The sequence below is a fragment of the Cupressus sempervirens genome, chromosome 9 (genome assembly GCF_028749045.1).
Source record: "Cupressus sempervirens isolate cs-2001-9-10 chromosome 9, ASM2874904v1, whole genome shotgun sequence".
Lineage (NCBI taxonomy): Eukaryota > Viridiplantae > Streptophyta > Pinopsida > Cupressales > Cupressaceae > Cupressus > Cupressus sempervirens.
Genome location: NC_143126.1, coordinates 693,732,863 through 693,804,951, shown reverse-complemented (window position 1 = coordinate 693,804,951; position 72,089 = coordinate 693,732,863). Strand labels below are relative to the sequence as shown.

General features: G+C 36.7%; 1 protein-coding gene across 1 annotated transcript; it reads left to right on the top strand.

Annotated features, from left to right (window-relative positions):
- The first annotated feature begins 19,366 nt into the window (after window positions 1-19,366).
- Window positions 19,367-58,308, top strand: LOC149540612 (uncharacterized). The gene is made up of 4 exons (XM_089802721.1): window positions 19,367-19,663; window positions 19,778-19,960; window positions 20,120-20,248; window positions 58,219-58,308. Exons 1-4 carry the CDS (start codon window positions 19,367-19,369, stop codon window positions 58,306-58,308), a joined length of 699 nt encoding a protein of 232 aa, XP_089658847.1.
- Window positions 58,309-72,089: the final 13,781 nt, after the last annotated feature.

Below are 72,089 nucleotides of genomic sequence, written 5' to 3'. Positions count from 1 at the left end.
CTTGATTCTCACTCTTCTGAAGTGATGCTCTGTTAAGAGCCTGCCCTGTTAAAGGCTTACAACACACTATTAAATGTGACCCTATTAAAGGATTTCACCAAACTGTTAGGAATGGGCCTAGTTAAAGGTCTTTAGAACATTCACTTGGAATGTCACCCTGTTAAAGGATTTATCTTATGGCTATTAAACCAACCTAAGTCCATAGGATTTAAACTTACTGTTACAATTGCTAGAAGGTAACGATAATGGTCTTTTGATCTGATATAACTGACAACATACTTTGCAGATTTCAGATCACACTTTCAGTTCAATCCTTATGCTTGGCTTTAATCACTTCAGCTTTGATTGCTTGTCTTCCTCTCAAGCTTCGTCTCCTTGAGTCTTCTTACTCATTCTGCCAATGCAATCATCCTTGTGGTCGTCTATCCAAACTGAGTTCTTGTGCTTTCTTCTCCTTAGCACTTTCTTCAGTACTTCATGCTTTTATGCTTGACCACCTCTCTCTCTTTTTTTCATTAACTTATGTCTTCTTAAATAGAAATCTGTTTTGCCTTTGCCGCTCAATTCTCCCTCTCCAACTTTAGGGTTTCAAAATGGATTAGGTAGGATACAATGTATCTACCCCATATCTTGTTCTCTTCTAGAATCTTCGCCTGTTGTATCCTTAAAAATGTTCTACATGGTGTTTAGTGCCACCAGCTCATCATTCTTATTCTTCTTTTTAATTCACAAATTTCTAGATAACAACCTTGTCGGCTTAGATCTGGCGAATCTTCGATTTCCAAAATAATGCAGCAACTCGGCATTATTGAGTTACTAGTGCTTGGCACCTCTGTGTTACTCGGCACCTATACCTGCTCGACACTTAGTTCTGCTCGGCACTTGATTCTGCTCGGCACTTGGTTCTGCTCGGCACTTGATAAACTCTGTGTCACTCGGCATCTGAACTTGCTTGGCATCTGAAGTTTATTCGGCATCTAAAGTTTACTCGGCATCAACTAGGAATTTTCTCGACTCTTACTAGCTTGCTCGACTCCTTCTCTCTAATGAACTTAGTTGAGCTTTACAAAAGACTTAGCTAAAACCTTAAATCTTTGATATGTTCTAGTGTGCCCATTCTTTGTATCTTATAGTATGTCATCAAATACACTTTTTCATCAGTGGCTTAGCTGATCCTTGTACTTCATTACAACATCATAACTTCAACCTTTCTCTAGGTGTTCTATTTACATCTTATCGATTGCCTCCTCCTTGTCAATCAACTAATTGATAGTATTTGGATCATTAAAGAAATTGTCATTCCTGCAAGTAGCAAGTTTGACATCAATGATAAAACAATGATTGAGGACATTCTTTACCAGTTCCATATATTATTCCAACAAATTTTCTTATGATCATTTCAATCATTTCCAACATCAAGGAGGGCTTGATGTCACGATAAGTTGAAAATCGTAAGATCATAGGGAAAATAAAGGGTGCTCTCAACTATGAGATATACTAGAGATCATGAGATCGTAAGGGTTAGCTTTCAAACTGGAGATAATAGGAGGGTTTTGACTCCATGAATGATTGCAAGATCGTAGGTTGACCAAAAGGGTTTTTTACTTATCTAAGCTGGAAAATAAAAGGGTCTTCAACCAATAAAATTACAAGAAAAGTAGAGGAGGAACATTGAATATTATTGATTGATTGATATATCTGACTTGGCGTGCTGGTAATAAAGGAAAATGACTTTTTAATGGCGAATCAGATATATTCAACCATTTCAGGGTTCTCCATGCCTAGTAAATGAAAAAGGATGCTCCATTGCTACCTGGCTTATCCATCTACCCAGTCAAATGTTATGGTCATCGTTTATGTCTTCTTAGGTGTTTGAAATATATAATTTCATACATCTAGATGTGTACCACAATCAAACCTTCCCCATATTTACAGTGATTGTTCTATGTAACTTTAATGATAGTAGTTGAGTTATGTCTTAGGGTAGTAGCTATCTCAATTATGCTTGAACTATAAAAGAAAATTGTGTAACCCTTCCTAGGGTCAATCTTTTCTTTGATTCTATGGCATTGTATTATATGCTCTACTACTATAATTTTCTTTGTCTTTGAATTACTATGATTCTTTGTTGTATCTCTTTCTTCCTTTAATATAGTGTGCAATACCTTCTTGCCTTATGTTAATGTATTGTCTTTGTTCTTCAACTACATGATTGTATCTATTTGGGCCTTTGAGTGATATAGAGTGAAGTCTCTTCCTTATAGCATTCTTGTGGTTTTTGATATGCATATAATTGTTGAGTCAAGCAAGGATTGAATCTCTATATTTTGAGGTTATATTGAGGAGATGTGCATTCTTAGGCAGAGATAAGGTTGAGCATACTATTTGGTGTATCACCTCCTCTTAGATTAGAATAGATAGTTTTCTTTCATGCATTCCTTCTCTATTTTCCTCTCAAGACTAGTTAGGTGCATCCTGATAGTAAGGAAATCAGCCTTCTCCAGAGACTCAATCTTTTTTTTCAAATCCCACAACTTGGAGATTGTTTCTATGTTTCACAAGTTTTCCTTTAGGCCAAAACTTTAGGCAAGGGTGCAAGTTTTTGTGACAAAAAGAACCTTTGTTTTAAGATTGTATGTTGACTTACTTGTTTCCTTATTTGTATCAAATTATACCATAAATATGGAGTTGTCTTGATTTCTAACTTGAAAAAGTAAAAACAAATGCTTCATAGATAAAACTAGAATAATTAACATGTTGCTTTTCAAAATCATTTTCCTAGCTTCATCAAGAGTAATTCTTGCTTTATCTAATATCATGTCCTTGAGAATTTGGTTGACAAATTCCTCATGTTGGGAATTATCAACCCTTATTAAATTCACTTGTTTCTTTTCCTCAAAATCCCTCATTTTTTATTTGATAGGTAACATTTTTTGTATTAATTATAAAGATGATTCTTACATAGTGTGTTATAGTTTAAAGTGGACACTATAAAAGTCCTCATAAAACCCCCATCGACAAAAAGTTTAATACCTACTAGAAACAAAAATGCATTAACACATTTAGACTTATCCCATCCCATTACATTAAGAAAATATAAAAATTGGGGAAGGAACCAATCATCCAGAAAAACACCCTACTCATTCAAATCTTGAAATAGGTTGTAGCATCCTCTATGAAATTTGGGATGAAGAGGTTGTCCTCCACTGATCAATGCTTCTTGAGAGATCCACTTGTTCTTGCCTCCCTTGCCAGTGACACATCGACCCACATTCTGGCTTGCGTGGACTCCCCAACCGCATCCTATCTTTCCCTGCCCAGCTGGTATCTCAATGATTCTGCAGGTGATCGCACACTCTTCCTTGGTGTCATCTTCATAAAACCTTTCTTCGCATCATCCAACACCTAGATCTTTTCCTATAGAAAGTTGACCACCTTCCTCAATCCTTTGCTCGCTTTTTCCATGTGTTCCTCTTGGGGAGTTGCAGACTACCACACAACCAAAGGTTGCAACGAGAAATCTCCACCTCCAATATGCCTCCACAGTTCTTGCCCCATATCCAACCCTACAACCATCTTGTCTCTATCAATGACCTCATCTACTCACACTAGTTATTGTGGGTCAATACACGCAACAATGACCCTACATATTCCTCTATTATCTCTCTGACTAATAGTGCCAAAGCCACAAAGAGGGACACTGCGTCTAGATTGAATCTCCTCCTCTAGTAGGAGTCCAAAATTTTTGGGCCAAACATCTCCATAATGCCACTCATGAATTCATGGTCTTCCATGAGAAATAAAGTCTTCAAGCGCATCACTATAATCTTTCGATCATATGCCTGGGTTTGATTAGCTGACTCCAAAACAAAGTTGTCCTCCATCTCCAAAATCTCTACTACAATTCTTGCAAAAAAAGAGACCCCTCCCTTCTTTAAATCTCTCCCACAAAATATCTAGAAGCCCACACTTTGAGATCTTAATGAGTGTGGATCCTTTGTCATGTGTAGAGGATTACTCATGAGTGTCCTTGTTAGTGGGGGTTAATAATTGAAAATAAATCCATCAAAAAGGAGGCGGATGGACATAATTCCACTTGAAACACACCATCCTTAATCAAATTTAAGAAGCATAAAGTCTTCAAAAATGTCATTCTAGTTCCCAAAAGGGACATTCGCTCCCAAGTTGGCCAACTTATCTGCCACCTTATTTGCCCCCCTCTAAACGTGGGATATCCTAAAGTCCTCAAACTCCTTCAGCAGACACTTTATTTGGCTAATGTGCTTATCAAGATGCCAAGACTCCAATTTACCTTTCTTTATCCCATTTATGATAATCTTTGAATCTCCTTCTAGATGAATTCGTATGATACCCAGCTTGACTCTTAACACTAGAGTCCTTTTTGTTGCTTCACATTATACCACATTATTGGTCCCATCCCTTAATCTTTTAGCAACAAGAGCTACAGAGTTACCTTCACGATCCTGTGTTATACATCCACATCCAGATATACCCAAGTTTGGTGGAGCAACCCCATCAAAATTTATTTTTATCCACCCTTCCTTTGGTGGTTGCCAAAAACACCTATCCTTCCTTTGTCAAGGTTTAACCCTTGAGGGCCCATTAACGAGCCTCAAAACCTTCATTTTTATTTCAATCCAAAAGTCCTTAAATTCTTGAGATTCAATGAAGTTTTCATCCTCTAAGAACCTAGTTGATATAATTGTTTAGAAGTAAAGTCCACACATGACTAAGGGGTGAATTAGTTTTAATAAATTAAGCTTAAGTACAAACTTATAAGTCCCAATTCCAACAATTAAAACAATCATACAAAATAAGATAAATTTGTACACCATGACACAATGATTTGTTGACTAGGGATGTTGGCATATCAATCAAGTTTTTTAGTAGTGACAACACTTATTCAGAGTCTATATGGCTACCAAGCTCATTGAATAGTCTACAGTGTTTGCCATGTAATTCAGTAGCCACTAAGCACTACAGTTGCTACCGAGTCTTCTAGACTATTTCAATGGTTACCAAGTGAATTCAGTTAGCGTGAAGTCTAGCAGTTCAACTCGAGCATTTTAGTGGTTACTGAGTTGTATGATGTTTAGTGTTTACCGAGTATAGTCATGGTAAACACGTAATCCAGTTTCTACCAAGTTACACAATATCTACCTAGTCACTAGTGCAGATCGAGTCCAAGACTACATTGAGGTGATTAGTATGGACTGAGCTTCTATGTCTACCAAGTGCATGATGATGCCGAGTGATGACAGTGGATGTCATGTATCAAAACTTCATCAAGTCAGTCTTTTGAATCCAAGTATCTACATATGGGCTGACTTTGTAATATTGGTGTTAACTTGTATGATGACCGACTTTATAATTATGTAAATTGGATTGGTATATATGTAATGTATTGTATCATATCCAAGTGTGGAAATATATGAAAAAAGGTGTGTAAGCATGCAAATGTGAACAAGCAACAGATAAAGTGTATTGTAAGGCCATATCAGAAAAGGAGCAACAGAGACATATCCATCACAGAAAGGTGATAAGTACATCAAGGAATCTCTATCAACAATTTAGTTGTAAGTAAGAGATCTATTGTTTCATCCTAATAGGTGAACCAATACAAATCCTTTAACAAGGTAGACTTAATAGTCTTACAAAAATCTCTTTACTGAGTGCATACTTCATTGTGTATTTGTAAAACCTCTAACAAGGTGGACCTAGAAATCCTAATTGCTCCTAACAGGGTAGATCATCAAAAGTGATCAATATAAGCCTTAACTGGCCCACTTTGTGCTGCAGTATTGAAGTTTTGTGGGTATCATCCCCACCCCAGTTTTACTTTCTATTTAGAAGGTTTATGGGTCACCAAATCATTGTGTTCAAGTGTTGTGAATGTTTTATATTTTTAGTATCTCATGCATGCAATTAGATTAGATATATGGTAATTAGATTATTGTAATTAAGTTCTAAAATTGATAAAAATTTAGAGGTTACTGATTCACCCCTCCCCTCTTAGTAACCTAGCTTAGTCTTGAATATTTCCAACAATTGGTATTAGAGCTTTGTGGTTATGAGGAGAAAGTTTGACAACTTGAGCAAAGATCAAAGGATAATGGAGATATTTAGACTAGACAAAGCCATTGACAATGAAAAGTTGGGTCCAGAAAAGGTCATTGCCCAACTCAAGAAAGCAAAGGAGCATATTTCCCAATCTCTAAAAAGAAGGAAGGAACTTGCAAATCAGATGAATGACCATCAGTATATTGAAGAAAGAATTGAAGACTTTTCCCCTTCAAGCAGCCCAGATGAAACAAATGTACAATCAAAGAACTCTTAGAAAAGAATGGTTCCCTGCAAGAAGAAGTAAGGAAATTGAAAAGAGAATGAGAAATTCAGTCAATAAGATTATGCAAAATCTTGGAACAGCAAAATAAAATAAAAGAAGAAATGGATGGAAGGAACAATGAAATTCAAAATCAATCCCTTCAGCAAGTAGACCTTATTGATTAACTCTCCAATGCAAATGAAGAAATCTTGAGCTTAAGATTTGAAAATGAAAAGATAAGGAATGATCTAAACTTTGAAAGACAAATCAATGAAAGATTGAGGAATGATCTGAATTCTAAAAAGCAACTCAATGAAAGGATAATGAGATCCCAAGCAGACATGGATCAATTGAATCAATTGAATGAGCAGAATCTCTATAGACAAAAGGGTAAAGTAGGAATTGGATACAAAGAAGAACGTGAATCCTCCAAACAAGGTGCCCAAAAGAATAAAAAACCTGCTTGCAATCACTGTGGTAAGATAGATCATACATCAAACAAATGTTGGAACAATGGAAAAGAAAAGTTCAATGGAAAATGCTACAATTGCAGTCAGCATGGTCATAGGGCTAATGAATGCAAAGAGAAACCAAAATTTGAGGGCAAGTGTCACAAATGCAAGAAACAGGGTCACAAAGCATCAAAATGCAGAACTAAGTCATTCAATCTAGCAGAGCAAATTGTGAAAGCAATATTTGGTTGGGACTACAACACTTGGTGTAGATGTCATTACTATGGAGAATTTGGACACATTGGCATGAATTGTGTTAAACATCACATGAGAAGAAAATATACCACCATAAGATGTTTCACTTGTACCGAACTTGGTCATCTAGCCAAGAATTGCATGAATACAGGTAGAATTGAAGATGAAAAGAAGGCAAAAGTAGACAAAATTCAAATGTAGATGAGGTAGTAATGGATTCTAAAGTCTATTGAGGATGCTAATTCAAGCAATGATGGTCAAGTCACTCAAGAACTAGGTGACTCCTCCATTTCCAACTAAGTTTCCAAAGAAAAACTGGAACTACGTTATCAAGATCACGTCCAAACAATTGTAATTGGAAGGAAGCAAATATCCAAATCTATATTTAAGATACAAAGGGATCACTCTGGAAGATCGACATTAGTTATCACCGAGTTATCTTCTTTATCAAGTAAGGTTAGGTCATGGACTCTATAGAGTGAAGTCGGGAGTAACAAGGATACCTTTACCGAGTCATGAAGCTTTCACCAAGTAAACAGTATAGAATAGTGGATGACAGCCTGTCATGCATGATGTCAACTCATTTATCTTTATAACAAGCATTAAGAAGGAAATTTCAAACAAAAGCATGAAATCAAATTAATTTCTCACTATCTTGTGCGTGGCACTCCGCCACGGCATCCCTTTTGCGCAGCATGTGCGGCCGCGGCCACTGCCCTCACTTTTTTTTTTTTTTTAAAAATTATTTTTAATTTTTAATTTTGTCAAAAATAATAATAATAATGAAAAAAAAATCATAAGTAAAATAAAATTGGTTTTTGAGTATCGTTTTTTTTTAATGTGTTTTATGTATCCAGTAATTAATTATTTTTTCTTTTTGTGACGTGCAGTAATACAATCAAATGGCGTCCACATCTAGATCAATAGCAAAGCTAGTCGTATACAAGTTTCAAGGCATAACCCCGAAGTCACAATTACACAATAAACACTCTAAGATCAAAGACACAGAACTTGGACACACGAACTTGGGAGAATTTTTGAGGGTTTGTAACAACCCAACTGAAAGATCTTCTTTGAGATCCACCTTAATATGGTCTAGATTGGTAAATGTAGCATCACATCTTGAGGCTGTTTAGTCAACTAAATTGATCATGACCTTATCCTGACATTTTGTTCCCGAGGAAAGGGTGGTAAAGAGTGTCACTGGGGAAGTAGTCTTGGATCTACGACCTGATAATATCGAGAGAATCTTTCACTTACCCAGAGCTGATTAGTTAATCAGGCTTTCATATAAAGCAGCTGAGAGGTGGCATAAGGATCATCACTAGGAGGCCATGGACATTATATATTCCTCATACTTCATTGAGAAGCCATCTCGAGGAAAGACAATCAACAAAGTAGATATGGCTCGAGGATATATGAGGGATGACATTGGATATTCAATCATTCTCCTGAGCAGAGTTATGGGACTGCCGGCAGCAGGTCATCTCGCTCCATTCATGGTTAACTTCATTGAAACCATCAGACACGCAAAGATGCCACTAGATTGGGCTACCACACTTAGTGAGAACTTGTGTAATCAATTGCAGACAGTAAAGGACAAGAAGAAGTTCTATATGACTTCTTATGTGATTTATCTACTTGTAGCAAGGGCCATCGACTATCTCGGCTTGTACAAAAAGGGCAGTATGCAAGATCTTAACGCATGGCCTTATATAGTTTATCCTCAGCTAGTTAAGAAAAAGCTCTCGCCGCAAAGCAAAGAGTACCGGATTGTGAATTATGCCTTTATCTTCGCCATCATTCGATTCATCGAAGGCGACTATGGAAAGAGATTGTCTGATGAGGCCAAGGCACAAATCATAGCTCTTGGTGCATATTTTATCCAGTTTCGAACATTCACATACATTCGGGTCAGTGGTGCATCTATCCATCCAAAGAAGCTCCCAAGGTACCCAAGTGATAAGTTTATTCTGATGGAAATTTCTAGACAGATTGAGTTAGCCTATGAGAGGATCAAGAAACAATGAAGGCCTTGTTGGGATTGGCCTTTTGTAATAGGGGCATACCAAGTAAAGAGAAAGCAAGATATCCCGACCTTCGAATGGGAATGGGAGAACTATCCGCTTGAGCAATATAACTCTCCCCGACCGTTCTTTGATAGTGTTGGTAAAGTGGAAAATTTGGCAGGAAAAGAATTCTACCACGAGGATGCTATTGAAGATCATTGGATGAATGCCACAAACGATTATGATGTCCATATCAGGGACTATTGTAGAATGACTTTGTATTTAGCAGAGAAGGCTCTCCATTTGACCATCCCGGATGAGATAAGGATACAAGATTCGCAGGAACTATTAGATCCCTTATTTAATACAGATAAAGTTGGCGAGAGGCCCATTTTGAATGCAAAAATTGATAGAGAGGAAGGGGATGATATTAATCATCAAGCAAGACATGTCATCAGAATGACAAAGAGTTGGATCAAGAAACCCTTTCTGCTTGATCCAATTTCGGATACAGTGATATTCCATATACATGCTCGCCCAGAAAAGGTAAAGGGGAGGAAAGTCACAGTTCTTATCTTTGCGCTCCAGTCTCCTATCAGGCCAGAAACGATCTACCAGCTTGATCATCCATTGGGATATTACCATCCACCAGAGAAGAAGAAAGAAAAGAGGAAGAGAGCCTCTCCTCAGAGGATCCAGACAGAGTATGTTGAAGAATAGGCCCCTTTGTAGCAACATGAATCTACTCCCCAAGACCCCCACGACTCTGGGATTTCTCATTTCTAGGTTGATTTTCCATTGCTTCCTGTTTTGTCAAGCCAGCAAGGGGAGGGAGAGATTCTAGAGACATCCATTCCTTCGATGCATCAAGAGCTCGCTTCTCCTATGGTTCCACAAAAGCAAAGGAGGGTCAAGGTTAGAATGAACAAGAGGCAAATAGTTCATAAAAGATTAGTGCCCAATCCCTCTATTCCTGAAACTATTCCCGAGGAATCAGATGAGGATGAAATAGAGTCAGATGGGGAGGAAGAACAAGTGCCTCTACAAGGGAGAACCCGACTTGCCAAAGCTACAGAATTGGAAAGAAAGAAGAATGTCACAAATATCCCACCACCCACCCAAGCTGAAATAGTAGAGCTCTCTTCGTCGAAAGATGAAGTACAATGATGGGTGAATGAGCAAGGAGAGCTAAGTGATAATATTCTCTCCATTCCAGATTTTGATTTCATGCCAGTGGGTATAGAATTGGTTGGAGATAAGATAAGAGATACTCCTATAGGTGAATCTCAATAGCAAGATGGGATGCAGATGCCATCTGAGACACAAGGTCCTCATCCAACGCCCCCATCTTCACCTCAGTCTATGATGGTAGATAGGGTTTTAGTGACACCTCCACCTCCGAGTTCAGAAGAACATGTTCAGAAGGAATCATCATTACAAGGAGAACCAGAACCAAGGGTTACTAGTGAGCCATCAAAAGAGGCACAGGTAATGGAATGTATACAACAACCTTCTCAAGAAGTTGAGGATCAAACTACGGGATCTATAGAAATTGAGACTACAGAAGAAGAACCCTCACAACAAGAAACTCCAAGCAAAAATGACAAAGGGAAGGAGGTAGCTGAACACATCCCTTCATCATCTAGAGCTAAGGTTGGAGAAAGACATATCCCGAGATGGTTCCGAAAGGAAATAATGAGAAGTGCTAAGCATCAATTCCTTGCTTCAGAGGATGATATCTGTGACATTGTAGAGATTTTGAGCAAGCCTGACTCTCCATTACAGGATGCAACACCATTTGCATTCATTACCACTACTCAAAATCAGGACCTATTTGCACAAGTGGCTCATCCCCCGAAAGGTACAGATGAAGAAGTTGTCAGCCTTTAGGACTATGAGGTAAAGGATATCACATTAGGGAAACCTACATGGGATACTTCTTGACAAATGATGACTATGGGAGTCAAAGAGGTTCTTAACCACATGGAACGTGATGAGATTGAAATCAGAGCACTTCGAAGGCAAGTTGAGATCTTGAAAGGATATCTAGCTGAAGTTATTGGTCCTCTTGACTCTGAACGCCTCGAGGAGACTTTGACTACCATTCTGAAAGAAGGCGAAGGTGTACGGCTTAATCCATTTTTTAGAGCTTGTCAGGATTGGCGAGACAACCTTGAGGATAGGGGTATCACTATAATTACAGGAAGTCTAAAATTATTGCATGCTACATAAGACAACGTTGATAAGATCGTGGCAATTTTGAGGCAGGACTTCAACATTATGGATGAGGTACGAGTTTGGGGCAAGGATTTGCAAATTCTACAGACCATAAAAGGACAAAGGTACCACATTTTGATTGATGTATATACTGGTGAAGAACTAGACATGATAGATGATTGGATAGAAAAGATTGCAGAGGGAAATAAAGTGATGGAAACATTGCATGATGAGATACATAGGCTCAAGGACCAAGCTCGAGATCAAATTTTGGAAGCAGAAAAGCTATATAGTGATGCATGCTTGGATATTTTTGAAGATGAAGAATGGGAGAAGCTTTTACCAGTTGAGGTAGTTGTGGAAAACTTCAGAAAAATTTTAGAGGAAGCATCGAGTGATGAAGATATCAGACAAGCCTTCAGGACAGAAGAAGCATTGTTAGAGTTAGATACCAAACTCGGGGATTTTGTAGAAACTCGGATTGAGGTGGACAACTACAGACAGAAGGTCAAAGATAAGTATGAGGCTTTGGATCTTCCTGATGCCGCTAAAATTATTGAGATTATAGAGAAATTCAAGAGCAAATATCCAAATATATCTTTAGGATGAAGATGAACAAAACCCAGATGCCAGAATTTCAATTTTGACACTTAGAAAGTTTTTGAGGTTTTTGACTCAGTCGAGGTCTGCAACTCCGCAACTTCGCAGGTCCGCAGCTTCGTAGGTCCGCAGCTCCGCATTTTCATGAGGCTCCGCAATTCAAAAGTGCGCTGACAGTCAACTGCCAGTTCCAAAAATAGCACTTTCCATGCATTGGAAACACATTTTGATGACAAGATAACTCCGAAACACATCAAGTGAAGGGCCAGCTTCTATTTTTGGTGTCTCCATGCACTTCTACTTCGACTGATGGCTTCCTCCTATTTTCTCTCTCATGCTTTCATTGTTTTTAACATGTAAAGGGCTCATGCATCCAATTAATGAATAAAATATGGATGGAGTCCCTCCAAGCACCAGTTAGATTACCAGTTTGTATATATTTAGTTTGTTTTAATGTTTTAAAGGCATTTTTTATTGCATTAAGATATCTCTCACTCTCAACACAAATTGAGGAGATGATTTCTTATAAATACCCCATTGTAAAATGTAAAAAAGGGCCGCCGTTATTATGCAATAAAGTTATGCTTTTGGTGCTCACATTTGGAGTGCAGTTATTCTTGCCTGAATGTGTCATTGTTTTGTGGATTCTATTCATGAGACTGTGATTGAGCCAAAGGTTTATTGCATTTTTTTTGGTTGTGCGATCTTTTAGTTTTGGTGTTTGCTACAGATATATGAATTCTATTGACATAATGAGCTTGAGAAGAGATCACCCGATTGTGTCTACATAGCCTTTTGTCTCGCATGAGCACACTTTTCATGGCCTTGCAATTTGATGAAGAGTGAAACATCATTCGATTTGTTACAGATTCTTGTCGACAGTTGCATCAGTGGATTCTAGGAAGCACTGCTCTTGTTTTCATTGGTTTCCTACCGATTTCTTCGAAGGTTTAACTCACAGCATGTTGTGTTCTGTAGCTTATGTCCGTTTAGGAATTTCAATTTCAAGTTATTTGATTTCAGATTATTTGCTTTTAGTTTCGTTATTTGCTTTGCTAACCCCCCTATTAGAATAAGACCTCATACTAGCTGCATTGTTAGAGTTGCATTCATTGAAAAAACAGAAAATACAAAAACATTGTTCTTTTGGTGTGATATTTTGAGACAGCGAACAGATTTTACTTGATTCCAAGGTAAAAGAGTTTTGGAACCAACAAAGGCCTCCTCGTGAACATTCACATTTATCTTCTATTGAGCGGATTTTGGTACGTCGCAAGACAAACACTGAACCTTGGAGTGGATCCTTAAAAAGATTTGCTTTTCAAGAGAGTAATTACACTATGGATTCCTGCCGTTGACCTCGTGCAAAGCAAATACCCAACAGAAGTGGCGCTAGAAGGAGGGCCTGATACAAAGAACATACTCTTGGAAACAAGAAAGATTTGATCAAATTTCAAAATTTTTGCATGCTTGCAATAATCTACCCTACGTAAAAGGTTCATAAATCACTTCTGAAATTTTTAGAAATTCAGCTCCGCAGCTCCACAGCTCCGTAGCTTCGCAGATCTACAGCTCCACAAAACTCTGTGGTGCACAAAATTCAGAAGAAGTGAGGAAGTGTACTTTTGCAGAGGTGCATTTTTTCCTATATTGATACAAGCTGGAAGATATTGATCCTAGATCCCCATTCCAGCGAGCATTAAGATCTTCACCAAGTGCCCAAGAATTTCTAGAGCTTACTCATTTTCGTAAGCCACGTAGTGATAGAGGAATACCCCGAATTCAACCACTTCCATTCGACATTTCATCATCTTCTTCTACTCCACCACCCATTCAACCACTAGGTGGACCTCCACATATTCCAACACACCCATCACCTTTCAACCCGCCTTTAGGTCCACAAAATCATCCGATGGCCTTTTTTGCAAACGCAGTTGATTCACCCCTTAGCTTGAGAGGTGCCCTCCATGACCTCCCGAAGAATCCTGAGAAATTATGTCCAAGGTTTATTTACAGAGAAACAAGAACCATTGAAGATCACGTCAAGATTTTTAAGGAAATTTGCAACCCGAAGCAAATTGCTAATGAAGATGTGGTTCTTCATTTATTTCCCTACTCTCTGGGGGAGATTTCCTTCAATTGGTATGTGAACCTACCACCAGGATGTATTGGAGATTGGGACACTTTTGAAAAATCATATTTGGAACAATTCAAAACTTTCATCAATCCAGCAGTGATACATCAACAATTCATATCAATAAAAAGGGACCTAGCTGAAACAGTTTCACGCTTCAATCATCGTTTTCATATGGCCTACCGCAAGTTGGAAACACCGTACATAATTTTGGTTGAAGCTGCCATCCAAGTTTATTTCAATGCCATGGATATTCTTACTGCAATTTTTCTAAGAAGACTTCCTGCAGCAAATATTGACACATTGGACAAAGTCTTTGCAGAAGCAATCACGTTCACAAAGCAAGCTAATCCTAATGGAGGAGGAATGATGCTTCCTATGCAAACAGTTCCTACCATGCCAATGGTTCCTGTGGGAGCACTCACTGTACCTAGTCACTTCATACCTATGAACCCAGTTCCATTGCAACAGGTACCTGCTCCACAAACTCAAGCGATAACATACCCAAGGTATGAGCCCTCAAAAACAACCTTCTTTGAACAAAAAGCAATGGTTCCTATGGAAACAGATAACAATCTCCTTTCAGAAGTTGGTCAGATGAAGAAGACCATGTCACAGATGAACAATGAGTTGACTCATCTTAGATTGTCACAAGGATAAAGTAACAACTTCCAGAGAAACAATGTTGGCCCCTATAACAACAATTTTGGTCAGAATTACAACAGGAACTTCAACAATAACAGTAACAACAACGCAGGAAACAATGGCGGAGGGAACAACTTCAATCCTCCAGATCGCAACAATGGCTTCCAAAGACAAAATCGACAATGGAACACTCGACCAAATAATGGAAGTATTCCTGTTGATAATAACAACATTCAGTATGCTGATATTAATCAATATGATGATGGCCCAAATATGCCTAGCAATGATGGTGTGTACTACAATGGTAGTCAGGATGTGAATCAAAACCTGCCAATGAATGATAATCTGCCTCCTATTCAATTCAATGCAATGCTATTAGAATCTTACGATCCTACACAGAATGTACAAGTGGAACAACAAGCAAATGAAGAATTCTTGTTCCCTTTTAGTCAAGAACCCGATCTTCAACATGATGAGATGTTTGCCTTTCAAAATGATAATCGAAACACATATAATTTCAGAAACAAGAGGGATCCCTTGACCGATGGAATTCCTCCTGGTTTGCAACCAAATCCACCTGATCCTAGAGCAAGCAACAATCCACCACTGGTAAGGCCAGCCCAAGGAGGAACACAGTATCAGAATCAGGTGAACATACCAACAATACTGAAGAACCCTGCTTGGTCTACTGAAAAATATAACGCAGTTGAAGACCTGAAGAAAACAAAGGCCAATATGTCCATGTTCGACATGTTGCAGAATTATCCACAACAAAGAAGCACTCATGAAGACATTGGATAATACAAAGGTTTCCCATACTACGAATAATGTCCCTCAAAAGACGGTGCCGCAACAAGTAAATGCCGCAGAAGCTATGCCCACTATGTTTAAGGACAAAATCGAGGTACCCCCATTTTTGCTGAGCATAAGGATATATGGAAAGAATCTTCACAATTGTCTTATTGATTCAGGAGCTTCGTGTAATGTGATGCCATTATCAATAGCTCAAAGGCTAGGAGTTGATCCTCAACCCTCTAACCGAGTGGTAATACAGTTGGATAAAACAGAGGTAAAAGTCATTGGAGTATTAAAAGATGTGCGGATATAGCTAACAGTTGATCCTCGGATCCAGGATATTGTTGACATAAATGTGGTGGACATCCCAGAAACATACGGATTACTCCTGAGCAGGGAGTGGAAAAAATGTCTTAGAGGATGGTTCTCCACAGATTTCACTCAATTATGGTTGCCCTGGAAAGGTTTGAACAATCAAATCAAGATAGATGCTGAGCCCAAACTGAAAACAATGATCACGGATTACAACGCCCTGAATGAGGTAGCATTCTTACAATTTGACTTGGGGTCGTATAAAGTGATGGCATTGGACCTGGTTCCAAACAAGACATCTCAAGAGAAAAATGAAGAACCTAAGGTGTTGGTCCCCAAAATTGAGATCGTGACACAATTCATAGAAAGTATGGTGACTAATCTACAGTGTTTAGGAGAGGAAGCTGACCCTAGTGTCCTCCTCCTTCCAAGATTTTGCTGGTTGCACAAAGTTAGTCATTCAGAGTTTGAATGTTCAGCATGCCAAGAAGCAATAGCAAAATTTTTGACACAAATAATGGGAAACAAAAGTACGAAGACCTCCAGTGAAGAAGTTATCCAAAGTCAAAATTTAGTGAATTCATCCACCTTTATTGAGCAAACTGAAGAGGAAAGTGAAGATTTAAATGTATCATACAATGATACCTCTTCAGATGGTGGAGGTTTGTCTTCTCCTCCTCCCAGGATGATCAAAGTTCAAAGAAGAAGACGATATGTCAAAGGTAAAGGATGGACTTCAATAGTCATTCATCCTGAACCTAAAGTCGAACAAATCAATGGGCTAATAGGGGAAATTTAGGAGAAGCAAGAAAAACACACTCTTCCTTTATCCATGGGATATGAAGGAGATTCATCAAGCCCCACACAAGAAAAGTTACAATGGGTTCTCAAGAAATAGTCGTTCAAGGCTCAAGTAAAAGAAAAGTTGAGGACAAATAAGCACAAAATCAGAAAACCCAAGGAAAATATAGTTTGGACACTCCACTTCGATGGTTCCAGATGCAAATCAGGAGCTGGTGCAGGTATTGAACTAATCAACCCAAAAGGTAGGTCTTTCTATGCCGCATATCGATTGCAGTTTAGATGTACTAATAATGGCGCAGAATATGAAGCCTTGATTCGAGGACTTCTCTTTGCATTGGAAAAGGGAGTTACTGCTCTTATAATCGAAGGAGATTCTCAACTAGTGATAAGACAAGTAAAATCCATATACTCATGCAACGACAAAAGATTAATCGCTTACAGGAAAAGGGTATGGGATATAATGGATGACTTTCAAGCTCTAAACATCAAATCCATTCCAAGAAGAAGGAATGTGGTAGCAGACGCCCTTGCAATTTCAGCTAGCACTTTACAACCAGTAGAAAAAACAAAGTTGAAAAGATTCTCAGTTGAATTAGTTGCTATTCTTGCCATTCCTGACAATATCACAAACTTTCAAGTCTTTCAAGATGATCAACATATACTCGAGTTTATTATGTGCAGTCGCCATTTCCAAGGACAAGAGATTGATGATACACTTGAAGACAAGCTTGAAGATGATGAGATTGAGGATGACGATGGAATCCTTAATTTTAAAACCAACAACATTCAGAAAGGGATGGTTGAACTTGAACGCATCTTCGACCGTGACGAATCAACACTCAATAGAAGGGCAACTCAAGAGAAAGGAATCGAAGAGTGTGACTCATACAATTTAAGCACAAATGAAGAACCAAAAATGGTGCAAAAAAAAAAAGCATGCAATCAAAAGGAAAGGGATGACATGCTCAAGTTGCTCACCAAGTATAAAGATGTGATTGCTTGGAGTTATGAAGAGTTAAAGACTTATGATCTTGATATTATCACACTTGACATCCCGTTGAAACCAGATGCTAAACCTTTTCGGCAGAGACAACGACCAGTGAATCCGATAATTGAACCATTGATTATGAAAGAAGTTAAGAAATTACTGGATGCTAAGATCGTATTTCCTATCCATCTTTCCACCTGGGTAGCAAATTTGGTCCCTGTATGGAAAAAGACTAGAGAAATTTGCCTTTGTGTTGACTTTCGTAACTTGAATTTGGCATCTCAGAAGGATAACTACCCTCTACCCTCGCTAGATGAAGTGTTGCAAATCATTAATGGTTCAAAGATGATGTCATTCTTGGATGGTTACTCAGGATATAACCAGATCATGGTTGACGAAGAAGATAGGCTAAAGACTGCTTTCACAACCAAGTGGGGAACGTTTGCCTACAGAAGGATGCCTTTCAGGTTGATTAATGCAAGAGCTACATTTCAACAAGCAATGGATGAAGCTTTTAAAGGATTGATAAACAGATGTATAGTCATCTACATGGATGACTTGACTGTCTTTTCAAAAGATCAAAGTACTCATATTGCTGATCTGAGGCAGGTATTCAATAGATGTTGTAGGTACGACATATCACTCAATCCCAAGAAATGTTCGTTCGGTGTTACTAAAGGGAAGCTCTTGGGACATGTCATTTCTGAGGTTGGAATTTCAATTGATCCTAATAGAGTTGAATCAATTCTAAAGTTAGCACCCCCTCACAGTCGGAAGGAGTTGAAATCTTTTTTTGGAAAGATAAACTTTGTACGCGAATTCATAAGTGGTTTCGCGGAAATAGTCTGCCCCCTCAATGATTTACTCAAAAAGGGGGCTAAAACAGAATGGGTACCAGAGATAAAGAAATCCTTCCAAGATATCAAGGTTGCCATTTCCACAGCCCTTGTTTTGGTAAGCCCAGATTACGAATTACCTTTCAAGATCTATTCCTTTTCTTTCGAACATTCTTGCACAGGGATCTTGACGCAAAAAAGAGAGAAGGAAGATGAGCGACCCATTGCTTTCATGAGTTGTCCTCTAAAGAACGTTGAGTTAAAATATTCAAATCTTGATAAATAGTCCTTTGCGTTAATCAAGGCAGTGAAGAAGTTTCGTCACTATATACTTAGAAGTAAGGTGTATGCAATTGTACCTGACCCAGCAGTAAAAATGCTTTTGATGCAGAATGAACTTGGCGAAAGAAGAGGAAAGTGGATGGCAATACTTCAAGAATTCAATCTAGAGATTCAACTTATGTGATTAGTCAGAGGTCAAGGATTATCCAAAATGATCGCTGACAACCAAGAAGGAAATCAAAAGGAATTCAAATTTGATGATGAAACTGATGAAGAAGATCAAAAGAAGATGGTTGTGTCACAAGTTGATATCAATCAAGGTGTGGTGACAGATGTATGGTACCAGGATATTGTTTATTATCTCCTACAAGATCAATGCCCCAAATGGATGAACAGTTTGCAACATAGGGGACTTAAGATGAAATGCGAGTCTTACAAGTTACTTGATAACAAGTTGTATAAAAGGAACTACGAGGGGATTTATTTGAAATGCTTAGGACGTGAAGAAGCTAAGGATGTCCTAGAACAGTTTCATGACAAGTATGGTACAGGACACGGTTCAACAGAAGCCACAGCACACATGATTTTAAGGTCGAGTTATTTTTAGCCCTCAATATTCAAGGATACGTTTGAACATGTGTGTTCCTGTCATACATGCCAAACTAGTGCTAACAAAGAAAGGCACCCAACAATGCCACTTCAACCAATATATGAGGTGCGCTCTTTCGCAAACGAGGTGCGCCCTTTTGCAAAGTGGGGACTGGATTTCATTGGTCCAGTAAACCCACCGTCATCAATTGAACACGCATTCATCCTTACAGCTACCGATTACTGCACACGTTGGACGGAGGCTGAGACTTTTAGAAATTGCACTGCTAAGGTGGTGACAGACTTTTTGGAAGAGGACAGTGTTACCAGATTTGGAATGTCATTCGCTCTTGTATGCGACAATGGATCTGCATTTGCATCCGCATTTTTAACACAATGGGTGTTTGAAAACAAAGTCATCATCAGATTCTCTTCAAATTATTACCCGCAAGGAAACGGGGTAGCGAAGTCTACGAACAAAAATTTGATCACTGTAATAAAATGACTGCTGAAGGAGAACCCTCGAGATTGGCATACACAATTGAAATACGCCTTGTGGACAGATCGGGTTAGAGTAAAAAAGGCCTTGGGTACTTCTCCCTATCTACTTGTTTACGGGCAAGAACTGGTATTCCCGCTCAATCTTAAGATTCCTGTTTTAAAATTCATGAGTGGGTATGTGGATGACATTGACAAAGTACAAATTCGATTGATGAATCTTCTAGAAATGGAAGAGAAATGAACAATTGCATTGGAACACGTGGCTAAACATCAAGCCATTGTCAAGAGATGGTTCGACAAGAGGGCCACCATAAAATCTTTCAAGATTTCTAACCTAGTCCTACTTTGGGATAAGGCGAAGGAAAAGCCGGGAAGCCATACTAAGTTTCAACGCTTGTGGACAGGCCCATATCAGATTGCGAAAATTCTCGGAGAAAACACATTTAGGCTAAGTTCCTTACAGGGGGAATTTTTACCTTTGCCCGTAAATGGGCAATTTCTGAAACATTATTTTGAAGCCTAAAAAAAATTTAAAAAATTAAAAAATTAAAAAAAAGAAAGAAAAAAAAAGAAAAAAGAAAAAGAAAAAAACAAAAGTTAGATTTTATTTTTGCATCTAGAAAGATTTTTCCTTTCTGCAAGTGTGTTTGATTTCAAGTCGTGTGTTTGCTTTCAGTCGTGTGTTTCCTTTCAGTTGTGTGTTTTGTTTTCAAAGTTGAGTCCTAGGGGGTAAGGTGTACTTGAGATTTTTCTCATGATTCTACTAACCACTCTTTGGTCCCAATTTCAAGAAGGGGTATTTCTTCGTCAAAACATTCAGACGATTATGCGTTGTGCACCAACCGAACATTGGACATTTCTTGTGGAAATAAAGGGTTTTTCAGTCAAGAAATCAGGACTCTAGACTAACAAGTTCTCAACACTTTGCAAAACTTAAAATTTGATCATTTTAGGTGTTGTTGGATTGAAGTCAAAGATGATGAGGGATGATTCAAGCTCCAACTGGTTCAAATGGGAGGGGCCTCCTCAGAGATAGCTAAGACCATTGATTGGCGTGAGAGTTTCTAAAAAGTTCTAAAAGAGGAATGCAAGGGATGTTCATAAGAGATCGAATCTGAGAAACGACACCAATGTTCTGACTACATAGTCTAAGCATAGTCAGGATACAAAAGAAATTTATAATTTAAAAAAAAAAAAAAAAAAAAAAAAACGGTGTTAAGAATGAAGGATTCCAAAGATTTGAAAAGGCTCCAAGATATGTTCTCAAAACAGAATAGTTTATGTTCAAGTATTGCTCTATCAAAAGTGGCATTTCAAACAACATGGAAAAATTCTTAAAAAGGCCTGAAAATCAAAAGAACGTGACATCCCACCAAGAGCCCTCGAACTGATTCTCTCATCTGGTCGATCAATTGGTTGATAAAAGTCTTCGTGGAGATTTCGAATGAATGAGCTAGGAGGAGTGGAAGATCATTTTTGAGTTGTCAGAAAATTTCAATGGACTACATTCTAAGGCATCGAAGGGAACGAATTCATAACGCACACACTGAGCTTCAAAGTTTTGAATCCTGGTATTTTGACTATGAAGTCATTCGAAATAAGCATGAGATGTTCAAAGCTAGGTTGATGTCCAATACAGTCGGAAGGATGCTTGCTGATAAAGAAATGCTTAACACATTTCTTCCTTTTTTGGGGGCTATTTGTTGTGGTATTCACAACACACGCCCCATTCCGAGTCTGGAATGGGGACCCCCTAACTTTTTTTTGACTCCTGACTCTCATTTCGAGAATTGGGAGAAGAAAATTAGTTTATTAGTTAGATTATTTGAGTCAAAAAAAAAAAATCCCGCGCAAGCGCACATACCGAGGCATGCGCATTTTGTAAGAGCAAGCAAGGGGAGGGGTTATAAAACCCCCTCCTTCCTACCACTATTTTCATTTTTTCCACTATCTTGTTTGGCTAAGGGAGGAAGGTGAGGAAAATTCTTCCCCCCCCCCCCTTCTCTCTCTCCATTTTTGCACCGCGCGCTGTGGCGCTCTTTTGGGCAGGCCATGCACACGTCGCACCATCACATCGCCCTTTTGGGCGTGCCGCATGCGCGTGCCTTTAAGGTCATGCATGCGTCGCACTGCCGCGGTGCTCTCATGGGAGTGCACGCCTTTAAAGGCCACAAGCACGCGTGGCACTGCTCAAGCCTCCTGGCTGCGCACGCGTGGCGCTTTGCAGCGATGTCCCTTTTGCGTGGAACGTGCGACCGCGGCCATCTCCCTCACTTTTTTTTCTTTTTTTAAAATTCTTATTATTTTTTATTTTGTCAAAAAAAAAAAAATCATAAGTAAAATAAAATTGGTTTTTGAGTATCATTTTTTTTTAATGTGTTTTATGTATCCAGTAATTAATTATTTTTTCTTTTTGTGACATGCAGGTAATACAATCAAATGGCGTCCACATCCGGATCAATAGCAAAGCCAGTCGTATACAAGTTTCAAGGTGTAACCCCGAAGTCACGATTACACAATGAACACTCTGAGATCAAAGACACAGAATTTGGACACACGGACTTGGGACAATTTTTGAGGGTTTGTAACAACCCAACTGAAAGATCTTCTTTGAGATCCGCCTTAATATGGTCTGGATTGGTAAATGCAACATCACATCCTAAGGCTGTTCAGTTAGCTCAATTGATCATGACCTTATCCCGACATTTTGTTCCTGAGGAAAGGGTGGTAAAGAGTGTCATTGGGGAAGTAGTCTTAAGAGGATCTAGGACCTGATAATATCGAGAGAATCTTTCACTTACCCAGAGCTGATCAGTTTATCAGGCTTTCATATGAAGCAGCTGAGAGGTGGCATAAGGATCATCACCAGGAGGCCATGGACATTATATATTCCTCATACTTCATTGAGAAGCCATCTCAAGGAAAGACAATCAGCAAAGTAGATATGGCTCGAGGATATATGAGGGATGACATTGGATATTCAATCATTCTCCTGAGCAAAGTTATGGGATTGCCAGCAGTAGGTCATCTCGCTCCATTCAGGGTTAACTTCATTGAAACCATCAAACACGCAAAGATGCCACTAGATTAGGCTACCACACTTAGTGAGAACTTGTGTAATCGGGCTACCACACTTAGTGAGAACTTGTGTAATCGGTTGCGGACAGTAAAGGACAAGAAGAAGTTCTATATGACTTCTTATGTGATTTATCTACTTGCAGCAAGGGCCACCGACTATCCCGAGTTGTACAAAAAGGGCAGTATGCAGGATCCTAATGCATGGCCTTATATAGTTTATCCTCAGCTAGTTAAGAAAAAGCTCTCGCCGCAAAGCAAAGAGTACCGAATTGTGAATGATGCCTTTATCTTCACCATCATTCAATTCATCGAAGGCGACTATGGAAAGAGATTATTTGATGAGGCCAAGGCACAAATCACAGCTCTCTATGCATATTTTATCTAGTTCCAGACATTCACATACATTCGGGTCGGTGGTGCATCTATCCATCCAAAGAAGCTCCCAAGGTACCCAAGTGATAAGTTGGTTCTGATGGAAATTTATCGGCAGATTGAGTCAGCCTATGAGAGGATCAAGAAACAACGAAGGCCTTGTTGGGATTGGCCTTTTGTAATAGGGACATACCAAGTAAAGAGAAAGCAAGATATCCCGACCTTCGAATGGGAATGGGAGAACTATCCGCTTGAGGAATATAACTCTCCCCTGCCGTTCTTTGATAGTGTTGGTAAAGTGGAAAATTTGGCATGAAAAGAATTCTACCACAAGGATGCTATTGAAGATCATTGGATGAATGCCACAAACGATTATGATGTCTGTATCAAGGACTATTGTAGAATGACTTTGTATTTAGCAGAGAAGGCTTTCCATTTGACCATCCCAAATGAGATACGGATACAAGATTCACAGGAGCTATTAGATCCCTTATTTAATACAAATAAACTTGGCGAGAGGCCCATTCTGAATGCAGAAATTGATAGAGAGGAAGGGGATGATATTAATCATCGAGCAAGACATGTCATCAGAATGACAAAGAGTTGGATCAAGAAACCCTTTTTGCTTGATCCAATTCCGGATACAGTGATATTCCATATACATGGTCGCCCAGAAAAGGTAAAGGGGAGGAAAGTCACAGTTCCTATCTTTGCGCTCCAGTCTCCTATCAGGCCAGAAACGATCTACCAGCTTGATAATCCAGTGGGATATTACCATCCACCAGAGAAGAAGAAAGAAAAGAGGAAGAGAGCCTCTCCTCAGAGGATCCAGAGAGAGCATGTTGAAGAATAGGCCCCTTTGCAGCAACATGAATCTACTCCCCAGGACCCCCACGACTCTGGCATTTCTCATTTCCAAGTTGATTTTCCACTGCCTCCTGTTTTGTCAAGCCAACAAGGGGAGGGAGAGATTCTAGAGACATCCATTCCTCCGATGCATCAAGAGCTCGCTTCTCCTATGGTTCCACAGAAGCAAAGGAGGGTCAAGGTTAGAATGAACAAGAGGAAGAGAGTTCATAAAAGATTAGTGCCCAATCCCTTTGTTCCTAAAACTATTCTCGAGGAATCAGATGAGGATGAAACAGAATTAGATGGGGAGGAAGAACAAGTGCCTCTACAAGGGAGAACCCGACTTGCCAAAGCTACAGAATTGGAAAGAAAGAAGAATGTCACAAATATCCCTCCACCCACCCAAGCTGAAACAGTAGAGCTCTCTTCATCGAAAGACAAAGTACAACGATGGGTGAATGAGCAAGGAGAGCTAGGTGATAATATTCTCTCCATTCCAGATTTTGATTTCATGCCAGTGGGTACAGAATTGGTTGGAGATAAGATTAGAGATACTCCTATAGGTGAATCTCAATAGCAAGATGGGATGCAGATGCCATCTGAGACACAAGGTCCTCATCCAATACCCCCATCTTCACCTCAATCTATGATGGTAGATAGGGTTTCAGTGACACCTCCACCTCTGAGTTTAGAAGAACATGTTCAGAAGGAATCATCATTACAAGGAGAACCAGAACCAAGGGTTACTAGTGAGCCATCAAAAGAGGCACAAGTAATGGAATGTATACAATAGCCTTCTCAGGAAGTTGAGGATCAAACTATGAGATCTACAGAAACTGAGACTACAGAAGAAGAACCCTCACAATAGGAAACTCCGAGGAAAAATGACAAAGGGAAGGAGGTAGCTGAACACATCCCTTCATCATCTAGAGCTAAGGTTGGAGAAAGACATATCCCGAGATGGTTCTGGAAGGAAATAATGAGAAGTGCTAAGCATCAATTCCTTGCTTCAGAGGATGATATCTGTGACATTGTAGAGATTTTGAGCAAGCCAGACTCTCCATTTTAGGATGCAACACCATTTGCATTCATTACCACTACTCAGAATCAGGACCTATTTGCATAATTGGCTCATCCCTCGAAAGGTACAGATGAAGAAGCTGTCAGCCTTTAGTACTATGAGGTAAAGGATATCACATTAGGGAAACCTACACGGGATACTTCTTGACAAATGATGACTATGGGAGTCAAAGAGGTTCTTAACCACATGGAACGTGATGAGATTGAAATCAGAGCACTTCGAAGGCAAGTTGAGATCTTGAAAGGATATCTAGCTGAAGTTATTGGTCCTCTTGACTCTGAATGCCCTGAGGAGACTTTGAATACCATTCTGAAAGAAGGGGAAGGTGTAGGGCTCAATCCATTTTTGAGAGCTTGTCAAGATTGGTGAGACAACCTTGAGGATAGGGGTATCACTATAATTACAAGAAGTATGAAATTATTGCATGCTACACAAGACAACGTTGATAAGATCGTGGCAATTTTGAGGCAGGACTTCAACATTATGGATGAGGTACGAGTTTGGGGCAAGGATTTGCAAATTCTATAGGCCATAAAAGGACAAAGGTACCGCATTTTGATTGATGTATATATTGGCGAAGAACTAGACATGATAGATGATTGGATAGAAAAGATTGCAGAGGGAAATAAAGTGATGGAAACATTGCATGATGAGATACATAGGCTCAAGGACCAAGCTCGAGATCAAATTTTGAAAGTAGAAAAGCTATATAGTGATGCATGCTTGGATATTTTTGAAGATGAAGAACGGGAGAAGCTTTTACCAGTTGAGGTAGTTGTGGAAAACTTCAGAAAAACTTTAAAGGAAGCATCTAGTGATGAAGATATCAGACAAGCTTTCAGGACAAAAGAAGCATTGTTAGAGTTGGATACCAAACTCAGGGATTTTGCAGAAACTCGGATTGAGGTGGACAACTACAGATAGAAGGTCAAAGATAATTATGAGGCTTTGGATCTTCCTGATGCCACTAAAATTACTGAGATTATAGAGAAATTCAAGAGCAAATATCCAAATATATCTTTAGGATGAAGATGAACAAAACCCAGATGCCAGAATTTCAATTTTGAGACTTAGAAAGTTTTTGAGGTTTTTGACTTAGTCGAGGTCTGTAGGTCCGTAGCTCCGCATTTTCATGAGGCTCCGCAATTTAGAAGTGCACCGACAGTCAACTGCCAGTTCCAAAAATAGCACTTTCCATGCATTGAAAACACATTTTGATGGCAAGATAACTTTGACACACATCAAGTGAAGGGCCAGCTTCTATTTTTGGTGTCTCCATGCACTTCTACTTCGACTGATGGCTTCCTCCTATTTTCTCTCTCATTCTTTCATTGTTTTTAACGTGTAAAGGGCTCATGCATCCAATTAATGAATAAAATATGGATGGAGTCCCTCCAAGCACCAATTAGATTACCAGTTTGTATATATTTAGTTTGTTTTAATGTTTTAAAGGCATTTTTTATTGCATTAAGATATCTCTCACTCTCAACACAAATTGAGGAGACAATTTTTTATAAATACCCCATTGTAAAATGTAAAAAAGGGCCACCGTTATTATGCAATAAAGTTATGCTTTTGGTGCTCGCATTTGGAGTGTAGTTATTCTTGCCTGAATGTGTCATTGTTTTGTGGATTTTATTCATGAGACTGTGATTGAGCCAAAGGTTTATTGCATTGTTTCTGGTTGTGCGATCTTTTAGTTCTGGTGTTTGCTACAGATATATGAATTTCATTGATGTAACGAGCTTGAGAAGAGATCACCCGATTGTGTCTACATAGCCTTTTGTCTCGCATGAGCGCACTTTCCGTGGCCTTGCAATTTGATGAAGAGTGAAACATCATTCGATTTGTTACAGATTCTTGTCGACAGTTGCATCAGTGGATTCTAGGAAGTGCTGCTCCTATTTTCGTTGGTTTCCTATCGATTTCTTCGAAGGTTTAACTCGCAGCGTGTTGTGTTCTGTAGCTTATGTCCATTTAGGAATTTCAATTTCAAGTTATTTGATTTCAGGTTATTTGCTTTCAGTTTCGTTATTTTCTTTGCTAACCCCCCTATTAGAATAGGACCTCATACTAGCTGCATTGTTAGAGTTGCATTCATTGTAAAAACAAAAAATACAAAAACATTATTCTTTTGGTGTGATATTTTGAGACAGCGAACAGATTTTACTTGATTCCAAGGTAAAAGAGTTTTGGAACCAGTGAAGGCCTCCTCGTGAACATTCACATTTATCTTCTACTGAGCAGATTTTGGTACGTCGCAAGACAAAGACTAAACCTTGGAGTGGATCCTTAAAAAGATTTGCTTTTCAAGAGAGGAATTACACTATGGATTCCTGCTGTTGACCTCGTGCAAAATGAACGCCCAACACTTCCTATGCTTACCAAGGTCAAAACTACAAAAACCCTTGGTACGACAGAACTGGAAAAGAAAATCCTAGCCGAGTGGGATGGTAGAGGCATGAAAATTAGTAGTGTTATAGATGCATAATTGAAATTTGGAATTCATGTCATTGCTCGTAAGATATATAATTCAAGATGACTGAACAGTGTGTCGTGTGAAGCCGTGGACCTTGCATATAAGGTAGTTAAGAATAACTTGTCATATGACCTTGCAGATCTATTATTGAAATAATTCAACAAGAATATGGAAAGTATTCATACATCAAAGAATAACTCATGCAAATTTGGTTCACTGTTGACTTTTCTGTTCTTCTATGTTCAAAAAAATTTCTCATCAAAAGGCATAGTAGTTTGGAGAAAGGACGTGCTCGTACTTTATCAAATAAATGAATATATTGCAAAAATGGGTGAAAAATTTGCCAACATCATGGACAACTACTTCGATGCATTCAAAGAGAAAATGAAAAATAGGTTCAGAATTCCAAAGAAGCTAGTTGAAGACTACAAAGATGATGTATATTTCATGGTGGACAACGACAAGGTATATATCCATGCAGTTAGGCCTAGAATTGTATGGATAAAACCTCCTTGCTATGAGGTAAATATTAATAAAACAAAAGATATCATTAAAGCTGTCATCAATGAACCTGTCAATCTCAAGGCCCCTTATTTTGGAAGCTATGATGAAGCCAAGGCGAGGATAGATCTAGAGACGAATCTCGCTTAGGTGGTTAGCAAAGGAAAGAGGAGGATAACTAAAATGAAATCAAGTGTACCTCTCCTATTAACCGAGGGAAAAGGAGAAGATGTAGATGAAATAGAGGATCAGGAAGAATCTGAGAAAGAAGAAGAACCTTTGAAGAAGAAAGGCAAGGTGATCATCACCAAGCCACCCTAGCCATCCTTTGCAGTTTTCACAAGAAGGTCAAGGAAAAAGGCCACTCAAGCCATCCTTTACAATTTTCACAAGAAGGTCAAGGAAAAAGGCTGACAAAGAAGGTGGTGATATCATATTCAGCCAACCTCCACGCACCTTCTAGGATAGACTTAAAGAATTGAGAGAAGGAGATGGTATAACCAACTTCAAGGCTTTAAAGTATGAGACCAGAACTGAGGAAGAGTAGAAATAGATTGAAGATTTGGTCATGGACAAAATGGGTCAGTTGAATTATTCTCCTAACCAACTAGCCTCACAAATTCCTAGTGTATTACTAGAGGAAATCAGACCAAGATGGGAATTCGCTAAGTAAATTGTCAAAGACATATTTGCTCAAACTTTGAAGCAGCTACTACCAAGCATGACAAATGCTGAGGTAAATAAGTCATTAAGAAAAAATGAAAATAAGATGACTCTCAAATTCAATACTTGTTTAATTGTGATGAAAGATATTGAATATGTTGTGAGGAATGTCACAAATACTTGGAGAAATGTCTATCATCTCCACAAGCCTAGTAAATATCCAATAGAAATAAAGGATGATGAAGATAATGATGACAAGGATGAAGAAGCCACATCAAGCTCAAAGACAGCTTTAGCAAGTTTGATTGTGACAACAATAGATAATTCAAATGTCCAATCACTCTTCACTCCCACACAGCTCAATGTATCAATGGCAAAAGTGATCTCCACTTCATCCATCGAGCTGCAAACTCCTTCTTCAGCTACCGAGTTGGTATCATCAGTCATGGATACAATAAATTCTACAATTATGACCTCTTCAGTTATGGGTACATCTGTGGTAAACTCTCCAATTTTGTCTACTTTAATTTTGGATACTTCAATTTTAATCTCATTAATTTTGCATTCATCAAGCATTTTTTTAAGTACTCTGTAAGTTATTATTGCATCAGTTTTCACTGCAAGTCCAAGTATATCTACTATAGTTTCCATCCCAGACACAAAAGCATTAAGTAAAAGGTCAGCTGAACCTAAGGCTCAACTGAGCATAAAACTCTTCGGAAAAGGAAACAAGATAGAGGATGACATAGATTTAGACGAGGAGATAGAAATTCCCAAATAGGATATTCATAATCTCTCTATAGATCAAATGCATGAAGTTGGTGAAATTCTTCAGAAATGGGTAAAGCAACAAAAATTAAGAGAAGAAAGAGATAGAGAGTATAAAATTATAGATGATGCCAATAATGTTTTGTCTGAGGCTATAGGAATTGAGGTTGATACTTCTCAACATATTTTGTTGCAATTAGAAGAAGCAGTCCAAAAGTTCAATGAGGAAACTAATGGTCAACACAAATTGATTGAGAAAGCTAAAAGGAAATTTGACAATAAAGTGTTGGAGCACATTGCACAACAAATTGCCATTTATCAAGTTGAACTTTCAACAATTTTGGTCAATTTTGAGACCTCCTGCACCAATGTGACATCACTTTTTGGTAAGCTATGTGATGTTTTTGAGTTCACAAAGGAAATAAAGGGAAAACTATCAAAAATTGATAACAATCTGCAAGCCAGTGCTCAGTAGTTGCAACTTGACCCTAGTTCAAGCTCTACACATCATATGAAGATCAAATTTTTGTCAGACATGTAGGCAGAGTTGTTAAGAGAAGAAGCAAGGATCTGGTCAACATTGATAGATATTCAAAATATGATCCTTCCTATCATGGATTCAATGCAGAAACATATTGTTTACTCAAAAACCTTGATCCATGACAACAACTTCTCTATTGCAGATCACATGATAAAGCTCTCTGCAGAAGTACAAATTGCACTAAATACATGCAAAATTCTATAAGAAAATTGGATAAAACATTGGCACTAATTCTTAAGGTACATTGTGATTTCTTATCTAATTTTGGTGTCTCCATGTAAATAAGTTTTGAATAAATCTTTTGGCATTATTGTCAAAAAGGGGGAGAGACACTTAGTATGCTATGTATAGAGAGACACTATGTATATTGTATGGGGGAGAATCATGCAAAGGGAGAGAATGTATATAGCAAAGAAAAGGTTGCAGATATGTTGTATAGTATACTGTATATACTTGCAAAGACAAATTCTGAAAAATCTCAAAAATAGTATACCCTACCGAGCTAGTATCACATGGTGATGTAGATAAGTTTAGGCTGATAAATGTTTTCATCACTAATGCCAAAGGGGGAGATTGTTGACATATCAGTCAAGTTTTTTATTAGTGACAACACTTATTAAGATTCTATATGGCTACCGAGCTCATTAAATAGTCTACAGTGTTTTCCATGTAATTCAGTAGCCACCAAGCACTACAGTTGCTACCGAGTCTTCTGGACTATTTTAGTGGTTACTAAGTGAATTTAGTTAGCATGAAGTCTAGCAGTTCAACCCAAGCATTTAAGTGGTTACTGAGCTATATGATGTTTAGTGTTTACTAAGTATAGTCATAGTAAACAAGTAATCCAGTTTCTACCAAGTTATACAGTATCTACCAAGTCACCAGTGCAGACCGAGTTCAAGACTACTTTGAGGTGATTAGTATGGACTGCCCTTCTACATCTACCAAGTGCATGATGATGTCAAGTAATGACAATGGATGTCATGTATCAGAACTTCATCAAGTCAGTTTTCCAAACTTGAGTATCTACATATGGGCCAACTTTTTAATATTGGTGTTAACTTGTATGATGGCCGACTTTGTAATCATGTAAATTGGATTGGTGAATATGTAATGTATTGTATCATATCCAAGTGTGGAAATATATGAAAAAAGGGTGTGTAAGCATGCAAATGTGAACAAACAACAGATAAAGTGTATTGCAAGGCCATATTAGAAAAGGAGCAGTAGAGACATATCCATCACAAAAAGGTGATCAGTACATCAAGGAATCTCTATCAACAATTTAGTTGTAAGTCAGAGATCTATTGTTTCATCCTAACAGGTGAACTAGTCCAAATCCTTTAACAAGGTAGACTTAACAGTCTTACAAAAATCTCTTTATAGAGTGCATACTTCATTGTGTGTTTGTAAAACCTCTAACACGTTGGACCTAGCAGTCCTAATTGCTCCTAATAGGGCAAATAATTAGAAGTGATCAATGTAAGCCTTAACTGGCCAACTTTGTGCTATAGTATTGAAGTTTTGTGGGTATCATCCCCAACCCAATTTTACTTTCTTTTTGGAAGGTTTCTAGGTCACCAAATCATTGTGTTCAAGTGTTGTGAATGTTTTATATTTTCAGTATCTCATGCATGCAATTAAATCATATATATGGTTATTGGATTATTGCAATTAAGTTTTGAAATTGATAAAATTTTAGAAGTTATTGATTCACCCCTCCCCTCTCATTAACCTAGCTTAGTCTTGAATATTTCCAACAAGGGAAACCTTTGATTAGAGGGAAAACCCTAGCGAGGATAGCACCTGTAAGATAGTGTACTAATATACATGTTCCTTATGAAATGATATGGTGATGTTAGGATTCAATTAAAACAATCCTTGTTAGAGAAAAAATATCTATTACTTAAAAGGTTCTGACCTTGTTAAAGGTTAATAAAGAAACAACTAGGTCCACTGTCTAAATTGCTCTAGCAACTATGAAGATAAAACTTCAGGATAACATATCAAAATCAAGTGAATTGATTGATTCGCAACTTACTTACCAAAACAAATTCTTTGAAGCCCAAACATAATCAACCAAGTCGATCTTTACTTTTCTCTTATCATCCAACCTTTAATTTTTCATTCTTTGACCATATACAATATATATGACGATTTACAACCAAGGAAAACATATTTTCTTTATACCTTCCAAATAATTAATTGGGCCAACATGTTAAAGCTCCCCCAGAGTACAATTAATAACATGAGACTACACTAAGGCATACAGATCTTCATAAGCATCTTTACTATGATTATATTAAGGTTCACACAATATAATCCAATTAATACATTTTAATATAAAGAAAAGTGTATTTCATTAACCTAGTCGGATGCTAGCAAAACATATTGTGTGATTCACAATAGTGACCATTCCAGAATAAATCTTAAGCCTTTGTATCACAAATGTAGGTGAATGAATATTTATTCTACCACAAACTAAGTTTGTGATGTTATTTCCACCTTGCTGATAAGATATATCACATATGTCATAAACTATCTCGATCAATATTTATTATGCATTGACCTACTTACCAACCTTCACCAAATGATATGGAACTTATCTATAACTAAATATAAAATCCAACAAACATATATATGATATCTATAGTCATCCTTCTATACAAAACTAAACTCTCATAGTTTACCATGTTATATGCTAACTTCAGTACTCCAATAATTACCCTACGATATACAAAATCTTTGTTTGTCTTGATTACATAAATATACACTATCATCAATGACAAAACATATGATCAATACAACACATAAATAGTGCATTTAGGTTCCAACAAAACTTTTATTTCTACTTATCTCCCCCTTTGGCATTGATGACAACATATGATGAAAAATCATCAATCCAAATATAAGCTTTTGAATATAATTTTTTGAATATTCTATGTACACAATAGAATCACGTATTCACGAGACTTCAATGCAAAGTGTAACCAAAATAACAATGAACTAATTTAGACCCAAGAATTCACTATTAAATACAAACTACATGAACATCTCATATTTCCCTAACTACAACTACTAAAATTTCTCTCAAACCAATACCTTAGTGATAGTTCTAGAACAAGAGTATGCTATTAATGCAAATCTAGGTAAGTCTATAGGAGATCTCTATGAAATGCCAATTATATGAAGATAATAACACTAAAATGCTATGATATGTCCATGCATAATACTAAAATAATGCTAAAAAATGCTAAATAGATATCAAAATGATGTTAAAATGACATTAATTCTCAACAACAATCATGTTAAATGATAGCTCTAAATGCCTATAGTATGGATGCCTACAAACTTGGGTCCTTTTGCTCTTGATTTTTCCTACTATTTATAGCATTTTAGGAGGGGGTTGGGGTAAGGATTAGGATTTTACTTTTCACTAGAGGATAATGGTAAAAACAAAAATATCTCAAAAGGCACCAAGAGGAAAAGTCCAACAGACTTAGTTTGTGAGGATAAATAAGGATTTTTCAATTCTTTTAATTTTAAAAAGGAGGATTTTCACTTCTGAGAGGATAAATGGCTTTTGTTGATTTATTAAAATGTCGCATTTACTTTCAACCTTTGTCTTTACCTTTTTCCTTCTTCTTTTTTTAATGATTTTATGAATTGTTTTCTCTCTTTTTAAAGTGATTTTGGTCCTTTTAGATTTGATAGGTGATTGATTGATTAATTGCTCAAATAACTTGATGCTCCCATTGATTTGAAAGTATGTTATTTTCCTCTAATTAATCGCTCAAATAACTTGATGTTACCATTGATTTGAAAGTATGTTATTTTCCTCTATTATTTGATTTTGTCTTTAATTTTCGTTGTTTGATCAAAATTCTCATTGCTTTAGGTCTTTGCCAATTTTAGGGTGTCTACAAATGCCCCTTTGTTCAAAGACTATCTTGATTTTTTGAATTATTTTTTTAGCCAATTTTTTATGATTAAATGTTTGATTGATGACGTTATGTTGATAATTTGATGTTTGATTGCCGACGTTGATACGATGTCTGATTGTTGATATTGTGTTGTTTGAAATCCTTTGTTCAAAATAATTTGCTTGAATGCCCAGTTCATTTGATTGTTGTTGAAATTGGCTAGGGTAGAACATTTTTTTATGTTTGGAAAATTGTGATGCCTCAATTTGATGTAGGTTATAATGCCCCCTAAGAAATTAAATTGGAAAAAAAATGATTGGCAATATGGGAGATTCCAATTTGATTATTGAAAAATTGTTGATGATAAAGTTTGACAGTAGACTTAGGTTGACATATATGTTTAAGTTGAAATGGAATAATACCCAAGTCGAAGAAATAGGTCAAAAGGCATTAATTTGGGCATAGAATGTTGAAAAATGGCATAAAACTGCCCCGAGGGAGGGTTAAATAGGTCAAAAGACATTTTACCCATTTCATTGTTACACTCCCTTTTCACTTTTTTTTGTCTTGGAGCTCTGAGCTAGTGAGGATGGTTGTCTCATTGCAAGAGCATAGATTCGAGAGGGGTCATTGATACGAGTGTTTGACCGACTATGGTACCCTAGTAAGTCATCGAGATCTTTCATAATTTTAAAATTATAAATTTTTGCATGAATTTTTAAGGTTTTTGTGCGAATTAGCCCCATAAATGCTTCGATCCAATGCTTTAGCACATTCAAAGTTTATTTTAGTGCATTTAAAATATTTTAGCACTTTTCTAGCCTTTAGTAGCGCATCTATGACGTGGAATAACGTATTTGAAATTGTATTGACATAGTGAAACAATGCATAGGGATAGGCTGTAGTGGGTTTTATAGTACTTTTGCATTCTGTAGCACATTTAAAATATTCTTTAGCACATATGATAACGTATAATAGTGCATATACATTTTAAGGTAGATGGATCATAGGCGATGAATTTTCATAAGCAGGGTTTTGCTTTGGTAGCGCATATGTAGGGGAATATAGTGTTTTTGTTGTTGATAGCACATCCATGGGATAAGATAGCACATATGATGAACCCAGTGGTGCTTTAGAGTCTGATAGTGTATACAATTAATTCAATAGCATGTATGTTTAGTTTAATAGCACTTAGGATTGTCATGGCACATCCGTTTAAGGGAACAAATCATGCGATAGGTGTAATAGCGCATTTGACTTTTATAGCACTAACACCTTATGGAATAGCACATATGGTTGATGAAATAACATGAAGGAATCTTGCAATGCTTTTGGTGCCTTAAATAACGCATATAGCTAGATTTGGGTTTGTTTGATAGCAGAATGACCAGATAGTTGGGTTCAAATGTGTATAACATTGTTCAGAGCACAGAATAGAGTCCTAGTGTGTAATTGATGGGCCTAGAGTCACCTTAGGGACGATGCCACATAACAAAGCAAAATAATAGGGAATGGATGTCACAAAGTGATATGTAAAATCAATCAGGTGATATGGGATAGATGGAAAAAGTGCCCCCTCAGGATACATAGTAGGGAAAACAATCACATCTGTCTCCAGATATAGAGTAGGACAAATAAATGGTTCGAGATAGAACCATTAGTTGGATAGATAGATGATCATTTTTTATTGATGTAGGACAATCACTTGTAATGAAAAAATGATGTCATTATTTGGTTGTTTGGTGAAACAGGTACATGGGTGTAAGCTCATGGTACAAAGATTATATCCATGGCCACTAGATTCCATTAACAGATTATCAGTGATCGATTGATAGGTGATTGATAGATGCGAGTTTACATACCTTCTTTAGATGCCTCAGTTCTAGGTGAACAGAGGATTATTAACAGCTATGGCCGAGCGGTGGCACGTAGACCACAACACTTTTCACATGCCCCTAGGAGAAATGACAATTACATTTGAGGATGTATACAGGATTCTCTAGATCCCTACCATTGGGGATCTAGTCTATTATGATCAGACCAATTGTGGGAAAACATTATCAGAGATGTGTTTTGGGATGATGGTATTGGGGATGATAGTATGCCATGGTTCCAGATGTTGTAGTATGAGATGTTGCCTATGGTGTTATCCAAATTGATAGGAGGGTTTCTTTTGCCAGATAGGTGAGGATGCAGATGTTTGGTTGGATGGGGTCATATCATTTAGGATATGATCGATTGATTGCAGAGATTTTTATGGGGTAGTTGCATATTAGCTGACTTATATCATGTTTTACAACAAGTAGTGTATTCGAGGGTTGCTTCACTACTAGAAAGGGTTGTATTAGGGTAGATATGGACATGGGAGCATCTTCCCATTACCAAACTGATATATGTGCATCAACAGTCACAAGATGTGCCCTACATTAATGTGTATTCAGGTGTGATCATCCAACCCCATTTGGGAAAGATAGAGTACTGGCAGTGTGTGTTGGATGGCCTCGATGAGGTCATGTGGATACTATATAGATTTACAAAGCCATGTGAAAAGGATGATGATGAGATGGTCTATTTCTTTGTTCCTTGATATTTGATCGACTGGATCCTTGTGGTGATTAAGAGATTCTTATTTAGGCGGGTAGTCTAATAGTTTAATTGTCGAAGGGATACCCTATGGGGTGGCTCATTATGCTCGAGTTCAGGTAGAGAGGTTCGTATGAGGTCTGACATTGGAGTATGAGGTGTATCAGGAGGCATTTATGTAGATGATAGAGACTCCACAGGCATGGGATTTAAGGGATTAGGAGGGAGATGCAAGGATAGAGGGGGACTATGTTCGATGGTTCAAAGAGCATCCCTTCCCAAGGTACACATATCCCGTAGAGCCAATACCTAAGATAGAGGAGTCTAGTGGCAGAAAGGATGATGATGATGAGGGTGGGTGGGGAGAGGCAGAGCCAGAGTGAGGGAGAGATATGGGGGTCGAGGCAAGGCAGTAGCGTTGCCACAAAAGAGGATTCTTGTACAAGGCCTAGTGTAGAGGCCAGGGGATGTTGGAGCAGATAGACCTAGAGAAGTCCATGGGCAAGGCAGGGTGGTGATGAGAGGTGGCACAAGTAGTAGTGCAGGGCTAAGCAGGAGGACAATTGATTTGGGTACAGGTAGGCTAGCTCATACCAAGACCATGTTATTAGATGATGTTTAGTTTTTCAAGAGACAAAGGCCACATGTACAAGTTCCTATCACAGGGGCGCAAAGCTCATAGCTATAGGTGCATCCACGGGGTTTTTGTAGCACCAGTGCCACTGCTGGTGAGATCGGATGGGCTATCAAATATGGAGACTTGTATGAGTGCCATGTAGACACACGTTGGATTGATTGGGATACAAATTACCCAGTTGACTAGTACAATACAGGCATTTATAGCCTCGATGGCACCGAGGCCTCCATCTCCACCACCGCTAAGGAAAAATGGGGTGACTATTAGTTAGGTGACCTCATCTATTCTTATAACACATGCTATGAATCTAGAAAATCAGGCTCCACGAGATGGGATGAGTGACCCCAATGATTAGGCACCTCCTAATCAAAGACACATAGATGATGCAGGTGGTGAGACACAATAGTGATTTGTGTATCATGTTGTATTGTATATTTTTGGCTTATCATGTGTATCATTTATGATGATGACCTTTTGATGTATGATGATTCAATCTTTTTGATGTACAATTATTCGAGGTTTGTGATGTTTGGACTTCTGCACCTTTGTATCATGGACTTTATATATTTGATGTCATGGATGGGTGTATGTGATTTTGTGATTTTATTTATATGATAGTCATTGATGTTGATGTAATGTGGATGATTAATGTAGTTATGTGTATGATTAATGTAGTGGATAGATGCTTAATGTAATGAGATGATATGTGGATAATGAATGTAGAATGAAGTGTATAAATGAAATGTGATGTAATGAAATAACTTGAAAAATAGGATAATGGAACAAATGGTAATGGAAGTGTTTTAATAATAATATGTAATATAAATTGAAAATGATGACCAAAATTAATGAAATGGGTGGATGTAATAAAAATAATATGTGATGAAAGACAATGATGATGTACAATAAATGAGGAAGAGTGAAATAGTGAAACAATAATGAACATGAGAATGTAAACGAAAATGAATGATAATGAAAATGTAACACAATAAGAATGTAATGCAATAAGATGGGTTAATGAGAGAAAATGAGATGATAATTGATGAGACCAAATATTGCCTTTATTTCATGATAGTTTTAAGACACTTTGTTGATACTCTGTTTTATCTTTGTCAAAACATTTGTGGACCTATGTTTACAAAACCTATGATAAACCTATGGGTAGAAATTATGCCATCTTTTGCTAGTATTATATATATTATGCAATATTTCATATAGTTATCAAAATGTGTGTCCTTATATTTGAATTTAATTTGATAAATGTTTATTTGCAAACATGTATCTATATTGTAACTAACCTATTAATGAAGATTGAAAGATGATTGGAGGAATTCAAAAGTTGAGCACCAACAACATTCAAGGAGAAGAGAATGCTAAGGAGTAGCCACGGTGGAGGAAAGTTGTAACGGTTCCAGAAGACATGACAATGAGTAAGGAGGATCTATGAAGACTTATTTCCTTCTTTGCATTTATTCTATGGTGAGCAGATGTTTAGGCTTTATTATTCCTACCCTAAGTCGTTATTTCTTCTTCCTGCCTTGAGTTGTTATTTCCTTCTTTCTCTCCTGCGGATTTAAAGCTAGGTCATTTACTTTTTTTTTATGGAATAAGTGTTGATCTCCTATATATAGGAATCAACCCAAGTGTGTTAGTTTAGCCAGTTAGAAGAAAGAGTTTATGAGAATATACTGTTAACTTTTATAGTTGTGTTTTTACGGTTCTGTGTTATGTAATGAATTTTTGAAATCTAATGAAATAGTTTTTGGCTTCTATCTTGTGTTAGTAGTTTAGTGAAGCCGACCAAGGAGGCCCACTTGGAAGGTGGATTAGATTAGGATAGAATAAATTTATTTCCAAGCATTCGTAGTGTTGCAAGTAGAAGTTGTAAATTCCTTCCTGTAGCATTGCACTTTGTGAATGTTCCTGCAACATATGTGAGAATAGTTATAGTGGATGAACTGAGTTGGAATATTTGTTATCCTTTCATTGTATTTCCAGTATTCATAGAGTTAAGTGTGTTAGTTTCCTGCAGCAATAGTGTAAGTTCTTTTCCTTGCATTTTACTTTCTTGCAGCATAGGCTTAGTGACTCATTAAGAGACATAGTGCACATACTATGTCGACCATTTCAAGTATACATCCCTGGGTTGACAAGATTAAATGCACCTCATAGTGGGAAAAATAGTCCTTAGTTTGAATATACTATTCCTAAGCATGGCCTAGAGCATGACTATGATACACCTATTGTGAGGCAGATCATTTTTGGCATCATTGCCAGGGATGGTATCAAGCTAGGAGCATTTTTGAGTCATAGTTCTTAGATAAGTTTTTTGAGAAATCTCTAGTTTGAAGTGTCTTTCACCAGTGTGAAAAGTTTAATTGCATGCATCAAAGAGGAAGATGACGAGATGAGTATGGTAGATTTCTTCCACGTGAGTCTATTAATTTGAATGAAGAAATTGAAGAAGAAGAAGTTGAGTTACCTTTTGAAGACGCAAGCCCTATTTTTCCCACAACATCATCATCAAGAGCTGAACCAATAGATACAAGCAGTCTTTAACCTTTCACTAAAGTATTAGCCAGTTTTCTTGATAACACTGCTCTGAATCCACCAGTTGTTAATCATCCAGTACCCAATGTCCCTTTTCAGCAACAACCTCATAATCTAATACCTCAAGTCATGGCACAACTTACTTTTCCATTTCCTCTCCCAAGCCTTGAAAATACTGATAATCTCAAGAATATACCTGCAGCTACCCTTCCAAAGTTCTATGGCCTTGCAACTGAAGACCTTGATACTTTCTTGTTTGAATTTGACATACTTTGTCGTAGTTTTGACTACAAAACTAATGCCCATAAACTTAAATTATTTCCAGCAACATTGAAAGAATCAACTCTACGATCGTTCATGGGCTTAGGAGCTAATGTAGCAGGAAGTTGGGATGAAATGTAAACTCTATTTATGGATAAGTATAAAGAGTATTACAAAGCATTTGGTTCAAGAGGAGATGATGTCTTTAGGATATCTCAGAAGTAGGAAGAAACATTGGAAGACTATGTTTCAGGTTTCTTATATACACTGCAAAAGAACCCTTAGCATGTGTTGTCCGAGGATTCACAAAAGCTAGTCTTTCTAAGAGGTGTGAATGATGACTGTCTAGAAGCATTAGACCTGATGGCTGGTGGTGATGTATATCAAGCTTCTTGGGAGGACCTTAAGAAGATTTGTCAGAACTATTCAAGGTCAACCATGAAGAAAGGTTGAGGACCTTGTTCCGTAGTCACTAAAGGAATCAGTCAAGATATTCAAAGCTCGAGATATCTAACCTATTGTCAAATTTCAAACAAGACATCATCAACGATGTCGCTACACATTTGAACACAATGAATACAAAGAAGAAGTATGCAAAAGCTGAGTTACAACTAGCTAAATGTTGCCCTCATTGTCAAAAGCAAAAGAAGGATTGCCAATGTAAACTGATTGTAAGCATGGAGAACCAACATCTTCCAACTAAGTATGTCAAGATAGATGGAGATGATGAGCAAGCACTCTTTGTTGCTCAACACCGACCATGGGCCCAACATCAAGGTATGCCTTAGGACCCCTTGTAAAATTCAAATTCATATGGTAATCAATGGAAAAACCATAATCCCCAAGGTCCTCCACAATATCAACCTAATTGGAACAATGCTGGGCAAAACAACTAGCAACAATCCCAATGGCCTCAAAATTCCCAAGCACATTGGCCTAACCAATAGAGTAACCAATGGAAGAACTAAAAGAACTACTAGAAAAACCAATAGAACCAATGGCAACCACCCCAAGGGAATTGACAGTCTACAAACCAATGGAGGGGATCTCAATAATGGCCTAACCAAAATACTGGTGCTCCACAATTACCACCTCCAGTTCAGCAACTCGCTCTAATGCTACCACGTACAAATCCTAGACCTCAAAAGCAAACCAGTTGCCTGCACAACCTCAGCCAAACCCAAATAGCCAACAACCACAGCAACCCATGTATAGTGTTGATGCTCAACAGTATCTTACTTATGCTTTGGGTGTTGCGGATATACATCTGAGATCTGGTACGACTTTACCAACACCTAAACTGCCTCTTATAATTGAAATACCAGACCCTCCTACAACATCAGAACCATTAGTTGTTGAAACCGTTGACTCAACCAATGTTACTATGTCAACCCAAGTTCAACCAATAGTGGAACCTCCTTTTCCAAAAAAGCTGATATAAAAGAAACCTGAACAAACAGAGGAACAACCTTTTAATATTATTGATTAGCTAAAAAACATACATGTCTAAATACCCCTATTTCAAGCCATTAAGGATGTTCCATTTTATGGAAAAGCTATTAGGGAAGTTTGCTTGAAGAAACCTAGAGAGAAGAAAAAGTACCCCACTATAGTCCATGTTGCGGGACAATTGGCTGACATTATTCTAAGAAAATTGATCACATCAAAATATTCTGATCCAGGAAGTCTAGTAGTGAATGTTACTATAAATGGTTGGTTTGTTAAAAATGCTTTAATAGATCTTGGAGCTGCTATGATTGTTATGACCAAGGATACTATGAAGAAGTTGAAAATAGAAGGACTAAGGGCTACACCAACAATTTTACAATTTGTAGATAGTTCTAATGTTACCCTTGATGGGATGATAGAAAACATAGTTGTAACCTTAGATTCTCTAGAATATCCTGTAGACTTCATGATTTTATCCCCCAAAGTTAATCTATCCGGTTACCCTATCATCCTAGGTAGACCATGGTTAGCCATAGCTGATGCAAATATAAGTTGCAAATCAGGAAATATGACCATCTCAAATGGCTAAGCAACAAAGAAATTTGATTTATATCCTCCAGCCCAACCATTATCAGATTTAAGCACATCTATTTGGCCAAATTTAGGGGATGAAGAAGAAGAGTTAAACTCTATAGTACAACTCATGATGTTACACAGACAATCTTTTCTAAAATTGCAAGAGGAAGATTCAATACTTTTAGAGTATCCTCACTAATAGTTGTGTGGTAGAAAAAGATGTATCTGAAAGTTTTGTGTTGGAATTAATCACATATGAGGAATGTGATAAGAATTGTCCTTTTCTCAAAGAACTTGAAATTCTTTATCCACTCTTACCTTGTGAATTAGAAGCAAGTCCAATCTTTGAAGCTGCTATGATAGAGTCTACCGCTACTGTTGAACTGACCAAAGGTCATAATCTCCATGTTAATCCCAAATTAACACCCACACAGATGGAATAGTTCTTCAAAGGCATGAAAAGGCCTTTGCATGGGACTATAGTGATATGACAGGATTGAGTCCTACACTGTGAACTCATAGGATATACATCAATGAAAGTTGTCTACCACTTCGTCAACCCCAAAGAAGGATAAATCCAAGCCTTAGAGAAATAGTTAAAACTAAATTACAAAAATTGCTTGATGTTGGTTTTATTTATCCTGTATCTAATAGTAGATGGGTGTCACCCTTGCTCATAGTGCCTAAAAAAGGAGGAAAATGGAGAATTTGTATAGATTAAAAATAATTGAACAAGGCTACCAAAAAGGATCACTTTCCTTTACCATTCATAGACCAAGTTCTATACACACTAGCTGGAAAGAAGTATTTCTCTTTTCTAGATGGGTATAATGGTTATAACGAAATCAGTATTACTCCTGAAGATCAAGACAAAACCACATTTTCATGTCCATGAGGTACTTTTGCATACTCAATTTTACCATTTGGTCTATGTAATGCTCTTGCAACATTTCAACGAGCAATTATTAGCATCTTTGTTGATATATCACATGATTGTATGGAAATATACATGGATGACTTCACAACATTCAGAGTCACTTTTGAAGAAGCAATGGTGAATCTTGAAAAGGTTTTGGTAAGGTTTCAAGAATATAATTTAGCATTTATAGTGAAAAGTGTTTCATACTCATGCAGGAAGGCGTGGTACTTGGTCATTTCATATCAACTACAAGAATACAAGTGGATCCAACTAAGATAGAGGTAATTCAAACATTGCCCATACCTACAAAGTCAAAAGATGTAAGATATTTTCTAGGCCATGCTGGATATTACAGATGCTTCATAAAAAATTTCAACAAAATAGCTAGTCCTTTGTACAATTTACTCACAAAAGAAGCTAAATTTAGTTAGATATCTGAATGTGATGAAGCCTTCTTGCAGCTTAAGAAACTTCTGACTATAGCCCCAATCTTACAAGGCCCTGATTGGAATTTACCTTTTCACATATATACAAATGCCTTTGATTATGCCATAGGTGCAATTCTAGCACAACAATCCCAAAATCTTGAAAATGCAATCTATTATATCAACAAGAGCCTTCATGGACTAGAATTAAATTACACAGTGACAGAAAAAGAATTGTTAGTAGTAGTTTATACCCTGAACAAATTTTGGCATTACATAACTAGCTATTCCATAGTTGTTCATACTGATCATGTAGCAATTAAATATCTCATGAATAAACCTGCTATAACAAGTAGATTAGCAAGATGGTTACTGTTATTGCAAGAATTTGATATAACTATTTTTGATAAGCTTGGAAAAGCCAATGTTGTAGCTGATTATTTATCAAGAATCCATCATGATGATACTGACACTATATTTATTTCATATTACTTTTCAAACTCCATGGCATGCAGATATTGCTAACTACATTGCAGCTAATAAAATACCAGAACATTTTTCTTACAAGGAAAAGGAGCTGCTTGTAGAGAAAAGTTTTCGTTTCTTCTGGGATAGATAATCTCTTGTTCTACATTGGACCTAATCAAGTTATGAGAAGATGTGTGAGAGAAGATGAGACATATGATATTCTACATGCATGTCAGAATGAACCATGTAGAGGACACTTTGCAACAAAAAGAATAGCCTTGAAAATCTTGATAACTAGTTATTATTGACCTACACTTCACAAAGATGCAACCAACTATACAAGGAAGTGTGACAAGTATCAAAGGATGGGTCGACCAACAAGAATAGATGAAATGCCTCTTAATCCTCAGATGACATTAACACCATTTGACAAATGGGGCATGGACTTCATTGGTCCAATTGATCCTCCATCTAATGGGAAATCCTATATTCTTGTATGCATTGATTACTTGACAAAATGGGTTGAAGTCAAGGCCATGAAGAATGCTCGTGACGAAAAAGTTGTTGAATTTCTGTATGAAGAATTTTTTACTCGCTATGGTGTACCCAAAGAGCTAGTCACTGATCAAGGTGCACAATTTACCTCTAATATGATCTCAGAGTTGATGAAATAGTTTAACATTAGGCACCGAAAACCTAGTCCTTATCACCCTCAAGCTAATGGACAAGCAGAGGTCACAAACTGTGAATTGGAGAACATCCTAACAAAAATAGTTCATCTACATCATAAGGATTGGACAAGTAGATTACAAGAAGCTGTTTGAGCTTACAGAACAACTTAGAAGACTACTACAAGATTTACACCATTTGAGCTCCTGTACGAAAAGGTAGCAATGCTTCCAATTGAATTTGAACATAAAACTCTACGGACAACATTGACATTGGATATTGAACTTCCTATAGCACAAAGAGAACATGTTCTATATCTCAACTCTCTAGATGAAATGCACAAATCTACTTTAGAGTGCACTAAACTGATACAAAAACAAAGAAAACAATGGCATGAATCTCATATTATAAGTAAACAATTTCAAGTTGGTGACTGAGCATTACTATATGATTCTTGATTTAAAAATATGCCAGGAAAGTTGCAGACAAGATGGCTGCGACCATATGAAATTAGTCATGTCTTTGATAATGGAGTTGTTCAACTAACTACCATTGATCTAGTACCTTTCAAATTATTAGTCAATGGTCATAGACTCTAATTATATAAATGGCCCCAAACCAAAGAGGACTTCTTGTAGCAGTTTCAGTGGTCAAATTCAAATATACATCAGATAACTCTTCTTGCATCCGAAGGTGTCAACCTTTCGACTATCGCTCTTCAACATTTCTTTGTGCATGCTCGTAATAAAGACTTTATGTTCACATAAAGTTCACTTTTCTATTCACTTTTTCCTTCCATCTCATCTCTTTACCTTCCACCCATCCACCTCATCTCATTTCTTTATCTTCCATCCACCCACTTTCCACCCCATCAATTTCTTATGTTTTCAATAAACCCTGCGAGATGCTAATGGATGTTGCCGATGATGATATCACTTCTCCCACCTTTTTTGGTATGTGTGATAATCAGATTGACAGGTATAACATTTTCAAATTATTATTCACTTATAGTTCACAGATTTTGTTGATTATATTTAATACTACATAATTTATATGATGGCGACGTTATGTCAGTCCCTTACCCATACTAGGTCTGACAAGTGTGGACACTTATCTATATTTAGCAGGAGGTAGGGAAGGTCACTAATATCCAAAGACATTTCTATTTATCCGTAAAGATTTTTTTGAAATCTTCGCATTCCCTTCATTAATAAAAATTAATTGCCATAATTACACAAGTGAGGTGTCGTACCCCTTATTTTTGAATGATTTTTTGTGTCAAGCTATGATGTGACTTGTGTTTAAATTTTATGTGATCCAAACCCTATTTTTAGATGATTCTCACACATATTCATGATTTAATTTCATTAAAAGCCATATTATTGTGCATAACAATTTGTTATGACATTAATTGCCTGTTAAAACAACAAAGTGTGAGTTGAGTCTGTAAAATAATGGAGTAGCTTGAATTCAAAAGGGGAAAATAGAGTAAGCAGAGAAAGTGTTAAGAAAATGGGTGGACAGTTGCAGAGGAAAGAACTAGTGGAACACACTATGTTGCTCTCAGACGTAGAAGTTGTGAGAAGGTTTAATGCATGCAAATGGCTAGGGTATTTCTTGAGTTTGACTGCATATGATGAAGAGGAAGCCGCATAATTCACAAGGACATTCAATGAGGGTGAAGCTTCCATTTGGGGTTTAACAGTGAAGTAAACATTCCAAATTTATTGTATAATATGCTTTGTATTAGTGTGGAAGAGACCCATAAAGGAAGAGATAATTCTGTTACTCATCATGCCTTAATCAAGTTACTGATATAGAGGTCGCTTAGGGATATATCTCCCATGACATGGGATGAATTTGTGCAAGCCAAAACTCTACAACCCCAAGCTTCCCCTAGTGAATAGCCTAGTGAGGAAATGGTCCCCACCAATGAGCCTACTGAACAAAATACCCAAGAGGCTGAAGCCAAAAATACCTAAGGAAATGTGCAAGAAACTATTCTTGTTCAAGAGACCGTGCCTTCACCTGTGCAAGAGACCCTGAAACCTACTTCTAGCAGAGCCAAGAGGAAACATAAACTATGAGAAGAAATCTCTATTTAGGAAAAGGAAGAGCCAAACCCTACAATTGTAAGACAAAAGAGAACAAAGAAAAGTCTTGCAACAACTACTCCTGCAATGGAGACACCCAAAGGGAAAAATAGGCAAAATATTGTGATGCAAGAAGAAACCCCCGTAAGGAGAAGCCCTAACATGAGAGGGCAAGTTTCTAAAGATTCTACTTTGTCTAAAACATCCACTATGGAATCCCCTATGCAAATTATTTTTGATCAGTCTCCTCCCCATCCTGAGATTACAAGCATTCTCGAAAATCCTACCGAGGAATGTAGGGATGAAATAGTTCATGAATAGATTGATCCAAACACTGCCCTAGTTCCCCATAAATCAACATGGATTACTAGTTTTGTAGAACATTTATGGAAGGAAAAAAGGAAGAGGAAAATAAATCATGAAGAAGACAATAGTTCTATCACACTGCAGAAACTCCTTTTTCAGTTGTATGGACAACATCTATTTGTTGAGGCCTTGTGGAAAGAAGAGAAGAAAAAGATGAATAAGATTATAGCATCTCAAGGTGAAGAAATTGCAGATTTAAAAGAACTGTTAGCAAGCCAAAAGCAATGAATGGACCATGCCCTCAAGTTAGCTGATCAGGCCCTTGCTTGTAGACCACCACCAAGAGTTTATGCTCTTTGTTTGAAAGAACAATTTCTTTTGTTTCAATTAATGTTAAATCTTAAGAATATTAATGCAAAGTTCAAATTAGCACAAGAATTTTATGGACTATATTAGACTCTACCACCTTGGCAACATAATTTACTTTGTGAATTATATGTTCATAATTTTGTTATCCCTTCAGAGACTCAATGAAATCCCTTGCTTTACATAGGGGATATACACTTAAGAGCCCTCATGTCCTGGATGTCCAATGAAGAAAATTATGATAGGAAACTGAATAATTATAAGGATGAGGAAAGCACATAACCCTCGCCTTCAAGAGCAGAGAGTAGCAAGCCAGATGAAGTTCTCAGGGATTGGTTCACATTAACTTATGGAAAGAAGAATCTAGAAATAAGGGATAGGATCCTTGTTGCCAGAGCTAAGGTTTATGCTGATTATAAAAATTTTCCTTACTTTGCTTTCCAGAAAGCTATGACTGGTGCTAGGAGTAGATGGGCCAGACTGCCTGAATCTCTTAAAAAGTCAAAACCACATAGTGTCATCAACTTGGAGGCAACACTTCACAGGGTTCCAAAATATTTAGAGTTAGGGAAGCAGACTAGACCAGAGTTGTGGTGTCCTGTAACCATGTAGCCTCCAATGCTCCTATGGCCTTTGTATGACATTAATGTTGATAGACTGGACAAGATGCAAGAAGATCACAGAAGGGAAGTGTGGGAGAGAACTAGAGGATTTTACTACACTTTCAAGAGTAACAGGAAAGGAAGCACAGAGATTGTAGAGTTTAGGTCATTAACAAGGAAGTGCAATGCTTGAGGACAAGCATTAGTTTAGCAAGGGGCAGATGATGAGACCAAATATTGCCTTTATTTCATGATAGTTTTAAGACACTTTGTTGATACTCTATTTTATCTTTGTCAAAACATTTGTGGACCTATGTTTACCGAACCTATGATAAACCTATGGGTAGAAATTATGCCATCTTTTGCTAGTATTATATATATTATGCAATATTTCATATAGTTATCAAAATGTGTGTTCTTATATTTGAATTTAATTTGATTAATATTTATTTGCAAACGTGTCTCTGTATTGTAACTAACCTATTAATGAAGACCGAAAGATGATTGGAGGAATTCAAAAGTTGAGCTCCAACAACATTCAAGGAGAAGAGAACACTAAGGAGCAGCCATGGTGGAGGAAAGTTGTTACGGTTCCAGAAGACACAACAACGAGTAAGGAGGAGCTATGAAGACTTATTTCCTTCTCTACATTTATTTTATGGCAAGCATATGTTCAAACTTTATTATTCCTACCCTAAGCTATTATTTCTTCTTCCTGCCTTGAGTTGTTATTTCCTTCTTTCTCTCCTGTGGATTTAAAGCTAGGTCATTTACTTTTATGTTATGGAATAAGTGTTGATCTCCTATATATAGGAATCGACCCAAGTGTGTTAGTTTAGCTAGTTAGAAGAAAGAGTTTATGAGAATAGACTGTTAACTTTTACAATTCTGTGTTATGTAATGAATTTCTGAAATCTAATGAAATAGTTTTTGGCTTCTATCTTGTGTTAGTAGTTTAGTGAAGCTAACCAAGGGGGCCCACTTGGAAGGTGGATTAGATTAGAATAAAATAGATTTATTTCCAAGCATTTGTAGTGTTGTAAGTAGAAGTTGTAAATTCCTTCCTATAGCATCGCACTTTGTGAATGTTCCTACAGCATATGTGAGAATAGTTATAGTGGATGAACTGAGTTGGAATATTTATTATCCTTTCATTGTATTTCCAGTATTCATAGAATTAAGTGTGTTAGTTTCCTATAGTAATAGTGTAAGTTCTTTTCCTTGCATTTTACTTTCCTGCAACATAAGCTTAATGACTCATTAAGAGACCTAGTGCACATCCTATGCTGACCATTTCAAGTATACATCCCTAGGTTAATAACATTAAATGCATCTCATAGTGGGAAAATAGTCCTTAGTTTGAATATATTATTCCTAAGCATGGCCTAGAGCATGACTATGATACACCTATTGTGAGGCGGATCAATAATAACAAAATGAAATGAGGAGAAAATAAATAAGAAAAGAAAAGAGGGAAATTGGAAAATGAAAATGAAATTATGAAATGAATATAAAATGGTATAAAAAGAAATAAATTGAATATGGTATAAAAAGAAAAAAAGAAAAAGAAATGCAAATGATGTAGGATAAATAAGAAGGAATATAATGAAATGTAATGAGAAACATCACAGAAAGATGACAATAGGAGATGAAATAAGATGAAGAGATGTAACTCAACATTTGATATTCAAAGGCCACAAAGAAACTTCAAGGCATCAATGAGGGGTGTAGGACTGCATAGAACATGATTGATAATGGTAGAAAAAGAATTGTGAGACGAGGAAATAGTGACCGAAACTTTTGAGATTCAAAGGTCACATAATGCAACAAATGATATGAAAGGTGTGAGGTAATAAGGGAAAAGTGACCGAAACTTTTGAGATTCAAAGCTCACGTAACACAATAGGTAGAATGGATATTATGGGATAATGAAGTGTGATAAACGGTGGTGGTGTTGTGATGAAACAAAGTCCACAATACTTGAGTGTTAAAATCTTGCAGTGATGTTGATGTTGTTGTCTACCATTTGATAGTCGTATCTTGGTTGGATTACCGATTTATTGGATGATGTTATGTAGTCATGCTTGTGTATTTCTTATTTATGTACCAACCATTTCTATTTAAGGTACCCAAAATGAAATTCAAACTAGATGGATTTAGCTAATTGTCACATTTTGTAAAGAGATGCAAATTAAATGTCATCATTGAGTTCCTAAATAAAAAGTGGCACAGTACAACCACCACTAGCTCAACTATGGTAATATGAGTACTTTATCACATTGAGAATCATGGCCAAAAACCAATAATGTATAGGAAGGATATGATAATCATTAAGAACATAAGTTATTGCCACAACAAATGAGAACACATATACAAATAGACACATGTCAGATAAAGAACCTCACCTAAGATGTCATGCAAAACTAGTTGAGGTACATATGTCATTCCAAACAAGAAAAGGCACTTACAACTGGACACCAATAATGCATAAAATCAAAGGATAATTGGATCAAAACAGTAAAAACCAAAAACAAATAACAAATCATGGCTTCATCTAGGTACCTCTAGTCAAATACATCATCAAGGTACTAGAAGCTCATAACAGTAGAAAAATCATTATTTATGGACCGGTAGTGCCGACAATTGTGTACAATAGTGTCAAGTTTGTTCAATTCTTTGTAGATAAAGCTATTATGGATTCTAGTAACAAGCCATGAGGTGTGCCAGTGACAATTGTGCAACATAATGCATGGTGATTACGTTGGAAGATATGTATCGGTGGAGATCAAGGCACCATAATGTCAGAGCAAAGTGGTAAGTGTACTTGGTACTGGTGTGGCAAGTTGCATAGAGTGAATGTGTGGCAAGGTTAGTAAAGTGTAGTGCATGTTGAGTGATGGCCATAAATAGATGAGTATGCAAAAATGAAAAGAAACATGGTGAAGGGACAGGTAATACAACTATTGGGAGATTTAGTTGTTTAAGAGGCAAAGTAAGTGTGCATTTGAAAGCATGGTGGGCTCACCAGATCAATCACAATAGGAGGCAAAGATGGGGGATGTTAGCTAGGGAGGATGGGTGAGGCAAGGAAAAAGGGCAAAGCATGTTCGGTGTATGTGAAGTAAACTAATGTATCAACCTGAGCTCCAAGTGCTAATTTGTGAGCAAGGTGAGTCAAGTCATGTAGGGCTGAAGCAAGCATAGCATGAGGGTTCGGGAGTCAAGGTGGAAGAAGCTCCTTTGTAAAAATTTTTGATGTTGTCAAGGAGTGAAACATAGTGAACATTACACAAGGAATTGGGTGAGGATCCTATGATGCAAGTAGAAAGTAGTCCTCCTGGGGTGACAAAAAGTGTGCCAAAAGCAACAACAGAGGTAAGGGAGATGGACTCTTTGGGGAGGACCATGGGAAAATCTCAGAGAACAATAGAGGATGTTAGTGTGGGTGAGGTGACGAGTGCAACAAGTTAGTTGATTAGCCTCAAAATCCCAAGACAAAGGTTAACGAGAGAGGAGGTGGGCGTTTTGAGTGCAATGGAGCCATAGCTAGAGGCAGAGGGTGGAGTGCAAGCAACAAGTGAAGTGGAGGATTTACAAAAAATGCTAGCCACAAAGAGAGCCTAGGTAGAAAATTTAGAACAAGAAGTCACATTTTTGTTAGGTATGATAGATAAAGTTTGTGAATATGGAGCACAAACAAAAGCTAGATGACTCCAAGTGGTGGTGAATACAAAACGAGCACGAGTGAGATCATTGGAAGCTGAGCTATAGGTGGAATGGTAACAAGAAGAGGGGAGTGATGTGGGGATCTAGGTTGAATGAGTGTAGGCACATAGGTTACATGATTCACTGAGGATGGCACAAGAAAGTTTGGAAAGTGCACAAAATAAATTGGTGTTATTGTAGGTGCAGTCAAAATCTTTTAAGGATGTGGTGTCAAAAATGAACACCATGACATTGCATTTGCAATAGTGGTTAGTGCTTACTACTTAGTGAGTCAAAGGTGAGGCAGTTGTAGCAGTAGCTGAGTAAAATGAAAGTGGATGTGGAGCACAAGAGAATGACAACTAAACAGATGCAATAGGAGTATGACATGGCTCAACGGGCGATCATTGTATTGGGTATAAATAAGTTGGTAGATAATGTGTTCATGGATATGCAAAGGACTACAAAAGTACATTGGGAAGTTGTCTATAATATGGGGCTATATTATTAGTTGATCCCTTTGGAGCAAAAATGGGAAACCTAGTTCATGGATAGACAATTCATGCAACAGTTGAACGCGCAACTGCATAGTGGGAGGTTCTTGATACCAATGGATGTTGTTTGGTTTCTAGGGGTATCTACATAAGGAGCCTCATCTTGTGGGACTAAGTTAGGGGAAATGCCCCCAGCCGGAAATCCTAACCCATCACCTCCATGAAGGAGGCCAACATAAGTGGTCTGTTAGGTGTTGCTTTGGATGTAATATTGCTTTTGCTACCATAATAGAATAAAAAAGTGTGTTGTTTGTATGGCAAGCAAATGGGTGACTGGTGCTCATTTCATGTTTATGGACAATTTAATCAAAAGAATCTTGATTATTATTATCTTTTCTATTTTTGATATTTTTGTTGATATGTTTAGGATGTTTTTGGTGTTTTGGGAATTATTTGGATATTTTTGGTATTTTTAGGAATATGCAGATATTTTTGGTATTTTTTTGGAAATATGTGGAAGGTGTTGACATCCACAAAAGTGTGAGCGATTGGATATTTAGAGGAAGATTAACCTTCACTTATGTGTGGTAACTAAATGTTGATGTGAGATCTTAATGAAAATGAGTACAAATGTGTGTAACATTTTGAGAGCAGAAGTGCATGAGGTGGAAAAAGTAGGAAAGTGCTAAACTACAAATTGCAAGAGGAAAGGAAGTGTAAAATTCAGTGTATATTGATAACCTTTATAGACAAGCTTAAGGTCAAAGTTGGAATTTTTCTCTAGGTGTGTGCCAAGACGAATACTTACAATGCTAGTGAAAAGGCATTTGGGCCTATAAGAGGCCCTGATGGCCTAAAAAAAGCCGCTAGGAGACCTAAAAAGGTGTTGGAAGGCCATAAAAGGTCTTTGAAAAAAAAAATTTGGGCCTAAAAAGACACTTGGTGGCCTAAAAAGGTGCTAAAGGAGCGTTGAAAAAGGGGTTTGTGTTTGAAAAGGCAAAATTGGACCTTTAAAAAAAAGTTTTTGGGCCTAAAAAGGCAAATGGAGGCCTTGAAAAAGGTATTTGGGCCTAAAAAGGTGCTTAGGGGCCTAAAAAGGTGCTTGAGGTTGTTGTAGTCTCTCAAATCCATGGTTACTTACTTTGTGCCACAGTTGAGTGGCGATGAAAGGAGTTTGACAGATATTTACAGTAATCCGAATGGTGTTCGGATTACCAACTTATCCTTAAATTGCAAAGATGAATCATGAGATCATAAGGACATTTCATGATAACATTGATATATTTGTTGAAGGGTGTTGGATCAATCATGGTCTCTGCAACATAAATAAGGTTGAAAAACCCATTTGATATTGTTGTGAGAGAGAACAGAGGCAAGGATGCTTCAACGATCCACATTGTGCCAGATTTTCCAAAGCCCTGAGATATGTTTCAAGACATAATAATGCTTCTTATTAATTAATTGGTGCGCTTGTTTATTGTCTTTATTGGAAGTAATATGGCAAGGAATATGCCATAAATATTTAAATATTTTTCAATGTAGGGGGCGTCGCCATTGATTTCATATTGTCTTTATTGGAAGTAGTATGGCAAGGAATATGCCATAAAATATTTAAATATTTTTCAATGTAGGGGGCATCGCCATTGATTTCATATAAAATCGGTCGAGGTATGCAAACCTGTACCGAAGGAGCAACAATTATAGACGGACACCAGCTTGACCTGAAATTAATAGATCATCAGATTGAAAAATACAAAAATAATTTATGTTAAATTAGAGACAATACTTGTGGCATGTTTGTGATTTATTGTTTGATTTTTTTGTGACTATTTTTGATGATTTTAGATATTGTTTTATGATTTAAAATTTTTTTTGACTATTTTTTAATGATTTTTGATATGTTTTGATTGTTTTGATGATTTCTAAAATATTTTTTGATTGTTTTTGATGATTTTTTATCTAGTGGTAGTAAAAGGAGGATAAAAGTGAGATTTGTTGGAATATGGAGATCATCGAGGCCATTTCAGAGCACATAGAGAGTTAAGGAGACCAAAAGTGGGTTGTGAAGGCTAAAAGGGGGCTCAAAGAGCTATATTTGGAATAATAGAGGCGAAATGGATTTTTGGGACTACAAATGGAATTTATGAAGGCTAAAATGGAGATGGGGACCACATATGGAGTTATGAAGGCTAAAATGGATGTTGGAAAAATTTGGTACCGACAGATATTTGAGATGTGCACTGATTTTCTTGTAATTTGTGCCTATGATATCTTAGAACATAATCAAACTCCATGTTTCTTGTCTTCCCTTCATTTCTATTTTGTTGGTTGTCTTTGTTGTGAATTATTCCTAATGTCAAGAAACCACTGAACTGTAACCAGAAGTGTTTCTCAATTGGGTATGTGTAAAATTAACTCAATTGTGCCAGGTAGTGTGGAGATATGAAAAGCTCACAAACAAGCAATTTTGGCTTGGATACTATTGTTATAGTCATGTCCTATTGTATTTTCACATTGAAGGACTTTTGTTGTTAGGAAAGTCTAGAGGTGTCATCTCTCACTCCTTTTGGTTACCAAAGGTGGTATCTCTTGTTCCTTTTATACCAGATTCTTTTTCTCTTTTTCCTTTTGGAATGTTTTTTTTCTCTTGTTTTGATTTTTTTTTCCAGATATGAGGTAGTTCTTCAAGGCTTTAGACATAGAACCATTTGAGATGGATACTGTTAATGGGTTCAACTAGTTCTTCTCCATTACATTCATAAAGTTTGTAAGCACCTATCCCAAAAGATTCAGTGATGATATAAGGGTCAATCCAATTGGCCTCCCACTTTCCTTTCTTTTCTTGTGTTGCCTGATTTTTGGGGTTTTCTCAAAGGACCAAATCTCCATTTTGGAAACACGAGGCTTCACGTTCTTGTTATAGTGTCTGGATAGTTTGTTTTGATACACTTTAAGATGTTTGTGTGTTGTGCATTGATGTTCTTCTAGGAATTCTAGTTGTTCTAATTAGGCCTCTCTATAGTCCTCATCTGACATGACATCATAGAGGGTGACTCTTAGAGATAGGATTTCAACCTCTAAAGGGAGAATTGCTTTAGTACTGTAGACCAAAGAGAAAGATGTGGTGCTCGCAGGTGTTCAAACATTTGTTTTGTATGCCCACAAGGCATGATTTAACTATTAATGCCAATCCCTATCAGTGTCATTGATGACTCTTTTGAGGATTTTAATGATGTTTTTATTGGTGGCCTCTTCTTGGCCATTGCCTTAGGGATAGTAAATTGATGATGAATGGTGGATGATGTGAAACTTTTCACATAGCTCGTAAACTATTTGGTTTTTGAAGTACAAGGTATTATCTGTTAAGATGGCATGATGTATGACAAACTAGAAAATGATATGGTTTAGAATAAATGAAGAGATTTGTGTGTCGATGGAGTCTGTGAGTGCTGTTGCTTTGACTGATTTGGTAAAGTTTTCAATGGCTGTAATGATCTATTTATGTGCGCTGGAGGAAGGTGGGTAAATTACACCAATCAAGTCAAAACCCCACTGATAAAGGGCCATGGTGTGGCTAATGGGTTGAGTTCCTAGGGTGGAGTATGAAGGAGGTTGTTGTGAATCTGACACTTCTTACAAGTCTTGACATAGTTGATAGAATCCTTTTCCATTGTGGGCTAGAAATAACCCATTCTAAGGAGTTTTTTTGGCTAGGGTGAAACCATTGGAATGTGACCCACAAATACCATCGTTAACCTCTTGTAGAGCAATCTTAGACTCATCAATTTCTAGACATCTAAATAAAGTACCATCTAGATCTTTCCTATACAATGTATCAAGCATCAATGTGTAACACGAGGTTTGTTAGATAAAGTTTCATTTTTGGTTTTGGTATAAGTTAGAAGGCATAATGTTATTGTGTAAGTAGGCAGAAATGGAATCATACCAAGGGGAGCTCAAAGTGTCTAAAAGGAAAGTGATGTGGGATCTCAGTTGAGTAAATGTAGGTTGAACCACCTCCTATACTAAGAACTCATATCTTTCTTGTTGATCTGGTAACTGGAGTAGAGAGGCCAAAGTAGCCATAGCATCAACCACCCTATTCTTGTCTCTGGGAATCTACTCAAATGTAATATGAACAAAGCATGCCTTGAGAGTATCAACCAAGTATTTATAAAGGAGAAATTTTTCATCTTTGGTTTGATACATGTCATTCACCTGATTGATGACTAGCTAGGAATCTTTGTAGACTTCTATTGCCGTCAATTTCCATTCTAAGGCTAATTTATGACAAGAAGTAAAGCTTCATATTCTACCATATTATTTGTGCATGGGAACAATAGTTTGTATGACTTTGGCATGGTCACGCCTAAAGGTGTGATGAGTAGAATTTTGTGCTTGAACCATGATGTGTATATGATCCATCAAAATAAAACTTCCATGTAACTAGCATTGTTTGGAGGATGTGTATCCAAAGTATCTGCTAAGATAGGATTTGTGCTTTGTAGGGATGCCTCAACCAACTAATCCACAATGGCTTGTCCTTTCATGGCCTTCCTATCAACATACTGTAGACACCTAAATTTGTCCAAAACCCATTTCCTAGTCAATTAAATAGATATTTATTATTTATTTAATTACCCTATGTTTAATTAAATAATTTTCATTTATTTAATTATATTTGCCTTACCTTGATTTAAATAAACTAAGGTTTATTTAAATCCTAGCCTTCCCCTTGCATCCTAACCCATTCCCTTTAATTAAGTACTTCATTTACTTAATTAATCCTTTCCTAATACCACTTGGAATTAAATATTACATTTAATCCTATTTGAGCACATGGCTCCTACCTTTAACCCTCACCTAACCCATCTTGCTAAGCCTACCCACTTCCTTAATCATGCTTGCTTTTCATATTTAATCCTAAGTGTGTGCTCACACATGTGTGAGGGATGTTCACACTTTCCTCGTCCCTCATGTCTTCCATGCCTCTTGTACACTTGTCCTCTTGCATGAGAGTCAAGGTGTCTCACACATGTGTGAGAAGCCATGTTTCTCACACCTCTTGCACACTTGTCCCCTGGCATGAGAGTCAAGTTGTCTCACACAGGTGTGAGAAGCCATGCTTCTCAACCTCATTGATCATGTCACCATCAAAGGTTTCTCACACATGTGTGAGCATATTGCCCACTTTGAATGGTCAAAAACCCTAATCCACATAGAGTCTACTTGGCCTCCACCTCATGGACACCTCATTGATCCTGAGAGATCCTAGCCATTCATCTTGCATTGAATCTTAGTCGTCCATTGCATCTCTTTTCCTATAAAAGGAGAGCTCTCTCCTCATTTCCATCATCTACCATCTACCTCATTGTTATGCTGCTGGATTTGTGAGCAACCACATCCCATATTGTGAAATCATCAATCACTTGGTGATTTCATGAGGTTTGCATTAGTAGTTTGAGTCATTATGATTTCATGTTATGCTTTTTACATGTTTATCTTGCATTATTTTGAGGTTTTCATAATCATGTAGGAATATGCATTAGTTGCTTAGTGTTATTTCCTTGATTACATTTTTATGCAATACATTTTGGCATGCCCGGTGGGACCCACTTCACGGGTTCGAACTAACGATCTAATATGTTTTTGAGTATTTTGTGAGCTTGTAGGTTGAGGAAGCATTTAGGGATCAAGTTTCATTAGGAGTGTCTAATCGAGCCATAAAGCCCATCATCGCGTTTAGAAGATATAAGGGAAGTCTTGTGACATATAGCACTCTATATTTCATTTCTTATTACTTTATTTTCTAGTTCTAGGAGTGTATACATATTGAACATATTTATTTGCTAATAGGAAATTTATAAAAAAAAAAAAAAAAAGCTCCTTCCTTGTTAATAAATAACTAGCTTAAAAAAAGAACAAAAAAAAAGGCAGGGCAGGGGGTTAGTTTACCTTATTTATACTTTTTCTTTATACATATATAAATTGTTTAAAAAAAAGGAAAGAAGATGGGTTTAGTTTAAATAGAAAAAATCAAAAAAAAAAAATAGCAAAGCACTTTTTTATTTTGACTCTGTTTTTTATTTGTCGTAGGCCACCACCACGACGCCACCCGTGACAGTGCTCGCGAGCGGCGCAACTGCCACTACGGCCCTCGCTCCCCTTCCCTTCACCCCGCTCTAGCGGCTCCCCTCTGTGTCGCCACCACTGCTCTGTTGTCATGCCCAAACTAAGAGGGCAAAAACACACACAACTTTTTTTTTTTTTATTTAAACATGCTCTACGTTTGATATGACTAAGATAGAAGTTTTAGCACAGGTTCCCTACATTGCATCCTAAGATTTTAAACAAGAGGACGATATCATCGTTAAAATTTTGAAACTTTCGTTATTAGATTAATGTCGATAACTTAAGATATTACATTAATTTACAATGATATACAATCAAAATTACTTGAATAACAATGTACTTGAATTCCAAATTAAAATTACTTGCTTTATTGAATCAATCAATCCTACATTAAATCTTATTTAAATAGCCAATTAACCTTTCTATACTTTATTTAATTAGGACAAACTAAAATAATTATAACAATTAAAACAAAACACTACTATCTATACTTAGATTAAATTAATCATTAATGATAAAACTAATTAAATTACATCTGCAAAATTAAACAAAACTATATTCAAATAACAACTAACTAGAATAATTAACAAATAACAAAACAATAACTAACCTAAAACTTAAATAAACTTTAAATAACTTACTAACATTGTTAACCAAACTTAATTACATCTGAAACTAATTTTAATGCAAGCTTTACAACATTTTAAAAATTAAAAAAAAATAACATACTAACATTCTTAAATTACATTTAAAATTAAATAATTAAAAGTAATTACAAATTAATCAATAACATAAGTAACTATAAAACATAATATATACTACTAATAACAACTTAGTTGCATTTTAAACTAACTAACTTCACTTAATTTAAAATTAAATTAATTTAAAAATTAAACAAACCTATAACAACTAACTAAAACTAATAACAAAATAAAAACTAACCAACATTATTAATAATTAGCAAAGCAAAATAAACTACACATAAACTAAACTTAAAAAAAACAACCTAACACTAATACTAACTTACTTTCTAACCCATCCTACACTAACCCTATGCCCCACTTGGGCAAGCGCTTCCCAAGCGCTGTCCTTGGGACAACGCTCTACCCAAGGGAGGCGTGACAGACCCCCCCCCTTCCCTCAATAACCATGCGATCCAAGTGGATAGCAAGTGGAAGGAAGCAAGATAGAATCTCTTGCAAAATTTTCTATTTTAAACTCCAAAAACTTTAATGCCTTCCCTCAAATCTGAGCGCCCAATCTGGAGGAAGATAGTGATGGGACATGGTGATGTCATCATGTGGAACGACAGTTTGACTTGCCCCAAATATTCATTGGTAAAGTTTTATAGGTGAGAGTTAAGATATTAAGGATATCTACTAAAACTATATTATTTTTGTCATAATGAATAGAATTTGGTTTTAGATTTTATTTTATTTTATTATGATGTGAATATTTTAATAGTCTGTAATAGCATCAACCAATTTTGAGTTTTCCATACAATTTCCAGAATGAAGATGTGCTTCTACAGGCCTCTTTTATATGTATTTTTGAAACTTATTTGATGGTTATGGTTTTAATATATAGTCTTATAGAATTGGTGTTTTAATTCTTAAATGATATTAATCTACCACCTTTTTATGCATTATGCTCAACAAATCAACTATAGCAAGATCATCAAAATCTACGCAAATTTCTTATGAATTCCTGCTTAATAATTTTCATGCACCTCAGAGGCTATGTATTTCAATGATACCTAAATTTCATGAAATAACCATCTACATATTCATTTAACTATCTATTATAACTGATGGATCAACATTGGAACATCATAATGACTAAACTAGTCTTAAGCCAATTTGAGAAATAAGAGATCAAAATGATATTGCTCTATTCATTTTGATGGGAGTATCAAGACACACCAAGTTCTGTCCGCTATCATGTTTTTTTTTTTTGAATTTAAGTTTGGATAACTTAACATGATTCTTTCCTACATGTTCTTGCAATTTCACTTTCAACACAACCATCCATAACTAAAATCACACCAAGCTCAAAGGAGATACCATACATTTACAATTTGAATCTTGCATAATTGCACATCATTGTTTCATCTCATCTTTGATACACATTGATATAACAACATAGAATACAAAATTTTTGAGAGAAGCAAAATTTACTCAATCACTTATTTTATTATCAACCTGATTCAAGGGCTCAGCCGAGAAAGAATCAGGAAGAAAACCCGGCTTCGTTGCCATATATAATAAGGTTTAAAAAAAAAATACAATTTACAATAGGATCTCAATCCCAATTTTCAATAATTTTATCAAATTTTCTTCATGATCATAATCAAGGAGTTTGTAATGTTTTCTGAATCTCATTTCAAGAACCATGGAGGAAACCAATAACTGATCGGGTGACAACTAAGCAGAACCAAAAGAACATCAAGCATGCATAATCATACATGGTTTACACAATAAGATTCACAGTGAATCAAGACTAGGGAGAGGTGGATTCTTCCAACTGGAGAAGTCAAACACAACACCAATTCAGATGCCCAATCAGGGCCAATAACCAAGAACTTCCGTTCTTCCATTTAAACTTACCATACTCATACCAGGTTTGTGTTGACGGGTAGGGGCCCATAACACCCTACCCTTTATCCCTCTTCTCATCCTAAGAAGAGACTCTACACAGGTTGGAGTCCAACTAAATAGACCTCTCCCAAAATTGGTCACTTCTGCCCTCTCCTAGGGTGAGTAATACCAAAACACCCATGCAAGGAAAACTCAAAAATTTCAAACATAAACAAGAAAGCAAAATAACCAAAAAGACATGGTTTACAAACCTTCCCAACATACCCACAACCATACAGCAGTGAAACAACAACAAAGTAACAAGAACATGAAACAAAACATAAGAACTGAATAAGGGAGATGGGAGTTTCCTACCTTCACAAGAGGTAATGACAATGAACCAGTTTGAGTAGAGTATCCCTCCTTCCTTCAAGCTTCAAGAAATCTTCTCTAAATGTAGAGATTGGGTAACAAAACAACTAGTCCAAGGAAGACCTCTAAATAAGCCTCCAACTCAACCACCCAAAAGGAGCACTAACTATTTCCACCCACTAGCCACTCTAGAAACTCCTAACTCAACCTACACCATGGTTAAACCCTAAAAGGAGGTGGGGTAAGACAACTCATGACAACCACTTGCAATTTTCGCACAAAGGCAAAAAGGGGACTTTTGAGTGACCTCTAAAGTCAAAAAAAGGGGCTTAGGGGTTGGAAAAGACCCCTAACCCATACCCATACCCTTTGGTTAGAATAAAAAACATGTTAAAAGCCTTAGGAAAGAGGTTTAGAGACAAATAAAATCTAGGAATAAGATAGGTCCATCTAACAGCTCTAACTTGCAAATTAAGCACAAATCCGAATTAGGGATGACTAACCCTAAACAACACACTGAAGCACATAAATAATTTACGAGTGTCAAGCGACACTAACCAAAACATAGTTACGAACATCAACATTTACTGAACATAGAGAGATACATACATACATCTCACAACACAATACATGAATTACGAACAACAAGGTTTCCAAAAATTAGCACATAGAGATCAGTTTTGTTCCTCCGTCAGTTTCCTCGACTAAAATATCTGCACACTCATTGTACACATCAGTAGTCCCAAAAATCACATGTACATATATACATATTAGAAATTTACATAAATTGAAACATACATAAATCAGGGTTTCTTGCATCCTACTTATATCCTTAATCATAAAGATTCCAACTCAATGTGTTAATCCTACATTTTACTGATTTCATCAACATACATATACATGAACATTAAATGACAATCATCAAATATATCTAGAAATAACATCACACAACATGAAATAATAAAATATGTTCTAAGCATCAGATAATGTCTCGACATCTCGAGTCGCAGATAACAAAATAAGAGTAATGTATCACTATGCTACGATGGGTCGGGGGCGAGGCCTCACATCTGCGCACACCCTCAGCTCCCACCACCACTATCTTCCTGCCTCCTAACACCTCTCCTCCGCCATAGCTCCGTCCCTCGCCCCCTTCGCTTCCGCTGCACCCAAAACCGTAGCTTACCTGCAACGTACTCTCCGTCGAGACCACCGCCCTCGCACCTTTCTTCCTCATTGCTCAGTGTTGGCTGCGCTCGGCATCACTTCTTTGCCCTGCTTGGTGTCAGCCATCGCTTGGCTTGACTCACCTCTCCTTCACCGCAGCCTCTGCTCCCCTGCACTATTTCCTCACCCCGCGGGGTGCCCAAAACCCTCGCCTGTGCTTATCTCCACCTCTGCCACCATCTTCTCGCTGCGGCTGAGACACTATCTTGCAAGACATCACCGCATCCCCTTGGCTAAGGTACCTCTTCCGCCTCTGCCATTTTAAACTCCCCGCTCCCTGCATCTACCCTCGGCCGCAGTGAAGCTTCCTAACCCCCATGCCACCACTTCTCTCTGAGCCTTCACGCAGCCCTCCTTCACTCCTCCCCTACACCCAATAAAACTCCACAACCACTACAAACCCTCTGCTAATCCCTCCTCCCACCGCTCTACCAAAAGCCTATCTCCACCCATTTCTGTGCTTTGAAAAATTTTAATATTATTTTTCATGTTAAAAAACTTCAAAAAAAAAAAAAACAACAATTTCTACCTTTTCCATTTTATTGTTTACAAATCAAATTTATCTTTTTTCTCAATCATCTAGACACAGAAAAAAAAAAAAAATGGCGTGCCTCTAATCGTCAAATTTTTGCCCATAGGTTGCTGACATCATCACTACATCAGTAGTCCACATGCCCTTCTAGGCCATAAAGAGTAGCCTTCCTTTTTTTGCTCATAACTTGAGCATACGAACTCCATTTTCAAAAAAAAAAAATATTGTCGAAAAGTTGATTCTGAGCCCATCATCATGGTGCTAGTTTCATTAGATTTTGATGCTATTTAGATCTTTGTTTTTTCTGTCAAAATCTAAACTTTGTGCTAACACTTTCATTGCAGGGTTTTCGATGCACTAACTTGTGTTTTTGCAGGGATATTTTCTCACTAACCATATTACTTGCAGGTTTTGTCTTACATTTATTTTGGAATGAACATGTATGCATAAACACTCATCTTTGAATGCATGATTAACGTTAAAACTCAATCTTGAATGCATGGTTAATCGAACACTTTTGCTTTGGAATGAATGATCACATAATCTTGCATGTCTAAGGATCAACAAACATTGCAATACACACTTCATTTTGGTGCATAAAATGAACATTCTTTCCTTATCAATTTTGCTTATGTAGATGATGCTCAATTTAATTATGTTGGCAAATTCTCGATTTTTATGACATTGTCAAGTTGGAAAGAATATTGTATGTTATAAACACGTGTGTCTTCAAGTAGATTACAAAACTTAAATTTTCATTGGGAAAGAATGCCAGTCTTTTAAACCCTGAGGCCACTTACATATTCTCTCCCCTCGTGCCTTCGGGTGATCTTGGGTGCACAAGAAATAAGTGGTCTTGTTTTTCTTTTTTTAGGAGGCCTACTTGGGGATTTCATCACCCCTTGGGACAACCTCAACTCCAGTGTTCTGGCAGAGTATAAATATCTGGAGGTGAATTGAAAGACACCTCTCTTGGAAGCAAAATATTGTCACTCTTTGCTAATCCCCAAAGAACTTTATACCTTTGGGAAGTGAAGGAGGAGATTTGGGTTATTGTCTCCCCCCAGCTATGTGGCTGTATTTTCTTTCATCTACAGATTTGGGCCTCACGTACCTTGTGTATATTGAGGACACCCCCTAGTTGATCTTTGTACAACCTAGTTGAAACCTTATACAATTGTTGTTGTGTTTAAAGTTCTTGAGTATTTGAAACACACTTGCCTTGTACATATTTCCTTGTTTGATTTAGCATCTTAAAACCTAAAAATCCAAAAACATCATAAAACATAAAAACCCAAAAAAATTGTAAAACTTCAAAAATCCAAAAAAATCAAAAAATCTCAAAAAACAACAAAAAAAGGTCCTGGTTTAGGTCCTCTTAGTCAAGCTGTCCACATCAATTCCACATCATATCTTCTTTCCATCAAAATTACCACCCTCATACATCTCTTGTCTTCATCATTCACATCACTGCTTGACATCTTAATCATCTCTATTCATCCAAATTATTTCCTCATCTTTCTAATCATTCAATCTAATTCCTCATCTTCATCCTAGTCATGCTTCATCATCATCCAGCTTCAATTTCTTCTGCCAATCCCATAATGCATTCTTAATTCAATCCTCCACATCATCATCCTTCTAATCTAATCCCTTGTCAAATCCAGTCATTTCTAATCAATTCTTAATTCAATCCATTTACATCTTCATCCATAATCAATCTTTCTAATTTCATTCACGTCTTCTTCTAATTCAACTTTGCATCACATCTTCTACTTTGGATATAGGAGCATTGTATAACACATTGGACTTTCATTCAAATTCCACATTCACTTGTTTGCAATATCATAGGGTTTTTATCAAATCAAATCAAACCCTCATCCAATCAAAATTACATCAAATCAAGTTCAATCAATATCAAGTCCAGTCCAATTCAAATCAAATCAACACAAAAGTCCAACATTGCTCCTAGTCTTAAGTTCATATTCCATCCATCCTCAAATCTTTCATCACCCTTCATCTAACATATGTGGATCTAAATTTTCTTAATCAAATGGTTGACAATCTTCAAAGACAATATGGAGTTCTACCTCCTATTCAACCTGCATATTAGATCCATCCTTAACACTTCATATCTAACTCTAATCCATCTCATGTTCATTATTCTTCTACCATTGACAAGGGAAATCCACCTCCTTATCCTTCACCTACATACAATTCCATTCATAGCCCACAAAATTCCTCAAACACAAATGCCCTTGCCATGGAAATGGAGCAACTAAAGAGTTATCTCCTAGCAAGTCAGCAGAAAAAGTCCACCTTCCATGACATGTGTCCTCTTCCTCCATGTTTTGAAGACCATAGACCTCATGTCCCATCCAACCTAACCCTCCATGTAATCCCCTACCCATAGTTCCACCTTCACATGATCCTAATCCTACATCCTCCCTTGTGAGTATCACCTAGATCCAATGAGTGCTAAGTGTTCCATTTATTCTCATGAGAGATGGATTCATGTTGAATCACTACCCATGAAACATGGGTCAATGAGTTTGACTCAAAAATCACACAGTTAAATCCTGATAGCAATATCATAATTTGATTTGCTGTGGAAATTATCTCCTACTTATCAATGAATGAATTCCATACTTAAAGTATAGAATTGTTGAAGATGATCTTGAGGATCTGATGTGCAAAAATATTTATCATATTTTGGTATTTGCATGTTCTATGGAAAAGGTGTCAAGGTGATGTGTTTGTTAAACTAGAGAGGGCATACCTTCTCGAGACTAAATTCAATCAGTTGGAATTTTCCCTGTTTCATTCTTTCCATCTCCAGTTGCAAGTCTTAAAGTTTTTGAGTGACAACCTCTAGGGTTGATTCTTCTTGATCCCTCCTCAGGTTTGATATATCGAAGTCGAATGGTAATTTTGCACCTTGTTGTGCCAATGATAGAAAGTAACATTCTTTATGTCATTCAAGTATCTTTTCCATTATATCAACGAGTTTAGGATTTTGTTGGAAATCCTTGATCTTTGTTTTTTAGGCTATTTTTGCCCCAAGCATAAGATGAACCCATTTTATTGGTGGGTTTTGAGTCTTGTTGGTTGGACAAGGGCAACTCTTCGACAGAGGTGGCAGGTAAACAATCAATATGTGTAATAAGCTCAACAATAGTTGGGAATTGTGTGAATTTGGTATTTCATTTTTCTATTCTAGCACTTATCTATATAGGCGATCTTTTTGGTTCCTTTCGCTTTGTAGCTACACTGGTTTTACATAGTGGTATGAGATGTGGATGAGATCCCTCTAATTCTTCTACATTTTGATTATGTAAGGAATTTTTTTGGACCAAATGTATTGAAGTGTCAAGCTATATTTCAAAAATATTCATGGTAATGTTGATAATGATAAGACACAATTCTGTGAAGTCAGGTAAGGAAAGGATGCGTGTTTCCTTTCATGTCTAACTTGATGTACGAAGTTGAGGTAATGATGTTTATTGGATAAAAGTCCCTATGTAGGGTCAGAAGATTTCTTACTTGATCTTAAATGTTGGTCACTTTTAGAGTTCCTTAGTTTTGTAGAGCATGAATGAAGGAAAAGGGTACCCAGATATGTTCTTTGTTCATAGGTATGTTGTGCGCAAATAACATATGTTTTACAAGGTTTCACATATGCACTATAGGAATCTTCAAATGCACTATTTAATTGCTCATATGCACTATTTTAGGTTACACCAGGCACTCTTCTGCAGTGTGAAAACATTGTTTTAAGTTTAAATGTGCTACAGGGAGGTTCATATGCATTGTTTTATCCTTTAAATGAGCTACTCTCTCTATCAAATGTGTTGTTTGTTAGACAAATGCACTATTACAAGATGCAAATGCATTGAATAATTGGTCACATGCACTATTTTAGGTTTTAAATGTGTTTTTTTAAGGTGTTTTATAGTATTTATGTTTTGTTCAAGGTCGATTTGCAGTTGTGTTTGAATTGGCTTGGAAGGATTGTAATATGAAGCTCATTAACATGTATTAAAAAAACACATCTAATCACATCAATGAAAAGAAAATGAAATATTCAACGCATAAACCTATAAAATATAAATGACTTCCTGACAAATGGTTAACTAAGGTTGGTGACTACAAGGTTTAAGTGTTTAACCAATAGTGTTTGAATTTACCTCTCTTGTGACAAAGAGCTTCCCACCAATGTGTAGGAGGTTTGGTGCAATCTCTTGTGATAATACTAAAGGAAGGCTATGTTTTGGACATGACTGACTTGCATTCGATTAGGAATACAAGATAGAAGGCTTTTCCTCTCATTGACCCTACTAAGAAAAATCTTGGGAGGTAGCCTTTCTATAGCTAAATAAACTACCTAGTGAAAAGTAGGAGAAAAAAAATATCAGAAGCCAGTTTAGAAATTTGACCACCCTAAAAGAGTGAGAGCACATCCCTATAGCTCCAAGCTCTTAAACACACCAAGTAGAATGTTCAATTATGAGCCTTTAACTATGAAGACAAGAGGCTCCTATTTAGTGTATGTGTTGGTTCATTCCCAAATTGATTCGTACTACCCTTTTAAGAAGGTTTTGCATTTTGATCAACTCAGTGAGTTGAAAGCATAGGCCTATTTCTAAATGGATAAGAGAAATCAAACTTCTTACTTAATCTAGGTTATGAATCTTGAAATTTTGCACTCTAATTGACAAGGGTTTTAGGCCTACCCGATTCAACGCTAGCAAAGGCTAGGTGCATTTTTTATTGCCTCCATTCCCTTATCTGCCATTTAAGTGACCTGGGAGTTCTTGTCTAGTCCAGAAGAGACTTGTAAACAACTAGAAATTAGATTTGCAAGTTAAATATGACATTTTATACCTCTGATCAAATGCATTACATAACTTTGCATATGCATTACAAAATAGTTCAAATGCATTACAATATTAGTAAAAAAATGCTAGATGAACATGTAAATATGCTAAAAGGTTTGGTAGATGCTTTATGAAAGAATGCAGATGCATTACATAACACTCCAAATGCATTATAGAACACTTCAAATGCATTAGAAAACACTACCAAATCTTTGAAATAATCTTTAGAAGTGCTATAGCGTTGGAGAAATCTCAGATCTGGTATTCATGAGCTCGAGAGCTTCTTTGAAAGGTTGTTTCTCCTATTATGAGTCTTCCCAAGTGTTGTGAAACTTGTAACAAGTTAGTTCTACACAGGAAACCATAGTAATATAGAGATCTACAAAGGAAATCAAAGATTAGAATGAAAAGTTAAAGAAAAACGAGGCTCTAGAATGAATCCCCATGGTGGGTGCCAATTTGTACACGGTGGAATCGCATATTCATGAGACCTTAATGCAGAGTGCAATTGAAATAACAATGAACTAATCTAGACCCAAGAAATCACTGTTAAATAAAGTCTCCAAGAACATATCATGTTTCCCTAACTAAATCTACTAAAATTGCTCTCAAACCAACATCTTAGTGATAGTTCTAGAACAAGAGTATGCTATTAATGTAGATCTAGGTAAGTCTATAGGAGATCTATATGAAATTCCAATTATATGAAGATAGTAACACTAAAATGCTATGATATGTGCATGCATGCGACTAAAAAAATTCTAAACAATGCTAAATAGATATCAAAATAATGCTAAAATGAAGCTAACATGACATTAATTCTCAACAACAATGATGCTAAATGCATATAGTATGGATGCTTGCAAACTTGGGTCCTTTTGCTCTTGATTTTTCCTCCTATTTATAGAATTTTAGGAGGGGTTTTGGTTAAGGATCAACATTTTAATTTTCATCAGAGAGTAATGATGAAACTGAAAATATCTCATAAGGCACCAAGAGGAAAAGTCCAACATACTTAGTTTGTGAGGATAAATGAGGATTTGTCAATTCTTTTAATTTTAAAAAGGAGAATTTTCACTTTTGAGAGGATAAATGGCTTTTGTTGATTTATTAAAATGTTGCATTTCCTTTCAACTTTTGTCTTTACCTTTATCCTTTTTCCTTTTGTTTTATGATTTTATGAATTATTTTTCCTCTTTTAAAAGTGATTTTGGTCCTTTTAGATTTGATAAGTGATTGTTTTATTAATTGCTCAAATGACTTGATGTTACTATTGATTTGGTAGTCTATTATTTTCCTTTATTATCTGATTTTGTCTTTAATTTTCATTGTTTGATCAAAATTCTTGTTGTTTTAGGTCTTTGCCAATTTTAGGGTGTTTACATTCTCAATATATACAACCTTTATAACAATCTCTCCATATGCTTCCATTGAATTTATCTTCTCCTTTGTAGTACTCTCCCTTTGTAGGTTTTTCATTGAATATCTCCCCTTTTGACATTGCCAATGTCAGAAGTGCCAAGTATCTAGCACTAATATGCATTGCTCTCGCTTTGACAAAAATCCTAATTAAATTATCTTCATTGGAGCAAGACAATCTATAACCAAAATTTTTCAAGTGCCAACAAACACTATTATGTAAAAATATCAAATCATAAGCACTCTATGAATAGCTCTACTTATTGCGACTACTACCCCTAAGGAGTAGCACCAAGCATCATGTCTAGATGAATGAACAGTGCTATGGTTATGTTGGACTAACACAATGTTGCATCAATTATTATACAACAAGTGGGGAAATCACTCCACATATACCTGATGTAGGAGCATATTGGGTACTTTGGTATTCTTGCATCAACCAAAATTATTTCCTTTCAATTGTTCATGCTTATTGTTTGAGGAATGACATTTTCTATTTGTTCTTTATCTTTCCATGCAGTTGGCTCCTTAATATGGACTTGTCATGAATCCTTTTCCTATGTTTGTAAAACTTGATTTGATCATATGTGAGATTTATCCTTTCTCTTTTCTCATGACACATTCTATCCTTGAAGCTTGAGTACTGTGTAGGTTTAGCTTCAACAAGGTTACGTATGGTATCAAGGCCTTCCATAGCCTTGGGGAATATATTCTTGGATCATGTGTGAACCTATCTTTTTCCCCGTAGATGTTTTTTTCTTAATTGTAAACTCATTGATTTCTCCATTGGGGTAGGACCTATATTTTGTAATAATTCACTTGAAAAACCAAATTATGGTCTTGTTGGCTATACATTTTGAGATCTAGGATTAGGGAAGTAATCAATGAAGTTAGATAAAAGGAAGATGACTAAATTTGTCTCTCTAGGCTCGAGCCTCTAATATTTTGGATGTTTATGGATGCAACCAAGTAGGTTGTATGCGCAAAATGTTACTGAAAGATTATCTCATCATATCTACGTTGGATTCTTTATAAGTTCTTGTGGTTTCTCCTATACATTGGCTTCTGTGTTTAACTTTTAGCAAGGGCATATTAGGATTTCTTCCTTGTGGCATCCTAGTCTTGCATCGGGTGATATTAGAGTGAATTTTTCTTTCCTTACAAAGTTTACGATCATGGAGAGCCTTCTTATGGATTGGGTGTAGGGTAGCAGACTGAGTTTCTAACCTAAAACTTGCAGAAGGTTACAATTCTTACATGAACTATTATCAAAAGGGTTTGACGTAGAGGAAATATAGATAATGTTATTATGGACATGTTGAGACAATTTATAGGTAGACTTGAAGTTGTTTAGACAACCTAGAGAAGAGGAGTGCATCTTGATGATGTTAGTGATGAAGAAGAAGCAGTTGCACCAAATCCTAAACATGAGATAGAAAAAGATGAAGAAAGACTCTCAAGAGCCTTAAGTAGAGAAAATTTTAGACCTTCTTTTGAACTTTATTTCTATAGTGGAAAGTTGGATATCTATTCCTTGTCAGATTGGATCTCTGAGATTGAAAAGTTATTTGATTATGAAAGTATTCCTGAGGATAGAAAAGTGAAGATAGATTCGACAAGGTTGAGAGGTCATGCTTCTCTTTGGTGGGAACACTTTTAGACTAATAGACCATGAAGAGAAAAGGAAAAGATCAAGACTTGGGTAATGATTATTGGTAAGTTGAAAAAGAAATTCCTTCCCGTTGGTTATCAAGTTAATTTGTTGAGAAGAATGCAAAATTTGAGACAAAAAGATATGATTATGAAAGATTATACTAAGGAATTCAATAAGTTGGAATTAGATGGACTTGTTGATGATGAGGTTGAAAAAGTTTCTAGTTATTTGAATGGTTTGAGGACTTCTGTATGAGATGATATTAGCTTTGCAAAGATAGAAAACGTTGAAGAAGCATACTTGAATTCCCCAAGAGCCGAAGAAATATTGACAGAGAAACATGAACATAAACATAGAGCAAGAGGTGGAAGATTTCAGAGAAGTAGAGGTAGATATTATGGATAAAATAGAAAATCTTCCATACACATCATGATAGAGGTATATTTGAATGGAAAGGAGACACTGTTAACAAAGGAAGAGGTAACTAAACTAGCAGCGATTCTTCTGCTTATCCTAGGAATAACAATAATGGAAAGAGAGGAGATAGATCTTTGTTTAAAGGAACTTTTTAAGTGTACAAAAGAAGGACATCAAGATTTTGAATGTAAATTTTTTGAAAAGAAGATAGGAAGTAATAATATAAATGCTTTGATTTAAGAGGAACCTATTGATCCTCTAAATGAACCTGAAAATGGAGAGAACTTGATGATGAGAAAAACCTTGTGGAATGAGCAGTTGGATGGTGAACTTATTTTGAGGAAAAGTATCTTTAAAACCATATGTAAGATTGAAGGAAAATGTTGAAAAGTAATCATAGACAGCGGCGCTCGTTATAATTTGACATATGAAGAGATGGTATCTGGGTTGAAATTGTTGAGATCAAAGAACCCTAACCCTTATCATATTGTTTGGATCAAGGATGAAAATAAATTACTAGTAAGTGAACAATCCCTTGTCAAATTCAAGATTAGGAACTACTTTAATGAAGTTTTGTGTGATATCATGTCTATGGATTATTGCCATATTCTATTGGGAAGACCTTGGAAGTATGATAAAAGAGGCTTTACATGATGGTAGATTGAATCAATATACTATTTTGATAATGGGAAGAAATAATTATTGTTTCATTTAATTGTAAAACCTGAGTAAAATCATTGTACTACAGTTAGAGATTACTT

What these genes read in the sequence shown, in the direction of transcription:
- LOC149540612 (XM_089802721.1), top strand. Translation starts at nt 19,367, where the DNA reads ATGCCACTTCAACCAATATATGAGGTGCGCTCTTTCGCAAACGAGGTG. An exon ending in ATGTGGATGACATTGACAAA is followed by an intron (nt 19,961 to 20,119) that starts GTACAAATTCGA and finishes CTTTGGGATAAG; the next exon opens with GCGAAGGAAAAGCCGGGAAG. An exon ending in GGGAATTTTTACCTTTGCCC is followed by an intron (nt 20,249 to 58,218) that starts GTAAATGGGCAA and finishes TATTTGTCGTAG; the next exon opens with GCCACCACCACGACGCCACC.